The sequence below is a fragment of the Rhinichthys klamathensis genome, unplaced genomic scaffold (genome assembly GCF_029890125.1).
Source record: "Rhinichthys klamathensis goyatoka isolate OS25496 unplaced genomic scaffold, OSU_Roscu_1.1 h1tg000027l_1, whole genome shotgun sequence".
Classification (NCBI taxonomy): domain Eukaryota; kingdom Metazoa; phylum Chordata; class Actinopteri; order Cypriniformes; family Leuciscidae; genus Rhinichthys; species Rhinichthys klamathensis.
Window position 1 is genome coordinate 451,440 of NW_026606577.1, and position 62,692 is coordinate 514,131.

Genomic DNA, 62,692 nt, shown 5'->3' on the forward strand with positions numbered 1-62,692 from the left:
ACTCTTCTGTTAAACACTATGTCATTATCCTGGTAAAAGCTCTCTGGGAGAATTGTTTTTCACAAAATACACATTGAGGTCAATTTGAGGTCTTTACTTTCTTAACCCTATAAAGCCCACTATATCATATTTGATATGCAAATTTCTAAGGCCTCTGAATCATAATCAAAATTACAGAATACTTGCACACAGTCTGCATTTTTAGTATAATTGTAAATATGCAAAAATGCTTTTTGTCATGAAGTCTTTACTGATTTTTAGAAAGAAAATGTAAGAATAACTTGTCGGTTATATGTCAAGATGAACACTTATACTGGACTGAAGCAACTTGACATCCATTTTTAGGGGGAAAAAAACATGGTAAAATGTGACTATCAAATATGGCACATCAGGCTTTTGAGGAATATTTATTTGTCCCATCTCTTAATCATCACTATATTGCGTTGCATTATATGTTTTGCCCCCCACAGTAAAAACTACAGAGCTTTGATCGTTGAACTAAGTATTTGAAGATCATCTTTCTAAGACTTCTTGACCTCGGAGAGGTGAACCTGATCTCACCAAGTACAATGTTCCTGGAACGGAACAACATTCCAATCAACCAATCAGATTTGAGGGACAAGTTTACAGTTTAGGCTTACAACCAGGGTTCCTATACACCAGCGCTATCACCTATCATTTCCCTCTGATTTTAGGGATTCGATATTATGGGTTATGACTAAATTTTCGGACAGGAATGTTGCTCCAGGATCAACAAAATAATGTTGATCCAGGAACATGTCTTAGGCAAAATCACGGTGCTATTGGGAGATTATTGTGGAGTATGAGGTAAGTATTATGCTACTCATAACTGTGGGATATTATGATTATGACTCTTCTCACGTAAATCTCAGAATAGTTTGTGTGGCTCAGAAACAAATGTATACTGTGGTTTATATTATCTGAACAAACATTATTTGATTTCATTGTGGTTTGCTTTATTGACAGACTTGTGAGGTAAGTAACCAAAGCCATAAAGTGAGCTTTGTGTGATGATGAGGACGCGGGAACATGTTGTTTTCAGGCGGCTGTAAATAATTATAAGATCGCAAACTCGGTCACAAAGCTGTGTCCAGAATTTAAATATTTCCCCACGTTTACAGCACTATTATACATGTTTTGACATCCTGCTAGACTTGTAGTCGAGACCGCCTAAACCGAGACCAAGACACTACCAAGACCAGATGGTATCGAGACCAAGACAAGACCAAGACCAAGACCAAGACAGACCAAGTCGAGACCAAGACCAAGTCGAGACTAAGACCGAGACCAAGTCGAGACAGGAGGGGAAAAAAACATTAGTGTTGAAGTTAAGCAATAACTTGTCAAATGTTGTTTTGCATTTGCCTGCCTATCTCTGCTGATTTCGAAGTCTCCAAATGAATCCATTCTGCAACTTTTAAATACATAATTATATTTTTAAAAACGAAATTATAGGCTTAAGTGCAGGATCCGAAAGTTGGTCGTTTTTGTCGCTATGGTTACACACACACACACACACACCGTTAGCGGTGCGCTCAAAGTCATCTGTCAGTTGTGCAGTTACCCAAAATCTCCTGAATCCCATCATGTCACTGATATGTGTTTTACTAAATATTAATATATCAAAAACTGTACATGATATGTGTTTTTTAAATCAAGTGATCAAAGTGCTCGTTGCCGCTGCGATCAGTGGCGCGGATACAGGGTTTTCTCGCGTGGCTCGCGCGCACCGCACTGTCTTCACTCGGACGCGCGCTTCAATACGTTGCGGATATCGTCGTGGATATTGTAGTATTGTATTGCTCAATCCCCTGACCACTATGTCGGTTTGAGACAGCGAGACCTAGACAAGACCGAGAGGTCCGAGACCAAGACAAGACCGAGACCAAAGACCGTCAAGGCCGTGACAAGACCGAGACCACGTAAAAGTGGTCTCGAGACCGGTCTCGAGACCAAGACCGGTCTCGAGACATACATCACTACATCCTGCCACTGTTTTTAACGAAGTGCTTGGAAAGTTGGTCCTCCGAGATCTCATTAGCTATTTCAATTAGCAGACGGCATGGAAGGTAGGTTACGGGATTCTGTGGCCCCTGGGATGCCGATGGCTGCCAGGAAGGAGCAATTTGGTTTCACGGAGGAGACGGAGTGACCCAACTTCACACACATAGACATACGTGTTCCAGAGACAGCAAATGTGAAGAAACGGAGATCAGTGTGTGTTGGCCGTGCAGATGCTAACGTCACTTTCCACCATCCTGATATCTGGAGACAGTTTGCAGAATCTTCTCAATTCCTCGATTTATCTTGAAGTGTGGCCAGCAAGTGAACACGTGAGATAGATTGAGAATATTCTCAATGTAGTGAAACATTCTTTAGTGAAATTTTAGGTATTAAAATGTGGCTTGTAAGTTAACACTTGAGCTCTTTGGTGAAATCATCCTTGCTTGACAGACCTTTTGGCGTCCTGTGATATATATGGTTATGTATACATATATACATATGACCTTGATGTCTCTAGTGCCAAATAATTTACACTTTAAATGTGGCACATAAGCGCTTCTAAAGTGCCAGTAACAGTAAGTGAGTGTTTAATGCTACTCAGAGGAGGCATGAATGCATTTACACAGCAAGTTTAATACTTTTATTGGGTTCTGAGGTCAGAGAAGGCATAATTTAGTCTGGCTTTTATGCTAACATATACCAAATTTTGAGCAGGTACAGAGCAGCCTTAACTCCAAAGATGCCTCTGCTTTTCTCTTTTTGGTTTGCTCTCAAGGAAACTGCTGAAGACTAGACTTAGACTGTCAAAAAAGGTCGCACCCATAATTACGAGATGACCAGGACAGTTCGTTTGTGGTGCAGTGGTGAGTAAACATGACACATTCCAGACTAAAGGGACAGGAAACACTTAAGGTGCTAAGAATGGCTTGAAGTAGTATTCAGTCACTTTTGCGAAGTGTTTTATGTAATGAAATTGTCTCCTTGGTTTTGTTGCATGGGTATATTGATAAATCTTTTAAAACTTTGACACAGTCATCAAATGGTAAAAACATGGAATTTTGATATATAGCCTACCATGGTACCTAGGCTAATGAACTGTGTTTACTTCCAATGGCAGTACCACTATACTCTTTGATATTTTTAACAAAAAAAGTGATATTTTATTTTATGAATGTAAGCAGAGTCTGCAACCATTATGTGATGTAGCCTAATATGAGAAAATGTAATATTTTTCATTGTCATTCATTTTCATTGATTTGACTGATAACAAATCAGACAGTCAGTCAATCAATCAATTAATCAATCAGTCTTTTTTTGGGAATCCATCAAGAAATTTCTAACTAGTTAAATTTGAACAATGTGGTTTTGTAAGTTAATAATTAATAGCATATTGGTGTTGACACCTCGTCTAGTAAAAAAAAAAAAAAAAAAAAAAAAATTATTGATTTACTCCTACCAGAAAACCGGTTAAATTTTTAACAATGTGGTCTTGTAAAATGACAAATTAATATTTGTGTGCTACGACACCGCCCTCTAGTTGCAGACTATTGGTGTCCGTCAGTAGAGTTAACGTGTTCCTCCAGCAGATGGCGATAATGTCTTAAGGAAACCGGGGCTAGTTGTCACAAACTCCTGGTATTTTTATTCACGGCCAGGGCCAGAGTTTTTGCATATGCATTCTAGGCACGTGCCCTTGCTCGCGCGTCCGGATTTTATGAGGTAAAACAGGTGTTGTGTAATATTAGTTCCTGTGAAAAACTGTTCCAGTGGGTCGACGAGGCTACACATGAATGAATGAGGCATTTATATAGCGCTTTCATATGTAGGCCTACTACTGTACACCCAAAGTGCTTTACAATTGTATCAGGGAATCTCTCCTCAACTACCACCAGTTTACATGACTACACATTGTGGGCGTGGCCTTGAGACAACACGCAAAACGAATGGAACTGAACATTTTAGTGCACTCTTCTCAAATTGCAACTCGTTTAATGGATTTTTTTAAAGGGTAATAAAGTTTCATTGTTAAGCATTACCTGAAACAGTTCACATTTTCAAAACAATGAATTGTTTGTTGGCATGCGGTGACTACAGTAGCCTACAGCAATGCCTGAAATAAACCTCTACAAATGTAGGCTATCTGTGCCCTAATAAAATATAGCTATATAAGCTAGGCTGGTGTGTGTATTTGTGTCATTCTTAATTTATTTTGTAGGCTATAGCTATATAGCCAGTGTTTACCAGCCTCCACAGTAAGGCTCAAGTTACCTTTATCAACACCAAAATACTAGTTTTCCTGTTTTCTCATATTATACTGTATATGTAAAATTATAATTAAAGTAACACAAGTAAATGCACATTTACTTGTATCTGTAATTTTTTTTAAAGCTTTAACAAAGCAACCTCAAAATCTTTCAACATACTACCTATTTGGGAATCACTAGTCTCCAAGTAGGCTACTAATAGATTATAATAGATTAAAGGTATAGTCCATCCATCCAAAAATTCTGTCATCATTTACTCACCCGTTCAAAACCAGTATGACTTCTTTTCTTCTGTAAAGAAAATATTCTGAAGAACATTGGGAACACATTTTTCAAAATATGTCCCCCGAAAGATTGAGTCATACAACTTTGAAATTAGATGAGGGCATCAGAATTTTTATTTTGGAACGAACGATCCCTTTAAAATTGATCCTCAAAGGAGTACATACAATTTCTATTTATTGTATTTAGGTAACAGTCAAATACAGTTTAGAGAATCTAAGATAAAAAACTACTACTAATAATAAATATTATATTAATAAATATTTCTCTCACACACACAATATGTCCATAATGTTGTGTTAATCGTGTTTAACATTTGAAACATTTAATTTTACAAGTTTACATACAATGATACCATTTCTGTAGGGCCGGAGTTCCCAAACGTTTTTGTCAGCCAAACTCTGTTGACCTAAAACATTTACTTGAAGTTCTCCTGAGATTAATAAAGCTAATATTTCAATAATTGAACAACACACTTTCATGTTCACAGTTCTCTGATGTTGGTTAATGGTGACATGACGTGCATGTAAACAAATAAAACATTTTTTATTTTATTTGGATTGTGTTTTTTTTTTTACAGATTAATGCTTTTCATCAACTCACGCAATGCAAAATTAAGTGAATGCCTGGTGTCTAAGATAATTATTATTAAAACGGGGCCTTGGCAGTCAATGAGCTTCAATGTTATATTATACTTTTTTCCTAACTTAATTTAAAAAAAAAAATAGTAACTGCTGGCCTATGTCCAAGAAGACTGGGCCATCAGAACAATGCTTTAAAGGTTTTGTTGTGGTGTGAAATCACTTCTCAGAGATCTTTGATGCCAGAAATATTACTTTATTTTACAACAAAGCCAGCATCCTCTGCAGAAGACAACTCCAGATTTTTGCTCAGCTCACACATATAGGCTATACCATACATTAACCCCAGCATCCTGGCCAAATTTGGCCATTGGCCTCTCTCCATCATGGCCTCCTAATCATCCCCATATACTGATTGGCTTCATCACTGTCTCCTCTCCACCAGTAAGCTGGTGTGTGGAGGGCGTTCTGGCGCACTATGGCTGCCGTCGCATCATCCAGGTGATGCTGCACATTGGTGGTGGTGGAGGAGATTCCCTCTTCCATATATGTAAAGCGCTTTGAATACCCAAAAAAGGGCTATATAAATGTAACGAATTATTATTATTATTAATAATTATACATCCTTTTCCAAAGATGGTTACACACCCTAGATATTTCTGGGTAAAATGTCTTGTGCCGTTTGACATACTAGAATAGAATTTTCTCCTGCAAGCAACATTCCAGGCCTTTCTTCAGGCTTCGAAAAGTCAAACCAAAGTCACACCCAGCGGAAATAATACAAATATAGCTAAATTACTTATTTTCTAAATAATAAAATATTCTACAGTACACGGTATTATACAATCAAGTACAAATGGCAATGTTTATTATGATGACTGACTACAAGAATAATAAAATATTTTCCTTAGTAGGTAGGCCTATGTAGTTTACAAAAACATGGCTATCAAGAAATTAAAGATGACTCAAAACAGGCTAGCTTATTTATTAGGACACATATGATTAATAAGCCTAGACGAGCATGTTCGCTCATTGTTTGCTCTGCTGTGTCCTTACCTATAAATATATGAACTGTTTCATTTAATGCTTAACATTGAAACTTAATTACCTTCTCGAAATAATCCATTAAACGATTTGACGAGAGTGCACTAATATTTTCAGTTTCATTCGTTTTGGAAATGCGGCAGCGACACTTCCGCATCTCCAGCAGTCATTTCCAGTGGCATGGTGGTGAAAAACCAAAACTTTTACCCCAGTACTTTTGTTGTTATTGATGTTTGCAACTCAGAAATTGCAATACATCGAGGTTGAAAACATTTTTTGTGAAGTTGTTTCAGAAATAGTTTACATGAGCGCTAAACCGCTGTTTTCTCTGGCAGCGTGCGAAAGTATGTTTAAATATTCTGATGTGATCGTGATTAAAAGGTTTAATAGACAGCGAATCATTTAGGAAAGGTCCTGTCCTTGTCATGATCCGATTCCAATCTGTTAATGATTAATCGTGCATAGGCTGCTGCTACATAGCCTACATATAAATAGGCTATAGGCCTAGATATAATGCTATTTCTATTTTAAAATGTAGTTTTTACATAAAATATTACGCTGAATTATGTAACTGGTCAGCGGCGAGTGTTATTAACAGCGGCAGGTGCCAGAGAAGGTCGTGACTGGTGGAGATGCCGCCGGAGGTGTCACTGCGAGATGTCGATGCCGCATTTTGTGCTAGTAGCTCGTCGTCTCAGGCCACGCCCACAACACGAGAATATCATGAATATTCATGTTTACTCCACCCACTTGAACAGTTTTTCACAGGAAGGAACTGAATATTACACAACACCGGCCCTGGTCACGGTAAGTTTGTTTTGTGAATTTCGGTTTCTGTATGAAACCTGTATGGAAGCTGTTGAACATTTCCATCGTTGTTGGCTTGTTGCCCAGAAAAAAAGAGACGGAAACTTTTTGTGACAGCGTGTTGTAACGAGGTAAATTAATTGTCACAATGGCCACCTAACGTTACAGCAGTCAGTTCAGGTTTAAATTGTATACATTTCAAATAAAGAATTAAACCAGAATATATATTGACTTTTTTTGCAATAATCATAACTTTAAAAAAAAAAAACAGTTATCTCCTGAAGCATAAAACCTGATCATCTGTGTTCATTTAAATGAAAAAATAAATAAATAAAAATGCTGCAGCTCTTGAGTGAACTATTTCCAGATGGATCCTGATTCCTGACATAAGCATTCTTGATCAACAGGCGTGTGCACTGATGAAATCCTGCATGTCTGGATCTGCTGTCTCTTTATGTTTATTCATGTGCAATATCCTGTACACACCTTAAACTACAGCAAATATAGCAGGGGCAAAGTACGTGTGACCATGATTACTTAATCTGAGTCACAGACAGTTGAACATTTGTTTCAGTTTTATTTTGAACACAGACAGCATATGATCAAAATGATCACATTCACATTCGTTTTCAGCAATTCTATAAAATGGCTGTTGCATCAGACTTTATGTATACCAAATAAAATTGCTTGATATTATTTTTTAGGTCAATTATGTCTAAGTATTTGCACTTCCATATTTAACAAATAGATTAATTTTATTATCATACAGTTATACATGTTTAACTCTAGGAAAACTTTGTCAATAATAAACTTAAATTACACTTTAATTACTCTTTGCTTGGGGTTAGTAAATTAAGGACATTTATAATGCTACAAAATATTTATGTTTCAAAAGCTGTTCTTTTAGGCCGTGAGACAGAGGGTTGATTGGTACCATTTTGAGGGATTAAACCACATGGTGATTTTTGTGTAGGTATATGACCCATTTGAAAAATCTGTGATAGCATTAGATTCAAGGTTACGGAGGCCGATTTTCAAACATATGTCAAGAAAAAGGATAAATGAATTTATCTTTAAATAAATTAAACATTTTATAAAAAAAATATAAAATTTTATAAAATTTTATAATTTTTTATAATAAAAAATATTTTTTTTAATAAATTTTTTAAATTATAAAAGGATACATTTTTCTCTCTTGTAGTCACTGAACACCTTACCTTGAGGTAGGATGATATAAGTGTTGATTTCTAATGAAAGCTACCATGGATCGGATGCTATCACAAATTTTCCAACACTAGACGTGTACCTTCATGAAAATTTAAAAAGAAATTTAATCCCTCAAAATGGTACCGGTAGCCCAAATTTGGGGTCCCGTCTCATGGCCTATTTTAACCTTTCTATTTATCAAAGAATCTTGAAAAAAATCACCTTTTCCACAAAAATATTAAGCAGGACACATTAATAATAAGAAGAAATCTTTATTGAGTAGCAAATCAGCATATTAGAATGATTTCTGAAAGATCATGTGACACTGAAGACAATGATGCTGAAAATTCAGCTTCGCATGCAGGAATCAATTCCATTTGAAAACATTTCAAAAAAGAAAAAAGTACTTTTTGATTGTATTAATATTTCGCAATATTATTGTGTTTTTGATCAAATAAATGCAGCCTTGGTGAGCATGAGAGCACTTCTTTCAAAAACTTAAAAAAAATCTTACCGAACCCAAACTTTTAAACGGTAGTGTATATACATAATAAATAGAAGATGTATATATATGGAGGTAGCAAAAACTCATGACCCAAATGGAGCACTTAGAAAGCTCAATGGGAAAGTTCTGGCAACTTTCCCAACCCGCTCACTTCCTTCTGAAGATGAAACTTTATGTGACATGACGTCGCTGGCTTCATTATCAGACTCTGGTGAGATACTTTGAGAGATGTTATAGAAAGGATTATCTGAGATAAAGTTGTTTCCCCATCAGATTTTTTAAAGTCAGTCTCTGTTATATGATCTTCCGTAACCACTCACACTCTCTGTGGTCATTAAAAATCCTAGAATGTCCTTCGAAAAAGAGTAGGGGTGTAACCCCGGCATCCTGGCCAAATTTGCCCATTGGCCTCTGTCCATCATGGCCTCCTAATCATTCCTATATACTGATTGTCTTCATCACTGTCTCCTCTCCACCAGTAAGCTGGTGTGTGGTGGGCGTTCTGGCGCACTATGGCTGCCGTCGCATCATCCAGGTGATGCTGCACATTGGTGGTGGTCGAGGAGATTCCCCCCCTTCTACGTAAAGTGCTTTGTGTACCCAGAAAAGCGCTATATAAATGTAACAAATTATTATTTTTATAACCTTCTGGGTTCATCGATGAGTTTTGTGGCAGCAAAGGTCAAGCTCAAATCTTCTGCTGCTGCCGTCCTGCTGAACGGGAAAACTTCTCTGGTAAAGCGCGTCACGAAGCACGGCATCTGCTTTTTGCCGCCCAACTTTTCCCCTCTCGATTGGAAGTTGTAGGCCACCTGGTAGTTTAGTCGAGTCAGAAGTTTTGTGATCTCCAGATCTGGACCTCCTTCCTTTTCCAGCAAATTACAGAGAGTCTGAATCAACACTGCGCCTGTCGGATGCATGAACGCAGCGTAACCTTCGAAACGAGAGAGACACATGAACGTGAAGCGTTTGGGACTTTACGATCTATGCAAACAATGTTTTGGAGTTAAGAAACCGTACCTGGTGGTGTGGCGTACATAACTGCAGTGTCAATAGGAATGGAAAAAAGCTCAGACATGCCGTCCTCTTCCTCTGAGGATGAAGAGTCTGTCTCCACCTCCACACCTCCGTCCAACCCATGACCTCGACAAGCCTGCAGCAGAGAGTCACGAGAATCGCAAACATTAAATTCAAATCTTTAACAAGTCACAAGCTTTAGGAGAATATACAAATCAAAATCAATTACATATTTTTTTTGTGCGAATATCCGTAAGTAAGAACAGATTGCTCTATATTTCCGTACTTCCCATTCATTTCCTATGGTCCATTTGGGCATGAACAGTAGAAGTGGGACTTTTTTTAAAGACTTTTTAGCCTTTCCGAATCATCAATTCGGAAAATAGGAATAATTCACCCGAAAATAAAACTTATCCCATAATGTACTCACATTTAAGCCATCCTAGGATTTTCTTTTTTTTTAAGCCGAACACAGTTTGAGTTATATTAAATAATATCCTGGCTCTTCCCAGCTTTGTAATGGCATTAAATAGTGTCAGAGTTTTTGAAGCTCCAAAAAGCGCATCCATCCATCATAAAAGTAATCCATACGACACCAGTGGGTTAAAGGTGAACTAAGTAACTTTTTTACCTTAACCGAACAGCTTTGGAGTCATTGTAATGTTTATATTACTGATTTCGTGTTGAATGGTGGTCGTCTCGCACCCCCCCGGTGCCTGTGAGCCGCAAAACCACCCTTGCAACTTTGGGCCGGCGAGCCGCCGCCTCAGTCTTAGGAAGTATCGTGTGATATCAGGTCTCGCGAGGTAACAAATTGCTTTACGGCAAAAAACAGATCTGATAAAATTCTGATAAAATGAGCATCAAACAGAAATAACCCAGCGCCGTATACATGTGGTGTTCGAGGCACACATGCAATACAGACTGCCGACAGTTAAACAGGGCGCGCGCAGCTCTTAAAGGAGCCTTACCTTATTTCCACTCGTTACAGCGTCCATCCTACTGAACAGGTACCGGTGTACAGGGGGAGGGGATCCGGCCGTGAGTGCGAGCCATCTCTGCGTGAGTGCTATTCACGACAGTACAAGTACTCCACAGCGACTCTAGGGGTCGCTGTTTGACAAAAACGGAATTCCTACTGAGTGCTGCTTTAATAAATGCCTTCTGAAGCGAAGCGATGGGTTTTTGTAAGAAAAATATCCATTTTTAAAACTTTATAAACTATAATCACTGGCTTCCGGCAACAGCAGTACGCATGTTCATGAGAGAATCAAGATCCGGCAGAAGGGTGGCAGATCCGATTCTCGTTTTAGACTTGAAATTCATAACCGGCATTTTGTTTTGCTCAACTAAGCTTACACTATGCCATACGTCGGGACAAGAGGTCACTGTTCCGCCGAAACTCCACTCTCTTGTGAACGTGCATACAACCGTTGCCAGAAGCCAGTGGTTATAGATTATAAAGTTTTAAATATGTATATTTTTCTTGCAAAAACCCATTGCTTCGCTTCAGAAGGCATTTATTAACCCACTGGAGTCGTATGGATTAATTTTTTTGATGGATGAATGGATGGATGCTAGGGATGCACAATATATCGGCTACCATATCGGTATCAGCCGATATATGTTCATTTCTAATGTAATAGTTATCGGCCCTATAAGAACATTTAGCTGATATATTAAAGCCGATAAAGAATGGATTATTTCCTTTAGCAGAGACACTTCAGATGCACACTGTTCGCCATGATTTGAACTGCTTGAAATATGATTGGAATCCCTTCAAAAAGGAAAATAAGTGCAACATGCAGGGCAAGTCTGTCTCATATAGACTGCATGAAATTATGAGAACATTATAATTATATGCTTGGGACATGGCTTTTCACGGTGAGACTTTTGTTTTTGTAATCAGGCTCTCAAACGTTATGTAAGAATTTGGATTTAGATTTATCGACCAATATATTGGTTATCGGCTTTCAAAAAGAATATAAAGAATTATCGATAGCCTATCGGACAAAATGTAATATCGGTTCATCCCTAATGGATGCGCTTTTTGGAGCATCAAAAACTCTCTCACTATTCAATATCATATACACCTAGGATGGCTTGAGGGTGAGTAAATTATGGGATCATTTTCATTTTTGGGTGAACTATTCATTTAAGAATTCATTCTCTTGTTTTAGTTAAATCATGGGGATGAAATTAAGAATTTGTTCCCTCGTTTTAGTAAATCATGGCCTAAAAAAAGGAAACAAATTATTACAGCGTGACCAGTAAAATGAGGAAAGGAATTCTTAATCCATGGCCACAATCAATCTCTCTCTCTCTCTCTCTCTCTCTCTCTCTCTCTCTCTCTCTCTCTATATATATATATATATATATATATATATATATATAATTATAATTCTATAATTCCAATTAAGTTCAAAAATGTTTTTTTTTTTTTTAAATGCTAAAAACAAAAAGTATAGATTCCAAAAAAATTCAAGCGAAAGAATTCCAAACTGCAATGTTATGTCAAACAGCATCGATAATTATAACACAGGCTCTTATGCAAGAAGGTCACAAGAGTTTGCCTGTGAGGACGTTTTTCAGGAATTACCTGGATCAGGAAGAGTTTGCTCTTGTCCGTCATTGACGGGCCTCTGAAGTAGCTGTAGATCTCGGACAGTTTCACGGCATGTCCGTCAGCACCAAACACAACACCCTCCTCACCATGAGTGGATATGATGCCCATAAAACAGTCTTTGACCGTCTTCTCGCTCTCTGAGGATGGAGGACAGAGTTAAAAAAACAGTGATGTATAACCAAATAAAACAGATTCTGTGTTCTTTTTTAACTTATTTGTTCCTATTGAAATATTATTAGTTATCTTCAGGCAAAACTCATATGCTGTCATTGTTTACGAGGCTAAGGACTGATTTACAATGACTCAATCTCCGTTCATATCGCATATCATATATGTTCAGATTCCAGTCTGCGTGACTTTTAGTCTAGTCTAGACTAGTAATTTTATTGCTCATAATTCATTCATTCATTTGTTTTTAAACGATGGCAACATCAAATTGTCATTCAACCCCCCCCCCCCCCCCCCCCCCCCCCCCCCAAAAAAACCCGAGAAGAATCGTAATTTCTTTTTCTTTTTCAACAAAAATGTACAAGTTTAAACCGAGTTTGTGCCAATCTACGCTTGCTGATAATTGAGGGCAGCAGCCTATTATTAACAAACATGGACTTTGGCACCAATAAATGACCTTATGTAATGTGTTTTTAGAGGGGTTTTTAAGAAACACAAACGCAAGCACAGCAGATATGAAACATGAATTCAGCTTGGAGGAAAAAATACTTTTTTAAATTATTAGACTAAACAATATAATTACCTGCTTTAAATGCTTCATAGATCTCTTTTGCTTCAATGTCTATTTTGATTTCCACAGAGAAGCCGAGTTTGGTGAGGATTTTGTGAAGCCTTTGAGTGTCTTTCTTCACGCCGCTTCTCCTGCTCAGATCTACATCTGGATAGAAGTTCCCCACGGACACTATTAACGCCCTGTTCTTCATCCTCTTGTTTGTTGTGAAAGGATATCTACAAAAAGACATGATTCTCTCTTCTGTCAAACACTGAGGTGTAATGCAGTCAAAAACTGTGTGAGAATAAGGAGAGTGTCTCGACATCATAAAACAGGTGAGTCCTGCCATTTGCAGTCTGTCAGGCCATATATGGAGCGTTTCCTCCAGGCTTTAACAGTGTCATGAGTCTGATCTACGCAACACTGGCAGTTCCAGACAAATCAGAAGTTTAGCTCATAAAAAGATGATTTACTACCTTTATAGGTGCTTGTATTTATCTTCCAATTTACCAGCAATGGTTTGTTGATAACTCAAATTGAAATAATATTCATAATGTATGTAGTATATAATTACATCAAATGTTTTATTAGCTTTACACATTAAGTTGAACCATAAGAATACTGAAACTAGAATAGCAATTGATACAAAGTAAACAAATAAAGTAAACAGAAAAGCATATCCCCCTGTTTTCTGCTCATTTCCACTGTGTCCGTTACCCTTTCTTATATTTGTATTAGCTATGTTCATGTTCATACCTGCTGGAATACAAAACTCCAGTGGAAAGTACATCAATAATAAGGATGCTGTCTGTCCACTGTGTTCATATCCACCCGTTCTCAGCACAAATAAAGATGTTCTCCCATCCCAAAGGCTTAAATGTAAATCGTTGTTTAAGACTGCTGCAGAAGTAGCACATAAACGCCGTTGTCACGTAGTGATATATATCTGGAGCGCCACATACGTTTCAGGACACAAGGCCAACCATATATGGTATGAAGTGGGGGAAAAATACTATGGAAGTCAGTGGGGACCAGAAACGGTTTGATAACCAGCATTCTTCAAAAAAATCTTCTTTTGTAACCAACAGAATAAAGACACTCATACAGGTTTAGTCAGAACTTGAGGGTGAGAAAATTATGACACAATTTTCTAGGGAACTATCCCTATAACATGAACTAACAATGTGCAATACTTCTACAGCATTTATGAATCTAATTCATTGTTAGTTCATGTTAGTTAATGCATTAACAAATTTTAAACCAAGACGCTTAACAACAAATAATAGAGCTAAAATTATAATTTATAAATTAAACAGAAGTATAATTGTAACATATAATAATACAAATAAAAAGGAAATGTATAAACTTAACACTCTTGAAAAGAAAAGTTTACTTTTCAGTCACATTATTCAATTCTTTAAAAAGACTCCATGTCTTCCCTAAATGGAAACGCAATGTAAAAGGATCTTTGGAATCTTCCAACTGTTGCATGAGATTTTGGAGGGCCATTTCCTCGTCATCCTCTTCCATTTTGAGGAAAAGAAGCTCCCGAACACATCTGTTGGAATGTATCCATTTCACAGCCAATTTCGTGTATCTGATGATTGGGAATTCCTTCTTTAGAAAATGGCAAAGAACAATTACATTTTAATATTTAATATAATATTAATATACTATAATATAATATATTTAATTGTAATGTAACTTATATGATGAAAACCTCGCTGCTGCTGGATGTGACCTGTTCTTCACATCTCTGTTGTTAAAGCTTGTTGGTAGTGTGTTTTGGAGGTTTTCTGTCATTTTTTGATTTGATTTAGTAGGGTGGGGTGTGTAAGCTGGAGGAAAATGAAGAGATACATTTCACAGAGAAAACTCCTAAGTTAGAAAATTAGTGGCCACCGTCTCCTTATATTTGGAAAGTCGTGCTTTAAGACTGAAATATAGAGAAAACTTTAAAAATCAACTGCAACAACAGTATGAAATCAATGCAATTACTTGAGCTGGTAATTATTTTCATATTTAAAATCAAAAGGGGCTCAAACTGAAAAATTCAAACTCACAAAAAAAATCAAACACAATGTGTCGACGAGCTGAAAAACAAAAAAACTCAGGAAAAATGTAAATATAGTTAAAATGGGGGTAACCCTTTACAATAAGGTTTCATTTGTTAATGTTCAGTTCAGTTCAATTTTATTTATATAGCACATTTAAAACAATCGTAATTGACCAAAGTGCTTCACAAGATCCAACAAAGAAACAAAACAAATTATTGAACAGACAATATCACACAAAATACAAATAGAAATGACCCACAGGTCAAGATATCAGAGCTCAGCTAGAATTGAAGGCCAAAGCATAATAATCCGTCTTAAGCAAGGACTTGAATATTTCAATAGTCTGCGCTTTCCTTACAAAAATTGGCAGACTATTCCAAATATTAGGAGCAGCCACTGCAAACGCTCTGTCACCTCTGTTTTTTTTTGGGCTGTAAATGTGTTAACTAACATGAAATAACCATGAACAATACATTTGTTACTGTATTTGTTCAAATAAAATGTGAAATACATAATCTGTATTTAGAAAAATAAACACTTAACGTAATATATAAATAAATTGTTAACCACGTAATGAAAGAAACACAGTGCTCTCCGTCTCCGCCATGTTCACACCAGAGACACACACACACACACACACACATGCTCTCCGTGATATTCCCACCAGATATCATTCTCCGCCCCTTCACTTCCGGTGAGACGTGTGGCCTGGCTTGTGTGGCCTGAAACGTGTGTGACGTTGCGGGGCTGCAGCTGGTAAGTCACATGACAGTGACAACGTGGTGAATGTAGAAGGCTACGTCCGGATTACATTCATGCTACACACACATTCATACTAGAACATACTTTTTTTCTCGCAAAGTAAGTACTTAGTCAAAAAGTATAGTCTACAGAGTATTTCGGACGCAGCCTTGGCCTTTGTATTTATGCTTCAAAATCCATAAAAGTTGTTACTTTATGAAGATTTGAGGTTTGAGGAGGAATTGATTAAATTCTTGTTTCTAAATAATAATAATAATAAATAATAATGGATAATTTATAGCTGTCTTTTTTAACTATCAGCAATAAGTGCATGTTATGACACAATGAAACTTGTTTTTAATGTCTGCTGAACTGTGTGAGCCTGTGTCTATCAGTAGCTTTTCCTCTATGGCTGTAAAACTGTAAGTATGCTTCTCTGGATAAGTACAGATGGCTTCTTATCATTGATGTCTGTTTCTCTTGATAAAGTACTTTGGGACAGTGTGTTCTGATCCTTCAAGTCAAGAAGTACAACATGATGATGCACGTCTGTCAGTCTCAGATGCTCATAGCTGGAAGTTTCAGTCGGTATATAATCACCAGACACGTTGTTACTCGCATTCCATATGTTCATTTAATGTTTAACATGACAAAGAAATAATAGTCATCACTCCATATGTTTAAATGGAACCTGGCATTAGTGTTTGTGACTAACTGCCATGTTGAAATCCTGCGTTTCTGGATTGGCTGTCAACTCACCTCACATGAGCACCTGAAAGTACAGAGCGTGCAATAAACGGTTCACGCCTTGTTAATATATAGCAGCGATAAAGAATGACATATAACTGGGCGTAACATTTGTTTCAAACAAATTCAGTGTTTCCAAGAATCAATATTTCATTCAAATGTTGTTGCACCAGAAATCATTGTAGGTTTTATTTGCAAATCACATATAATAGATAAACACTTTCAAGATTAATATATAATAAAACAAAATAAATAACAGAATATTCACATGATTGTTTTAATAAAACAAATTTTATTAAAACATGTCTGAGCTTTTTTTTATAAATATAAATATAAATAAAAGTAGCAGCAAAAGCAGTAGTTCAAGACTTCAAAGGAACACATCCGGCACGTTTCCCATCAGCTGACTTCCTGCTGCCGATGCAAGTTCATGCAAAGTTATGTTATCTCGTCACATGAGATGATATAGATGTCTAACAAGAAGCCGTTTCTCCACATATTTTAGCCAGTCTCTGTTAAATGATCTTCAGCTGATGGAGCTCTTCCGTAACCTTCTGGGTTCATCGATGAGTTTTGTGGCAGCAAAGGTCAAGCTCAAATCTTCTGCTGCTGCCGTCCTGCTGAACGGGAAAACTTCTCTGGTAAAGCGCGTCACGAAGCACGGCATCTGCTTTTTGCCGCCCAACTTTTCCCCTCTCGATTGGAAGTTGTAGGCCACCTGGTAGTTTAGTCGAGTCAGAAGTTTTGTGATCTCCAGATCTGGACCTCCTTCCTTTTCCAGCAAATTACAGAGAGTCTGAATCAACACTGCGCCTGTCGGATGCATGAACGCAGCGTAACCTTCGAAACGAGAGAGACACATGAACGTGAAGCGTTTGGGACTTTACGATCTATGCAAACAATGTTTTGGAGTTAAGAAACCGTACCTGGTGGTGTGGCGTACATAACTGCAGTGTCAATAGGAATGGAAAAAAGCTCAGACATGCCGTACTCTTCCTCTGAGGATGAAGAGGAGTCTGTCTCCACCTCCACACCTCCGTCCAACCCATGACCTCGACAAGCCTGCAGCAGAGAGTCACGAGAATCGCAAACATTCAATTCAAATCTTTAACAAGTCACAAGCTTTAGGAGAATATACAAATCAAAATCAATGTTTCATATCTACATATTTTTATTTGGAGTAGCCATGCCATAAGCAAATATGATTTCAACAGCTGCGGGAGAAACCCCCCCAAAAATTGCTCTATATTTTCGTATTTCCCATTCATTTCCTATAGTGGTCATTTTTGACCGTGAACAATCAAAAGTGTGATTTAAAAAAAATTTTTTTTTTAAACCATTTAACCTTTTTGAATCATGTCCATGTTTTTGCATCTGTGTGTTCATGTCACCGATGTTAAGGCCAAGGGTTATTTACCACACTCCGGAGGAGCAGACACCAGAGGCAGACAACCAAGGTAAGTTAACAAGGTAAGTATTTATTAAATTTATAAAAGAATAAAAGCAGGAACAGGCAGTGGCTTTTCTCGTCGTCAGACTCTATGAATCGGCTCGTGGGACAGGCAGTGGCTTTTCTCGTCGTCAGACTCGTTGAATCAGCTCGTGGGACAGACAGTGGCTTTTCTCGTCGTCAGACTCGTTGAATCAGCTCGTGGGACAGACAGTGGCTTTTCTCGTCGTCAGACTCGTTGAATCAGCTCGTGGGACAGACAGTGGCTTTTCTCGTCGTCAGACTCGTTGAATCAGCTCGTGGGACAGACAGTGGCTTTTCTCGTCGTCAGACTTGTTGAATCAGCTCGTGGGACAGACAGTGACTTTTCTCGTCGTCAGACTCGTTGAATCAGCTCGTGGGACAGACAGTGGCTTTTCTCGTCGTCAGACTCGTTGAATCGGCTCGTGGGACAGACAGTGGCTTTTCTCGTCGTCAGACTCGTTGTATCAGCTCGTGGGACAGACAGTGGCTTTTCTCGTCGTCAGACTCGTTGAATCAGCTCGTGGGACGGACAGTGGCTTTAAAGGTGTGTTGAGCTTTTCTCCCCTGCACCCTGCACACGATCTCAGGGTCCTGGACACAGCTGAGGGGACAGATCAATTCGAAAGAATCTTCAAAGATATGGGTCAATTTCATCCGTCAGAAACTCAGAGAAGACAGTTGTTTGATCTCACCACACTCGTGCATAAATCACTCTTGTAAATCTCCACACGTGTTTAATTCACTCTTTTAGACACTGCAAACTCACTCTATCTTCACAGCGATTAATCAACTCGTTTCTCTTTTCTTCATAGGATGTATGAACCACAGAATATTGGACTCAGAAGATAAACATGGATTCAGCGATCTTCCCAGCCGCTACTGTTACTGTCAACAGGATAACACACTCTGCCCACAAACACAGGTTAGTCGTACACTGGTGATGGCAATCTTCACATGTGTTTTTCTCCAAGAGGTGAATCATAAAGGGGTGCACTTAACTTTTCCTCGGTGAATCACGTGAATCCTGCAGCGGGTTTCCCCTCTCTTTTCTGCCAGTCACTCTCCTTCTTCCTCTGTATGATTTTCTCACTTACTTCGTTGCGTTGCTTTTCGTGGTTTCTAAAAGGACTCACTTAATGAGCATGCCTCGGGGGACCCAACATGGAACACCGATCAGGCATTAAACCTCAGCTTTCCGCACTTGCCGCCGCTCACGGTCACTGCCGCCATCCCCTCGAGCACTCCTGTGGAGCTTTCCTATTGCCAGAGCATTTTCCCCTGAAAACGAGTCAACCATTTTTTTGGTTCCCGGTTTGTTCACCCGGTGACACCCTCCCCCACCGGATCCATTCTAGTCCCGAGAACGGGCCCCAGACTCCCATTCTCCGTACCTGGTAGGAGGTACTCCTCGGGTCTCCCGTTGGGAGTGTCGAGTTGGGATAACGGGTTCTTCCTCCCTTGCCAGACCGACCTCGACCACCGTTGCGCTCACTTGGCAGAAGCGGACCTCCTGCTCCTCCACCACCTGATGGGAACTCACTGGCGTAGTACGGGTCAACCGTTGGTGACGATAGAGTTGGACAGGGTAAGTGTTCATGTTTCTCACTTTTACTGCAATCCGGCCCCGACGGGCCACTGTTAACCCCCGGCCCACCTCGACGGCCTGACACTCCCAGTGGGGCTCGACAAGGACACACGCTTCAGGACCATAGGCCCGCTCAGGGAGACGGACCCAGACCACAGCCTCACTCCGGGCAGGAATGGAGACAGCGTATCAACATACCACTCGACCAGCATCTTCCCGATCTAGCTGGGAGCTGGCGACCTGTACTCGTCGACAGTCGGTGATGACACGTTCCCACTCTCGCTTCTCGGCTACAGAAGTGGAACGAAGAGGACCAGTCCGAAACAGCTCTTCCCAACAGTCCATGATTACATTCATCCCCAACAAGGCTCGATGCTCCCCCAGACAGGAGTCCCGCACAATCACCACCCCCTTCCGTGGGATTGTGGTGCCATGGATCTTGAAATCGGTCACCTGATATCCGATGTAGGGGATATTCAGGCCATTCGCTCCCCGCAGGGTGAGCCAGGGGACTTCAGCCTCCGGTAAGTGATGGGCATCGAACAAATCTCTGGACAGGCTCTCGGCAAACATGGTAACCTGGGACCCTGTATCTACCAGGCACCGAACAGTAACTCCATTGACTTTGATCTCCACGAGGGGGCAACGTCCCACCAGGCTGTCTCGTGGGGCTGAGCTTACAAAGGGGTCCATCCGGGGGGTCCCGACCACTTGACCCACAGTGGCCGGTCGTCCTAAAAAAAAACCTGCGAGTTACGTCGGGAGCCGCATTGGCGGCTATAGTGCCCGGGCTCCCCGCAGCTGTTGCAGATCGGGCGCCCTTGCCCATCCCACTGGAACCTGGAACTAAATGGTCGGCCGGTACGTCCTCCCGGATCCCTCCCTCCGTCAGAATACGACCGGTCTCGGGGCAAAGGCGGAGGCTCTGGCCGTCCACGACGGAACTCTCCCAGAATAGTCTTCGAGAGCTCAGCCATTTCTTCTCGAACATCCTTCATCAACTCTGTACGTAAGGCTTGTTTCCAATCCGTCAGTTCAGGCAGTCCTGGGGCACTAGTTCCACTTGCAGCCATGCACACCGGCGACTCCACGGTCTGGTTGTGATCCTGTTCCAGGGCTAAGGCCTCTTCACGTAGATCTTCGAAAGTCAGGGCAGCGTCCCGTCGAAGTTGTAATCTCAGACTCTGTCGCACTGGACCTTCTTGTAACCCCAACATGAACTGGTCTCTTAATAATGTCTCTTCTTCTCCTAGACCATGATGCTCCCGACTCTTCAACCTGGAGAACTGTTCTCGTAGTCGCAGAGCGAATGCTCGCAGAGTCTGCCCAGGTCCCTGCTTACAGTTAAAAAACTGAGCCCGTAACACTGCCACGGGAGTGGAATCACCATACTGCCTGGATAGGAACTCAAAGATCGCTTGTGTAGTGGCTCGGACGACTTCAGGTGCTGCTCGAACTTCTCTCTTCGCCTCCCCCTCGAGCGAATTCAGCACAAATTGTATCTTCTGGGCTCCTCGGAGCCCTTGCAGTCCGGCCAGGTACTCCACTTGCGCTCTCCAGTCTGTCAAGCTCAAATCCGAGCCAGGCCCACCGTACTTCTGGGCCCATGGGGCCCCCATAAACATAGCTGCCATCGGCTGCCGGGCGGCTGGCAAATCCTCATCCGCCATCTTGGGTCCTCTGGCCGCTCAACTCCGAGTGGTAACCCTGCCGACTTACGCCAAAAGTTGTGCCACCGATGTTAAGGCCAAGGGTTATTTACCACACTCCGGAGGAGCAGACACCAGAGGCAGACAACCAAGGTAAGTTAAAAAGGTAAGTATTTATTAAATTTATAAAAGAATAAAAGCAGGAACAGGCAGTGGCTTTTCTCATCGTCAGACTCGTTGAATCGGCTCGTGGGACAGACAGTGGCTTTTCTCGTCGTCAGACTCGTTGAATCAGCTCGTGGGACAGACAGTGGCTTTTCTCGTCGTCAGACTCGTTGAATCAGCTCGTGGGACAGACAGTGGCTTTTCTCGTTGTCAGACTCGTTGAATCAGCTCGTGGGACAGACAGTGGCTTTTCTCGTCGTCAGACTCATTAAATCAGCTCGTGGGACGGACAGTGGCTTTAAAGGTGTGTTGAGCTTTTCTCCCCTGCACCCTGCACACGATCTCAGGGTCCTGGACACAGCTGAGGGGACAGATCAATTCGAAAGAATCTTCAAAGATATGGGTCAATTTCATCCGTCAGAAACTCAGAGAAGACAGTTGTTTGATCTCACCACACTCGTGCATAAATCACTCTTGTAAATCTCCACACGTGTTTAATTCACTCTTTTAGACACTGCAAACTCATGCTGCGTCCCAATTCGCCTACTTATACTACGCCCTAAAAGTATGAACTCTTTTTGTGAAGAAAAAGTACATATTTTTGAGTGTGTAGCAAAAGAGTAGGCAAGCTTTGGGACATACTACTTCGTCATCTTTAACGGACAGAACTGTCGCGTGCATCCTATCACCGTAAACTGCCCTGTCAATCATCTCGTCACAGTTAAAATCCTCCATTCAATTTAATATAACTTCTTACCATTTCGGAGAGAATTGTTGTCGCAATTGTTGTCGAGACTCTCCTCATGTGTTTGGAATTTGAATATAAGGCATTTAAAAGTTAATGGCTAAATGTATCTTTGCAAAAGTTCACAATGCTGCTGCAGATGCAATATAATGTGGACAACATTGAATAAATACATTTTCGTCAGGTTAGATACTGATAATTAATCACTCAAACCCCTTTATCTAAACCCCTCTACATAACCGTCGGACTCGCGCGTCCTCCATGTCTGTAGTTTTTGAACACTTTTCATTCGTGTTTGTAGTTCTAACCGAATCCTCGTCCAATGCGCGATGGGTTGTGGGCAATATCAGCCGTTAGAGTGCGCATCGATCTGCACTTCGGATTCTGACCGGATATAGTAGACCATCCGGGTCTCTTTGGGACACTCATTTCAACATACTTCGATTTGGGACGTACTAATTCTATTTTCGAATACTATTTAGGACGGATAGTATGCGAATTGGGACGCAGCATCACTCTATCTTCACAGCGATTAATCAACTCGTTTCTCTTTTCTTCATAGGATGTATGAACCACAGAATATTGGACTCAGAAGATAAACATGGATTCAGCGATCTTCCCAGCCGCTACTGTTACTGTCAACAGGATAACACACTCTGCCCACAAACACAGGTTAGTCGTACACTGGTGATGGCAATCTTCACATGTGTTTTTCTCCAAGAGGTGAATCATAAAGGGGTGCACTTAACTTTTCCTCGGTGAATCACGTGAATCCTGCAGCGGGTTTCCCCTCTCTTTTCTGCCAGTCACTCTCCTTCTTCCTCTGTATGATTTTCTCACTTACTTCGTTGCGTTGCTGTTCGTGGTTTCTAAAAGGACTCACTTAATGAGCATGCCTCGGGGGACCCAACATGGAACACCGATCAGGCATTAAACCTCAGCTTTCCGGACTTGCCGCCACTCACGGTCACTGCCGCCATCCCCTCGAGCACTCCTGTGGAGCTTTCCTATTGCCAGAGCATTTTCCCCTGAAAACGAGTCAACCATTTTTTTGGTTCCCGGTTTGTTCACCCGGTGACATTCACATAGCAAGTGTCACAAAAGACACCAAGTTTAATACAAAAGTTAAACAATTCAAAATCCTAAAATGCCAGTATAGGTGGTTAAAGGATTTATAAAATGGAATGCAATATCAACACGTCCCTCTCGAGGCACAGGCTCTTAAACATGAAAGGTCACAAGAGTTTGCCTGTGAGGATGTTTTTCAGGAATTGTACCTGGATCAGGAAGAGTTTGCTCTTGTCCGTCATTGACGGGCCTCTGAAGTAGCTGTAGATCTCTGACAGTTTCACGGCATGTCCGTCAGCACCAAACACAACACCCTCCTCACCATGACTGGATATGATGCCCATAAAACAGTCTTTGACCGTCTTCTCGCTCTCTGAGGATGGAGGACAGAGTTAGTGAGTATCTGGAATGGATAGTTAGTTTTACTATTAAAAGTCTGATTATCTGCAGTCAAATTCGCATGATTCATAATGGCATACAAACCCATTGACTCATCCCCACAATATATATGGAACAATTTCACTTCTTTATATAAATAGAAGAATCAAAATGTGGTGTAAGAAGTCATATAGAAATAAAATGCATCTGTGTTTGCTGATAGTGATGTTTTTAAATTAGTAAAGTAAACATCAAAACAATATGTTGGCTCACATTACCTGCTTTAAATGCTTCATAGATCTCTTCTGCTTCAATGTCTATTTTGATTTCCACAGAGAAGCCGAGTTTGGTGAGGATTTTGTGAAGCCTTTGAGTGTCTTTCTTCACGCCGCTTCTCCTGCTCAGATCTACATCTGGATAGAAGTTCCCCACTGACACTATTAACGCTCTGTTCCTCACAGTCTTGCTGGCTGTGAAAGGATATCTAAAAAAAGACATGATTCTCTCTTCTGTCAAACGCTGAATTTCAATGCAATCAAATTGTTTCAGAGTAAGTTGCCCTAGTTCTCAGATGATCTGCCTGCATTTATAGTATGAGCCCTGCCCCTTTTCAGAAGTCACTATGGGGAATGTTCCTGGGCAATACCATTGTGTCATCATCACTTCAGATTACATAACTTGCTGTCGGCAAACTTTAAAGGCAATAAAACTTGTAGGAGCTTCTTATGCATTTACACTTGCAAAGATTTGTGAGGAAGCAGCATTTCAACAGAAGTCAGGGATAGAAAATAAGGGGAGATCCAATTGATATTTCTTTATAGTTTATTATTATAATTATTGAAGGTTAATCTCTGTTTATAGGCACAGTAAAACAAAAAAGTTCAATAAAACAGATTACTGAAGAAAAAATGCTATTTCAGTCTTTCGACTTCAAATGTGCATGTTCAATTCAATGTGTTGCTATTTTGTTGCAATTATTTGGGAACCTTACTAGCAATTCGATTTCTGAATGAACATGTTTCAAAGTGAATCCTACACCAAATTTTATTCAGTGTAACGTGGAAACAAACAAGCTATTGAGTTAATTTGTTGACAGAAGCATGATGTCATATTACATGGTAAACTCAACTGTCACATGGGAACCTGCATTAAATAGCCAATTATGTTTTTTTTTTTCAACTAATTTAAATACTGTTGTAAAACAACACATTTTTTTGCCAACATAGAGAATGTACAATAACAACACATAAAACACGTGACAACTTATCTCAAGTAAAATGTGACTGAAAAAACATGACAAAAATATGATGTTCAAACTTTAATTGGAGAGAATTCACACACACACACACACACACACACACACACACACACACACACACACACTCACTCTTTAATTTAAAGCAACCAACATTCAACATGGTGAAAACATGCATTTGTGTCTAAATCAATTCTGACTGAAGATTTTGCAACAAAGTGTTTTTTATCCAAGAAATATAGATGATATGAATATAATTCCAATATGTTGTTAGCAATTTTTTAAATATTAAATTTAGTTTAATTAAAAGACAGCATCTGGAGTTCACAACCGGAGACGTGTTGCACAAGGGCATTTCTGTCTCCAGAGGAACATTCTGTTTTCACACGGTTCCCCTCGTCTCACACACTTCAAAGGTAATTCTCTTATCTGTCTGTCTACTCAAATCTTTCCTGCTTTCTTCAGCATCCACACAGTATTTTAAAGTTACTCAAAATAATGATCAGAAGAATTTTTTTGTATTCACCAATAATTGTAAAAGTTAACATTCAAAATAATAAACCATTGTTTTTTGCTAACATATGTGAATTGTTCAAAACAATCAAATTGATTGAAACCAAAGTCAAATTTGGACTTTGGATTCAAAACCTTATAACCCTTCCTTGTGTGACAACTAACCCCAGTCTCCACTATGAATATGCATAGCCTATATTAGCTATAGAATAGGCCTATAATATAGATGAGAAAATATATTTTAAATTATATTCTGCAGGCACATTGTGACTCTGTCACGCAAAGGTGTAATGCGTCTAGACTAGAGAAACATTCCTTTTGATTACGTTTTTAATTGCAGCTTTTCCTCGTCTGCCAAACTTCCTGTCACTGTATGTCTGTCTACTTAAGTATTTCCTGGTTCATGAGAGTTTAATTAGGCTACTGATTCCATTCCTTCAATAAAGCATTCAAAGGTTATTTTAAAGTCAGCCTGTGTTCAGATCCATTTTTACCCCATCTTTATTCATGTTAGCTCTCTAAAACATGCGAAAGTAAACTTAATTATGACTAAAAATAGAGATTAAATTTGTAAACTTCCATAAAAATAGGTAACAAATAATTATTAATTTAATCCACGAATTAAAGTATCCAACTAATTGTGTGGCCACCGAGATAAAGTGAGCAGTTTTGGGCCAGCTTTATGCTTTACTGATAACTGAATCTCATATGAGTAACCTATACATCATTTTAAACATTTGTTTTTTTTAACGTATTGTCACACCAGGAACGATCGCCTATTTAGTATAACCATAACTGTAGGCTATACTAGCGTCCATACTAGGCCTACTGTTAGCGCTGCGGTTTTGTTGTCTGTCAATTTAAATATTCGAGTTTTTGATTGGCAGTTTAATTTTTCCATTGTTCATCAGCTGGAAAAAACGTTCTGAAAGTGATTTCAATATAAATCCTCTGTGTCGCATGGATTAAATTAGAACATTAAGGCCCGGTTTCACAGACAAGGCTTAAGCCAGGCTGAGGCCTTATAGGCTAAGGCACATTTATAAAGGCTTCTTAAATGTCCTAATTGAACTAGTTCAATTAGGACATTTAAGAAGCTTTTATAAATGTGCCTTAAAAAACATTACAGGACATATTTTAAGATATGTCAGAGCAAGTTTCTTTCAGTAAAGACAGCTTTGCACCTTTTGCATGATGCAATGTTTTGATAGACTTCTGTAGTCTGTACTGAATCCAGTTTGCGGCCAGCCACCTTCTTGCTAAAGCAAACATGCATTTTAGTCTAAAGGCTTAAGCCTTGCCTGTAAACCGGCCAATATTAAAACTTTATAGGGAACATCCTGTGTACACTCTTAACACTTTTATAAACGATTCCCTAAGACAACGGTAATTTTATATAGTTAACCCTCTGGGCTTCTTCGTCCGAAAATGACCGAAAACGTTTACATTTCGAATTGTTTAATTTTTTTGCTTCATCGGATGGGGGTGAAACTTGGTGACTTTTATTGTATTACCTATATGAACACACAAAAAAATCAAGGAGATGATTCTGATATGTTAAAGGGTCGTAAAAAAAAATAGTCACACTTAGCTTCCTCCCGGTCAAAAACGGGCGACATAGGAAATGAATGGGAAATATGAAAAAAGTAGGAAACCTCAGAGAAACTTTTGGTGGTACAAGCTACAGATCAGCCACTGTGCAGAAAAAAAGTGTACAGCAATGAAGGGGTGACACTCTAAAACATCAAGAGTGCAAATAAGACCACCCCCCCCCCCCCCCCCCCCCCACACACACACACAACACACACACACACAAACACACACACACATACACAGATATACTGGCAAGACTGCAACAGCAAATTTGTAGAATATGCAAAATAAAATCAATAAATGAAAAAAAAATCTCGCTCAAATGCACACACACACACACACAGAGAGAGAGAGAGAGAGAGAGAGAGAGAGAGAGAGAGAGAGAGAGAGAGAGAGAGAGAGAGAGAGAGAGAGAGAGAGAGAGAGAGATTAACTGGTAAGACTGCAACAGCAAATTTTGAGAATATGCAAAAATAAATAAATAAAAAATACCAATTTATTGCTAAATGTCTGTATAAAGTGTTTTGAATTATCACTAACCATCCCTTATTTTGTTTAATTATTTGAATGATCAAATACTGAGTAACAAAAATGTTTGCATTGTGTTCCCTTTCTAACCAAATGCTATAGTTTGATTTTAATCATAATGCAAAACCTGATACTTATCTAAAAAAAAAATTTAAAAAAATAAAGTAGTCTTTTAGAATATCTAAATGTATATCTAAATAATAAAAAAACGAATAAGATAGAGAAATCATGTCTAAAACAACAAAAGGAATCAAAAAGCCTTTCTGTGTATTTATATAGGAAGCTATAGGCAGCCTACAGGCTGGTACAGGACATTGCACACATTTAACTATTTTTTACAGACAGTAGATTGCGCTCTTCTACTTGAATTTTTTTTTTTTTTAGGCTGGCACTCTATTTTGATGTGAAATGTTGCATTTATTGAAAAATTTAAAAAAAATAATTCTAATGGAAAAAATAGCTCATAAAAATGATATAATTAATGCAAAGTATCATAAAAAATTCTAACAATTCTAAATAATAATCAGAAAATATTATAGAACAAAACAATATTTGATTGGTTATCCTGGGAAAAAGTAAAGTTACATTTTAAGGCTTCGTCCGTTTTTGACCGGGAGGAAGCTAAGTGTAACCCATTTACGAAGAAGCCCAGAGGGTTAAGGGTTGTTGTTATACAGAAATATTTGACTGTAAGTGTTTTTTTTTTTTTTTTTCTGCCGGCTCGCATTCAGTTGTGGTTGAGTTGCAGTTTCACCACCCGGCCTGAGAGCGGCAGCAGCGCCTGCAGTCACGAGCAGAGGAATTACGTCAGAGGTGTTGGCCACGCGAGTCTGGAACGTGGAAGAATATATCACTGAGGTAAGCGGGCTACTTTCCAGTATAAATATTTTATTCTTTATTGTATTTAAGTATAAAAGCTGTCATGACGCAATACAGAGCTCGAACACAACACTTACTTGGTAGTTTGAAAAAAGACAGTTAAGGCCTGAATATTAAATTAAGTTTGTTTTAGTAATAGCTAAAAGTGAAACCAGGTCTGATTTTGATCATTTTAACTCGTATATGTGACGCACTTACCCCCGGTTTCACAGACCAGGCTTAGCTAGTCCCAGACTAAAATACACATTTTTAGCTGTTTTAACTGAAAGAAACTTGCACTGACATAATTTAAAATGTGTCAGTGCCATTGTTTGTTTGTTTTTGCTTTTCTAAGGCATGTTTATAAAAGCTACTTAATTGCTCTAATTGAACTAAGGCCTAGCCTAGCTTAATCTAAGCCCTGTCAGTGAAACCAGGCTTTGGTCTAACTAATTCATAAATAGTTCAGGATTTAGTGTTTAGTAAAGGTATACGATTTCTGCTTGCTGTAATAAAATTCACGTATAGATGTAATCAAACATATCTGTGTTTTTAAAAGTGTATGGCATTGTAAAGCAGCTGCTGTGAAGATATGCATTCAAAGATGAAAAATGGCATTCCTGACAGGTGAGTTTTTATAATTTGACTTGTTTCATGAGGTTACTTAAAGTGATAGTTCACCCACAAATGAAACTTCTGTCATTAATTACTCGCCCTCATGTCGTTTCAAACCTGTAAGACTTTCGTTCATCTTCAGAACACAAATTAAGATCTTTTTAATGAAATCTGAGAGCTGTTTTCTGTCCCTCCATTGACAGCTATGCAACTACCACTTTGAATCTTCAAAAAGTTCACAAAGATATCATAAAACTAACAGTAAATCCGTATGAGTTGAGCGGTTTAGTCCAAATTTCTGAAGAGACTCGATCAAAGTGAAGTGTCAGTTGCTTAGCTGTCAATGGAGGGACAGAAAGCTCTCAGATTTCATCAAAAATATCTTCATTTGTGTTTTGAAGATGAACGAAAGTCTTGGTTTGAAACGACACACACGAGGGTGAGTAAGTAATGACAGAATTTTCATTTTTGGATGAACTAACTCCTTTAACTAAAGTAAACCTTTAAAAAATGTCTTTACTAAAGCTATATTCTCTTTAGATGGACAGACTATACTGCAGTGGGTAAACGGATCCCTGGAACACGCTTTATCGCCTTCAAAGTACCTTTAAAACAGGTCTGAAGACACAACCAAATCCTTTGCTTGAAATGATCATGTGAACTTGGATTTAATTCCAGTGCTGCCTGTTCTTTTTGTTTTAGTCTTTTAGAGGTCGTTTAACACAATCAGAAGCATTTGAACCATTTGATCTTGTCCATATGTTGGAGAAGGAAGGACAAGAACTGGGTCTCATCATCGATCTGACCTTCACAACACGTTACTACACAGTAGTGGTAGGGATTAAAGTCAGTGTTTCTGATAATAAATAAATAGCTAATCATATTTTTCCACATGAACGTAAACATCTCCCTGCTGAAGAATTTAGCCTGATGAGATTGGAGCAAAAATAAGTTAATTTTTTTCGTGGCAGTTGTTGTACTAATTGTCTGTAAATGTGCAATTGTTTCAGGATTTGCCAAACACGTTGTACCACCTGAAGATCTTCACAGCAGGGCATGAAGTGCCAAACAATCCCACGATTCTCAGCTTCAAGAAGGCCGTCAGACAGTTTCTCCATGACAATGAAAACAACGGTATGTTACAGTTAAAGACCCCCTGTGGTGAAATTCAAGTTTTTAATGTTGTTTATATGGTGTTTTTAATATGCTTAAAGACAAACCATGTGCAAATTCATGTGTGCACATCATTGCTGAGTATTTTCTCCTTAAAACTGCTGTGAACCAAAGACAGTTGAAATTGCTGGTGTTTCTGACGTCACAAACTACCTTGTAACCAATCAGATCAACGTGTGATCGTCAACCAGTGGATCTCTGTGGATTTCTAATTTGCATATTCATAGAACCGCATATACTAAATGAGGCAAGGGTGTAGAGTTACATTCAAGCTATTTTAAGGCATGAAGAAATTAGTTTTTCAAGGAAAAAACATTAAAAAAATTTATTTAGGTGATTTGGTCAAATTATTGACTACTTTTTTTTTATATATCTCTTAAGATATCTCTTAAGCTCACCAAGCTGGATTTATTTGATCAAAATACAATAATATAGTGATATATTATTACAATTTGAAATAACAGTAATTTATTCCAGTGATGCAAAGCTGAATTTTCAGCATCATTCCTCCAGTTTTCAGTGTCACATGATCCTTCAGGAATCAATCTAATGTGCTGATTTGCTGCTCAAGAAATATTTATTATTATTATTTTCAATGATGAAAACAGTTGTGCTGCTTAATATTTTTATCGAAACCATTTTTTTTTAAATTCTTTGATGAACAGTTAAAAAAAACAGCATTTATTTTAAATCGTTTGTAACATAACATCATATATGTTTTTTTCCGTCACTGGAGAATGATTAACAATAATATATGTTGTTGTTGTTGTTGTTGTTTTTTTTTACAGATAAGCTGATTGGTGTTCATTGCACACATGGTTTGAATCGCACTGGCTATCTTATTTGTCGGTAAGTTGCATATTTTTTATGAATGTTTGCAAACATGCAACATGCATGCATGTATTCGTGATCAATCAACTTTGTCTGTAGATGAGCTATTGCATCCATATGTTGTCACTGTTAAATATTATATCATAGATACCTAATTGATGTTGATGGGATGAAGCCCCAAAAAGCAATTAATTGTAAGTATACTCAATTGTGTATTTACATGCTTTTTTGGTATTATCTTAATGGTGTGATTACTTCCAGTGTTCAATGCATCAAGAGGACACTCAATTGAGAGGCAGAACTATCTAGATGACCTGAGGAATGGGCCCAAGAGAAGGTGAGCTCTTCTACACAGTTGTACGTACAGTACACATATAACTTCATATATTATAAAGTTTACTGTTACTTTTATCTCATGCAGTAACGTGGGAATGGAGAAACCAGACCAAGAACCCTCCCAGGGACTAGCAAACGAGAGACGACAAGAGGCGGCTCATCATCGAAGGGAACAGCATAACCATGATCCTCCTTACAATGGACGAGGATCTCACCAAGGGCGCAGTAATCCCCAGCATCAATTTTTGTAAGCTTCTCCTGTGCTTTTTTTAAGACTTTTAAGAAGGATTGTGAATTGTGTGAACATCTAAAGCCTTGTTCAGACTGTCAGTTGAGAATACCCCTTTGGATTCCAAATGTGAACGGCACAAATCTCCGTATTCACTCTGGTGATGTCTGATCTCCTCAGTTTCATACAGTAGAAATCATTTTGGGTTGACATGAATGGCAACAGCAGGGTCACCAAATCTGATAAGGCTATTTAAAAGTTCACTGAAATCTGTTTCCCCCCTCTGTATCACCCAGAATGACTGTGATGTTCTCCAAATTCATCATTGTTTGTTATATCATTGCAAAATGTAAACTGTATTATCGCACAGCTCAAAACTTTATCCGCATACATACAGAACACTCACATAAAACAATATATACTATACATCATAGCTCAATTGCTTGATTCATTGCAAAATGTAAAACTAAATTATTGCACAGCTTTAATCTTCAGACATTAAGATATTACAATATTATAAACATTAACATCATGATTTTAAGTAAGGGCTGCTTTATAACAAACATCTATTATAAAAAGAACTATACAAATAAATTTGACTTGATTTGACGCCATTAGATCTCTTGTTCGGTGAAGTCTACTGTAGTATTTAATTACATTTTTAATCTCGCATGCAGTAATGTGGAAGTGGAGGAACCAGACCAAGAACCCTTCCGGGGACTTGCAAACGAGACACGACATGAGGCGGCTCATCATCGAAGGGAACAGCAAAGACATGATCCTCCGTTCAATGGACGAGAATCTCACCAAGGGCACAGGAATCCCCAACATCAATTTTTGTAAGCTTCTCCTGTGCTTTTTTAAGACTTTGAAGAACGATTGTAATTTGTGTGAACATCTAAAGCCTTGTTCAGACTGTCAGTTGTGCATATCCCATTGGAATCTGGGTGTGAACGGCCCAAAAAAAAAAAACCCTGTCATGTTGTTGACGTCATTGCCATAGAAAACATTGAAACCAACGCAGGTATTTCGCCATGAGACACTAATCAGATTGAAAGAGTTGCGATACACAGTGTGGACAGTCAATCATTTAGATCAGATTCCAATCGGATACAAATATTATCGGACAGTCTGAACAGCATGATCCCCCCAAGGTAAGGGTGCGGGTTAAGGCAGGAACACACCAAGCTGACGGTCAGCCGTCAGGCAGTTTTTGTGCGACATGTTGAATCGGCGTCGGTGAAAGAGGGAACTCTGATTGGCTGCTCAGCTTAGTGAAAGAGTCAATGCACGAGAATAATAGCAAAACAGCGAGCAAAGAAGTTAAAACTCTACAGATATAAGGCTGTTCTTATGTTACGTCATCTTTCCTGAGTGTTCCTTGGCGAATATTTCAATATTAACACGAGCGGAGTGGAATAAAGAAAGTGTTTAGCAGGATTGATATTCAAAACGGTAAGCACGCACTGCTTTGTTTACGGTATGTGTATCTGCAGCCGGCAGGGTCGGTTTCCCTTTTTGAATGACGAATATATCTGCAGAAATAGACAGTTGTCTCATTTACACGCAGGCCCAGAACGCGCATTCTAGCTGACAGTCGGCTGTAGTTCTCTCGGTGTGTTCAAGTGCAGCTTTTTACCCCGACGAGAGGCGAAAACACAGTCGGCTTTCATCAGCGCTAGTTCGTCGGCGTCGGCTTGGTGTGTTCCTGTCTTTAGGGTTATGGTTTTGTATTTGTTGTAGCATTGTGCAAGCATCAGCACTGTGACTTGACATGACTAATGATATCTTTAGAATCAGATATCCACTGAACTGGTTTTGGGGAAAAAAATCAAACAAGACTAAATCAGCATCAACATTAGCCGCGTTTCCACTGTCGGGCCAAAAGCGGGCGTGCTAGTGCGTGCCAGGGCCAGTCGCGTTTCCACGGTCACTTCAGGGGCTTGATCGGGCCTTCTCGGGGCCAACGGCCAGGGTTTTTTGGCCCACCGAATACCTTGGTCCAAAGCGGGCCAACTCGGGCTTTAGGAGTGGTCATGAATAGATGCAGAATTTATCTGAGTCTGGAGACGGATGATTCCATATACCAGCTAACTGGACTTAAGGACTTTTTAATTCATTTTTAGCTCAAAATTCAGTTTCATGTTTGTGATCCGATTTGAACTCTAATCACTGTATAAGGCAGAAATATTTATACCCGATGCAAAAGACAATGCGCGCTAACATAACCATAGTAAACATGGTAGCTAAATATGACCGCTTGAAGAAATCAGACAAATCATATAGGCTATTACAATCGTGTTTTTATTTTATCTTTCAGTACGTCTTGTCTCTTTATACCGGACTGTCTGATATCCATATTTAGCTCCGTATACAATAAAGCAACTGCGGTTTATCGAGAGCTTCCTCTGTTTCTCTGACTGAAAATATAACTGTATTGGGAGACAGTGCTAAAGTTCCTCAGGTCGCACTTTTGGTGGCATATTCGTAGAAATGATCATTCTTTCTAAATGTGATGTAAACATACTGTCCTGTGACTACAAATAAACAGAAACAGATGCGACTAGTACGTGTGTCCTCTTTCTTTTGTGAAATAACAGTAAACCACTTTATTTCTGTGTGTCTAATGTGCAATCTTGACAGAAATTAATTCATTATGATCAATGTATCACTTTTTATAGTAAATCTGTGGTAAAACTTTGATGCTTGGGTTTTAAATCTTTAAGTAAGGTGAAATGATGGTTTGTGAGGCGTGTTACGAGCGGGTTTTAGTGACACGCTGCAGAGCTTCTGGCATGGTTTTGGGCTATGTGCCACAGGTCCGAGGCTATTAGCCCAGCACGGCCTGTTTAAAGCCCTGGCTCACACTGGCCCGACAGTGGAAACTCAGCTATTGTCTTATTGTGCATGATTCAGCAGGTTGGATGAACGCTGTTCCTTAATCATTCTCATAATTTCTCCTTAGCCCATTTCAACAGAGCAACAACATGACGTCGTTCAGAGCACCTGATCCGCAGTCCTTCCGTCCGCCTCTGTTTCCTCATCCACCCCCGGGCGTGAGACCAACGAGACCCGGTTTTCCCAACCAGAGTGTCAGAGGATTCTACTTCAGTCCTTCAGCCCCATATCAGCCTCCACATCGTGAGCCACGCTACCACTCATATGCCTTTCCAGACAGATCGACAAGACCTCAAGGGCCTCACAGGAAATCTCGACACAAAGATAGGACTCCTCGCTGAAGTGGAGGAGACTTCATCTGGTCAACCCAATCTGCTGGACTGTGCTGTCAATGTTAAACCATTCTCTCTGTGAAGGAACTGTGCTTATTCTTTAAAGAGTAAATGGATGTGGTCTCTCAATGAGCTTGACTTTTTTTTTTTTTATTGGACTCCGCTAGCTAACAATATTGTAAGTTTTTTAGATTAAGTTATCTGTTATTAGGCAAATTTTATTTAGCAAATCTAAATCATGCACACAATCAATGACTGCTACATATCTTTAATGCATTTAAACAAAGCCCCGTTGTCACTTGTATTTATATTCTCAGAAGTAAACCATTGTTTTTAGTGTTAAATGGGCTGTTTTATTATTTTTTAATTGTGTTTTCATTTTGTGACCTGACAGTTTGTGACTTTTGACTCAGTTGGACATCAGCACCATTTCTTAAGAGTTGAATGAAATGAAATATTAAACATCATTGCAAGTGCAATTACACTTGTTTTATAATCTCCTTATATTTTACATATTTTATAAAGTAAATTTTTTTATCTGTTAAAATATTCTAGCTGATGTACGGTCCATTGTTTAGGCTACAATTCTACTGGTCACATGATCTCATTATTCTGTGAGAACCCTGGTTGAGTTCAAATTAATAAAAGGCTTATTTGCTCAATCACTTGTAATTATGAATATTTTTATGCGTTTTAGAAAACGAGCTATTAATAAGTAGCAGATATATGGTCATCACCACTGAAAGGGAAAATTAATATAATATAATTAGATTTTATATATATTCAATACAATAATTTATTTTTATTATATATTTAAGTTCAATTTAAAACTGATTCATAAAACGATTTATTGATATTGAAAAGTTCTAAATAATTGGTATATTGGTAAAAAAAAAAATCTCAAAAGCCTATCATTTTTTTCTTATTTTTGCTGCATTCTATAATGCATCCAAACGAAATAAAAGTTGATAGTTTAATTTGAAACAGTACCTTTCTTTATTATTATTTAAAGGTCTGAAGCGTTGTTGCTTGAATATACACACAATAAAAGGACTAACAATTAGACCTTTAATGCATTGTTTGATTTCGAAAATAAAGCAATGCCTAACAGTAAAATTAGTATATTATACGGTAATAACGGTACATAAGTTAGAGCTTTTTTTTTTAGCTCATTATAGAAAAAGTACAAGCATCATAGTGATAAAAGCCAGGAGGACTAAGAATATCATGAAAAATATGGCGCGATTGGTCAGTCTGAGGCATTGCGTCACCATCAGCTGACTGAAGTGGGCGGAGTCTTTCCATACGATGCAGGAAGTGTTATGATATTACACATCAAGCTTTGTATTCCACGATGTCTAAATATGACGAATATATTTAAGAGAATTACACCAAAGCGTCGTTGAAAGCGTAAAGGACTGCGGTGAAATCAGGTAGGAAAGCTATTTTACATTCATGCAAGACTAATCTTACTGTCATTGTTTTTTAGCTGGTTGGCCTGTCAATAATGGTGCCACCAGACTCATTTAAGTCAAAGTTAAAGTTTAAAGTCGTATTTCATGAAGTCTCGCAGCTTATTTACATATAATGCGTATTAATGTACAACTGTATATATATAATTGCATATAGAGGCCCTTAACAAGTATTTAGACAATTTACCAACATTTAAAATGTATATCAATGAATTAAAAAATAAAGTATTAAACCAAGTGGCATTTATTTTATGTTAAAACAACAACAACACCTTTACCAGTTCTGAGAAGAGACCCTGAAACGTTTATTAGCATTTTATAGTAACACTTGATTTCATATCTAATGCAATGGCTTTCAGACAGTGTCCAAATAATTTATGAATAATTTATTAATAATTTATCTTGCAGTATAAACTACTGTTTTATCAATCCCTAACCTTACAATAGAAATAACTCCACCCAAAGTAAGGAGCTTTATCATCAGTGAGTGTCTTATTGATCTGCAGGCAGGAGACAGCATGTCTGAGAACAGTGACTCCAGTCTGACGTCTGAGGAGAGGGTCCGCGCTCTCACCAAACTGGGCAGCTCTGTGGACGTCAGCGAGGATGTGCCGCCCCGCAGATACTTCCGCTCAGGGATGGAAATCATCCGAATGGCCTGCATCTATGCAGAGGAGGGGAATGTCGAGCATGCATTTATTCTTTACAATAAGTACATCACGTAAGTACAGCCAGAACAGGCGGAAAGTGTCAATTGCCTGGCAGTTTGGTTATTGATTCCACATATCAGATTCATTATACTGTTCTCCTGATGTAAAAAAGGTGATTTCCAGTAGCACAGTACAAAATAAGGCCTAAAACTCTCTGTTAAGTTATTTTTAAATACCCATTCATCATGATAAAATATTGATCGTTAACCTCAGGAGGTCAAACTAAATTTGTTGTCTTCATATACAACAAATAAACATTCAATAAACATCAAGATTAAAAATAAATGGTAAAAAAATATTTCGAAAATATAAAATAATTTTCATGCGTTTTACTTCTCCTTAGGCTGTTTATTGAAAAACCTGCAAGACATCGAGAATATAAAAAAAATTATATAATATAAATAATATAAAAAAAAAGAAACTAAATTTAGGACGTCTAAATACAGTTTAAACCCCTGATTTGAGTGATTTTTTATTTACTAGAAATATATTTCTTCATATACTAGAAATAAATTGATAAACATCAAAATTAAATAGATTAAAAATAATATTAACAAAAACAATAAAGATTATATATTATAATATATTATATATAAATAATACATATCTATAAAATAATATATAATGTTTTTTTAAATAATAAAAACGATATTTTGAAACAATTAAATAATTTTACTTCCTTTTAGGTTGTTTATTGAAAAACTTCCTAGACATCGGGATTATAAAACAGCCAACATTCCAGAGAAGAAAGAAACGATGAGGGTAAGATGCGATTTTCCTCTTTCTGGGGACTTTTTGTGAGAGAATTTCCCTAGCTAACTAACATCCCTTATTTTCCTTCCACAGAAATTGAAGGAAATCGCCTTCCCGAAAGCTGAGGAACTGAAAAAGTTGCTTCTCAAGCAGTACGATAAAGAACATGGTGAATATCTCATCCAAAAGGTGGGTTCATAACAGTTGCAGTAACAGTTAGAGGCAGATTTTTCTTAACGAGCTAATTCAAATGTGTGTTTATTGACGAGTGTGTGCACCCCGTCAGAGAGCAGAGGATGAGGCCCAGGCTCGAGAAGTGGCCAGGCAGCAGGAGCTGGAGGCCGAGCGCCAGAGACTGGCCGAGCTGCAGGAGCGTCAGCGCGAGAAGCAGCAGCTCAGCGCCTTTGAGGAAATGATCCGCAGGCAGGAGCTTGAGAAGGAGCGCCAGCGCATAGTGCAGGAGTTCAGCGTCCCGGTGTCACCCACCTCTCCCCGAGATCTCCTGGTGCCTGACGTACCAGGACCTCCACAGGCCTCGTTTTCACCACTGACGCCCCCCGGAGGAACCCCAAACCACGTCTCTCCAAGCTCAGGCCTCCCAGCGTTTGACCGCTCGTTGAAGCCTAGCGTTCCAGTCAGTGCAGGACACAGTGAGAGCTCTCAGTTTGCACTTCCTTATTCATCACTTGACATATGTGGCAGTACTATTACTCTGTTGTCCTGTCATTAGGTTGAGATTATATGGTGTGTGTGTTTCCTTAGGTGTGTTGGTAAACGGCTTGCGGCAGCTCTTTGTCCCCGCCGAGCTGTGCCAAAGGTTTTTAAAGCTAGCAGAAGCCAACACAGCACGGGCGGTGGAGACCTGTGGGATTCTCTGTGGCAAGCTGGTACGTGCAAAACATTTTCAGACACAAACAGACTAAGTAATATAGTTATAGTTAGGTCAATCTTACAAAAGCATGTCTGGCTTATGTTTCACCCCAAAAATGAAAAAAATATATATATTTTAAATAAAGAAAATAAAGCCTATTTTTATGACATTATGATTTTTTATAGATATATTTTTATTACAATAAGAAGATTTTACCCCAAGTTCTAGTTGTTTTAATCCCTCTGGATCTTATCTGGATATTCTTTAATAGTAACACTTTACAATAAGGTTTCATTTGTTAACATTAGTTAGCTAAGAATGAACAATACTTCTACATCATTTATTAATCTTAGTTAATGATAATCTCAACATTTACTACTACATTTGTAAGATTCAATGTTGTACCGGTTTACATTAGTTAATGCACTGTGAACTAAGATGAGCATGGACATTTTTATTAACTAACATTAACAAAGGTTAATAAATGCTGTAAAAATAAATTGCTATTTTTTTAGTTTGTTAGTTCATGCATTAACTAATGTTGACAAATGAGACCTTATTTTAAAGTTTTAGCTTTTTAATAAAGTAAAACATTACTGTAATACCATCATTTTTAATTAACAGCGTAATTTAGAGATAATACTGCCATGATGCATTAATAATTTACCATTTAAATACTGTACTATATGTAATAATAAGACATCTAAGCACATTTTTTTCATAACATAAATTTTAAATTATTATTATTATTAAATTGTATTCATACAGTGGTAGTATTTGTCTTTAATTTATTAGTTAATTTAAATAATAATATATATTAAGTATATACACTCACCGGCCACTTTATTAGGTACACCTGTCCAACTGCTCGTTAACACCTAATTTCTAAGCAGCCAATCACATGGCGGCAACTCAGTGCATTTAGGCATGTAGACATGGTCAAGACAATCTCCTGCAGTTCAAACCGAGCATCAGTATGGGGAAGAAAGGTGATTTGAGTGACTTTGAACGTGGCATGATTGTTGGTGCCAGAAGGGCTGGTCTGAGTATTTCAGAAACTGCTAATCTACTGGGATTTTCACGCACAACCATCTCTAGGGTTTACAGAGAATGGTCCGAAAAAGAAAAAACATCCAGTGAGCGGCAGTTCTGTGGGCGGAAATGCCTTGTTGATGCCAGAGGTCAGAGGAGAATGGCCAGACTGGTTCGAGCTGATAGAAGGGCAACAGTGACTGAAATAACCACTCGTTACAACCGAGGTATGCAGCAAAGCATTTGTGAAGCCACAACACGCACAACCTTGAGGCGGATGGGCTACAACAGCAGAAGACTCCACCGGGTACCACTCATCTCCACTACAAATAGGAAAAAGAGGCTACAATTTGCAAGAGCTCACCAAAATTGAACAGTTGAAGACTGGAAAAATGTTGCCTGGTCTGATGAGTCTCGATTTCTGTTGAGACATTCAGATGTTAGAGTCAGAATTTGGCGTAAACAGAATGAGAACATGGAACCATCATGCCTTGTTACCACTGTGCAGGCTGGTGGTGGTGGTGTAATGGTGTGGGGGATGTTTTCCTGGCACACTTTAGGCCCCTTAGTGCCAATTGGGCATCGTTTAAATGCCACGGCCTACCTGAGCATTGTTTCTGACCATGTCCATCCCTTTATGGCCACCATGTACCCATCCTCTGATGGCTACTTCCACCATGTCACAAAGCTCTAATCATTTAAAATTGGTTTCTTGAACATGACAATGAGTTCACTGTACTAAAATGGCCTCCACAGTCACCAGATCTCAACCCAATAGAGCATCTTTGGGATGTGGTGGAACGGGAGATTCGCATCATGGATGTGCAGCCGACAAATCTGCGGCAACTGTGTGATGCCATCATGTCAATATGGACCAAACTCCCTGAGGAATGCTTCCAGCACCTTGTTGAATCTATGCCACGAAGAATTGAGGCAGTTCTGAAGGCAAAAGGGGGTCCAACCCGTTACTAGCATGGGGTACCTAATAAAGTGGCCGGTGAGTGTATATATATATATAAGTGGAGAACAGGTTTTTTTTCCTTAAATTTTTCTGGAAACTGATTATGTTTTGATGAATAGAAAGTTCGAAAGAATTTTCAGCATTTATTTGAAATTTAAATCTTTTGTAACATTATAAATGTCTTTACCGTCACTTCAAATCAATTTAATGCATTCTTGCTGAATAAAAGTATTATTTTCTTTCAAAAAACAAAACAACAATCTTTCTGACGGCAAACTTTTAAACGATAGTGTACATAAAACTCACAAAATACCTCTTGAATATAATTGAATTTGGGCAAACTGCAATCTTAATAACTGAACCTGAAGAAATCTGTTGTATTATGAGTAAAGCACAAAACAGTGTGCTTGTGTTCGCAGATGAAGAACGCCTTCACAGTGACGCACGTGATCGTGCCCAAGCAGAGTGGAGGACCAGATTACTGTGACACAGAGAACGAGGAGGAACTTTTCCTGATCCAGGATCAGAACGATCTCATTACACTGGGCTGGATTCATGTATGGAGTTTTCTGTACTGAAAGCATGACTTATAATATGACAATTATGTAGCTTGTCAATAATCAATCTCTCTTTTTCTTTTCTGTAAGACCCATCCGACCCAGACGGCCTTTTTATCCAGTGTGGACATGCACACACATTGCTCTTATCAGATGATGCTTCCAGAGTCTATAGCCATTGTGTGCTCACCTAAATTTAACGAGTATGTTTTCAGCTATACGTTGTGCTAGTTTTTTTGCATGATAGTTAGCAGGTCAAATGGAGCAATAACAGTCTGATAACATGTGCTCCAGGACGGGCTACTTTCGGCTGACAGACAATGGGATGGATGAGATCTCTTCCTGCAAACAAAGAGGATTCCACCCGCATCCAAAGGAGCCGCCCCTGTTCTCCGTGAGTAATGCCTTATTAGTGAGTTAAACCAGGGGTTTTCAAACTGGGCTCCAGGGAGTGCTAGGGGGTCTGTGGGTCTGTTATAAAGAAAAAATAAAAAGAAAAAATAAGTTACAAATAACTAAATAAAATAATAAATAAATAGTAAATAATAAAATAATTAAAACACTGATTAAAACAAATAAATTGTATTTAATAAATAAAACATCTAAATAAATAATACAGTACAGCAATATAGTTTAAAAAAAACGTAATAATGTAACAATACAAACTAAATATTTTTCTTATACTATTTTAAGTATATGAACACCTTTCTGTTTTTTTTTTTTTTTTACTGTACAAAAGTGTTTGCAGATATTTCGAAAACATGCTAAGTTCACCTACTCGTTTCTCTGAAAAACAATGCTACTGCCAGTTTTTTTTACTTTGAACTGTGCGTTCCGTGTCAGAATGTCTGTTTTTGTTTTGGTCTGTGATCTCGCCCACTGCCAATAGAGGGAATGCGTATGACGTCACCGTCAGCTGGAGTGATTGCGGTCACGCCCACTCGAGTGGCAAAAAGACTGAGCGGCAGCATTGGTTTTCAGCGTGAATGCCGTGAAAAACACAAAAAACACATCTAAAATGGGAAAGAGCTTTGCGATTGACTGTACAACTACATTTCACAAGAAATCTGAGGTATATTTTTACAGACTGCCAAAAGCTACAGAACAGAGAAGCAAATGGATCGATGCAATTCATAGAATCAACTTGACTCCAGAGAAAAGTGGATTTGCAGTTATCATTGAGCACGTTTACATGCACACCAGTAAGATGATAACTCACATAAATCAGCTTATTGAAATAACCAGTTTCCCGTTTACATGCAAACCAGTAACCATGACAACACAAGTAAACCGTGTTTACATGACTTTATTAATAAATCAGGCCATGACCGTGTGACGACAAAACAATCATTTGCGTATCTGACGTTAAATATTAACTTTATGTTAAATAAAGCTTGCAACATGTCAGCGGGAAACTTACAGCTCGTATATTCTCTCATGTCAAGTTACAGATGCAGCGTTTTGACTGAACCACTTCTACTTCTGCTGCACGAGATGAGAAAAAAAAAGCAGAAAGCAGGTTAATGCGTTTACATAATGCGAAATCCGAGTAAGAGGCAAAAAACTACCAGTGTAAAAGAAAACGGGTTTCCCGTGTTTACATGACCACATGCGTTGTCATGACAAAAAAAAACTATAGGCTACAAGTTTTAGGGCTGGACGATATGATTATAGCCTATATATAACATTGATATGAGTGATCACCTGGATTTAGACCTACCTATATTGTATTTATATAGCAGCTAAAGCGTTCACAGGCAAATTTGCTTCACGTATTTCCCCGGCGTCGAAATCAGGCACATAAATGTCAGGAAACACAATGGCTGCGTGTCAATATGGATCACTGGATGTTTGGTAGGCCTAAATTGTAAGGAACACTTATATCGAGTCCAAACATCGTTTGTTTTACTCTCGTTTCCGCAGTTTCCCCTATTAAATCCAGTCACGCAGCAGCTCTTTTGCCACTCAGTCCAGCTGAGGGGGCGTGTTCACGTGGGACATGTGACATCAATGCATTCCCTCTATAGTAAACTTACCACATAGTATTCCAGTTGGTGGAAATTACAGCATATAGAAGCCAGCAAACAAACTAGGTCAGAGGTCGCAGATTCCACCTGACCTAAAATGCCTCAGCATCCGTCTAAAAATCTCTATGAACAGGAGAATATTAAAGTTCGGACTGCAGACAGTACCTATTTCAACCACTGTATTACATACTGCACCTTTAACTGGAAAAATAAATAAAACGAACTAAAACTAAAACTGAAATAAAAATCAATTAAACCTAAATAGCAATATTTTTTTAAATATAGACCTAATAAGGCGCCAAAAGCGAAATTACTAAAAATTCAACTACAATTAACAAGAAAACTAAAAAGCTCATTCAAAATATGAATAAAGCCATAATAAAAAACTAAAAGAACACTACACTAGGGTAGTATGCGATTTCTGATGCAGCCGCTGTATCAAGTTCCCGCCCATTCTCAATCGCAAGCACAGCTGTCAGTCATGACGTAACAACGCAGTTTTCAAGCATCAAATAACTAACTAAAAATAAACTTACTGGAGAGACAAACACCTAAACATACATCAGTGTGATAATGGGATTTTTTTTAGTTTGGCTCGGACCTATACTGCAGCCAGCCACCAGGGGGCGATGTTTTCGGCTGCGTCCGGAATCGCACACTATATACTCGCACACAACTGATGCTGGCAGCTCACATGACAGTGACAACATGGCAGATGTAGTATGTCCGGATTACATACTACACACACACACACTCATACTTTATAGAACATGTTTTTTATTAATTACTAAAAATGCAGCCCTGTGCGACACAAGGTCCATCCATCTAAAAGATTGAAAACCCCTTGATTTTAATTGAGCAACCTCTAAGCATTGAACTTCACTACTTAATTAAATTTGAATGATCTAGCTGTGTCCTTCCGCCATGTTGTATGTGCACCATATAGAAGGTTTTGTGTCTGTTTTGTGTTCAGGCTAGTCAACACGTCATCATCACGGACGGAAGTGTGACCATGCTGGATTTGCGGTGATGTCATTGCTGCTGCTTTGAAACATGTGCCTTTGCTCTTGACCTCACAGTGACTGATAAACTTGCCAAGGAGCTTCTAATGGGTCAAAAAAGTCCAGCGCCGATCATTGCTACACTTGGCCTCTATTATCGTGTCTTAGCAGTCTGTAATTATTGGTTGAATTCCGAAAAAAAATAATAATATACAAATGTGACCAATAAAAGCTTAAAGTTGAGGTGCATAATTTTTAAAACCAGCAGCATCAAGCGTGTTTGCGTAAATAAAGATAAGATCTTATGAAAGCATAACAGAAAAATAGAAATGCATGGCTTCTGTGAGCTTCCATTTATTTAAAAAAAGGTCAATTCTGTTTGATGTTGTAAAAATTACACACTTCACCTAAAAACAAGTTTTTGTGTTCACTTCACAACAAAAAGTTTTCTAGTACAAATATCTAAACATTCTTAAATCAAGAAACATTTACTTGTGTAACAAAAAGAGTTTCTTACCCCATTGACAGATATTCTTGTTTTAAGCATAAACTCGCTTAATTTTAATAAAGTTTTCGGAAAACAAGACATAATATCAATTTTCTTTCAACTATCTTGATTTTTGAATTACTGTATATTTGTAAAGGAAAACCAGACAAAATACCAAGGATTTTTTTTTCTCTCACTTATGCCGTCCACTTAATGGTGAACTACTGTTACATTTGATTTAAATATGCAGTTGTTTTAGTTCTGCCTCTGTTCATACTGGAAATGATTCAGACCTTTATGTTGGTCATATGCCATTGCAACCAGTTTCAGACAGACTGGCTTCTGTATTTACTGTAACACATGGCAATGAATCATTCAGACTGTTAAAGATCCAAAAATGAAAATTCTGTCTTCACTTACTCACCCTCATGTTGTTCCAAACCTGTATGAGTTTTTCTTCTGTTGAACACAAAGGAAGATATTTTGAAGAATGTTTGTAACCAAACAGTTGACGGTAGCCATTGACTTCCATAGTATGGGGGAAAAAATAGTATGGAAGTCAATGGGGTCCATTTGGTTACAAATATCTTCCTTTGTGTTCAGCAGAACAAAGAACTTGAGGATGACCTTTTCATTTTAGAGGGAACTATCCCTTTAACACGATGGCAGATGTAAATAGGGAGCAAAAACATATTCATTTTCACGTTCTTTCAGCCAGACTATTCTCTGTTGCTTTCCATAACATATTGTTGTTGGACTTTAATTTTTATTTTGTATATGATTTTCTGTAGTCATGAGGTTCATTTGAAGGTTCTGAAGCTTTGCATCTTTTATTAGTTAAATGCAAACATATCTTCGTGTGAAATAGTATCTATTAAGGCAAGAGACACTACAAGGAAAACCATTATCAGTAGAATTGATCAGTTTTGAGATTTTGGGCTATTTTGCTTCTTTCAGACCAGTGAAAAGATTGCATTTAAAATACACATTTAGGTGTTTTATTTTATTTTATTACACTTGCCCCTGGTTTCACAGACAAATCTTAAGCTAGTCTGAGACTAAAATACATGTTTGAGCTGGTTTAAATGAAAGCAACTTGCACTGATATATCTTAAAATATGGAAGTGCCGTTGTTTTGTCTCAAGATGCACACCAGTAATGTTTTTCTTTTGTTTTTTCTTCTAAGGCACATTTATAAAAACTACTTAAATGTCCTAATTGAACTAAGGCCTAATCCTGGCTTAATTTAAGCCCTGTCTCTGAAACCAGGCCTTAATATGTCAACAAAATTAAACCAGGATTTTGAACTTGGCTTTATCCAACGGTCAGATTTCTGTTCTGGAAATGTATGCAAATTATGTGCATATTTAATTATATATTTAAACATAACATTTCAGAAGTACAAAACAGTTGTTTTAATGTACTGTGATTAATTCACTGTGGTGATATCTATTAGTAAAAATATTTACCCTTTCACATCACCTGTGGTGTTTTTTTGCCTTAAGTTGTATTAAAGGCTTTGAAAACTAACATTCTTTTTATTTCACTTATGGACTGAAAATAAATAATATGTTTATTGCTTAGCAACGTTCATTGTGGGGGTGTAGCTACTATTAATATTTACGTGTACTTGAAATGGTAAGCTTCATAAAGGGATAGTTAACCTAATAACGAAAACGTTGTCATCATTTACTCACCTTCGAGTTGCTCCAAACCTGTATGAGTTTCTTTCTTCTGTTGAACTCAAAAGGAGATATTTAAAAGAATGGTGGTAATAAAACAGTTGATGGTACAATGACTTCCACAGTTGGAAAAAAAATACTTTGGAAGTCATTGGCTACCATCAACTGTCTGGTTACCAGAATTCTTCAAAATATCTTCTTTTGAATTCAACAGAAGAAAGAAACTCATAAAGGTTTGGAACAACTTGAGGGTGAGTAAATTATGACAGAATATTCATTTTTGTGTGAACTAGTCCTTTATATCGAAGTTCATGCAAATGCGGTCGCTAGTCAAATAGGTGGCGATAGAGAGTCTCTGTGGTTCTGTGTTCAGTGGAAATAATGCGAAGGCGAAGAAGATACTGTTCCTGCATGCGATGTGACGACGTTCACTTGTTATTATATGGATTTTCGTTATTATTCTTGATTAAGTGATTGTAAACACCAACATTTACCTCGAGCTATTGATATAATAGGCAAAGACATCCCAATGGTATTCAATTAGAGAAAAAAACGAATACTTAGCGTAGAGGCTAACGTAAACAACGTCTTACGTAATTGTGCTTTGGGTCGCTGTAAAATAAGAGTTTAATCTATTGAAATAGAAATATGGAAGAGTCCAAAGAGAAAGCTTTGAGTCTGATGTCTGGTATTACTACAGTCGCTGTCAGGAACCCTGTAGAAGAGACTGAGAGGCCGAAGAGAAAGATTCTCGATGAAGATCAATACATAGAGGTAAGACAATGTTATACTGTTATTATATACAACGGATGCTCTGAAATAATTCATAGTATTATACTTAATCATTTAATAATTCATTGAATTATACAGTTTTAATGTCAGTGTGGAGTTTGGTTTTGAAATGTGTTATTTGAACAGTTTTTTATTATTAAAAAAGGCGGTAACCATCAACACCATAAACATAGTTTACACAAAATACCAAACCCCCAGCAACAGCAGCTTGAGGTCCATGTGTCACCTGTAAACACACTTATACCTGCATAGATTCTTCTGTCTTGATTTGCTAATGACACATATATCTGTCACAATTTCTTCTGAAGAGTTTGGAGAAGATCATCCAGAGGGACTTTTTCCCAGATGTCTCCAAACTTCAAGCGCAGAAGGATTATCTGGAGGCGGAGGAGAACGGAGATCTGGAGCGGATGAGAGAGATAGCCATCAAATACGGGGCTGCGATGGCTAAATTCACCCCACGCACCTATGTGCCCCGTGAGCGACGTTTCTTACTGTGCATGGTTGATTATTAATGATAATCACTACTGTGTTTTGCACATCATCAATTACCTGCTGACTCATCATTTTATTCCTATTTAGACGTGACGCCTTCAATATTTGAGACCCCAGATGGCCGAAGTGCATCTCCCTCGTCTTCACATGGTAAACACAGATCAGCAAAAGAGGATGGTAAGTGACTGCAAACTCTACTGAACACAGAAGAAGATATTTTGAAGAATGTTGGTAACCAAACAGTTGACAGGTATGAAAGAGAGGCTGTGAGGGATAGACTTAAAGTGTTTTCAATGGCATCCGCTATAAAAAGCTATATAAAGCTCCTAGATCACTTATCATTTTCCACAGCTCATGTTGTCTGGAGTTTTTTGTCTACTGAAATTCCTTGGAAAGATATTTTTGCAGTGTTTTGTCAGCAGAACAATAAAAAAACACAATAAATAACAGCACAACCCAATACCACATCCCTCACAGCCTGTAAATGATGACAGAATTACATTTCTTTTGGGTGAACTATCCCTTTAAGTACATTCAAACAATTGTTATGTATATATGCAAATGTGGCATTATCAAATATTCACACATACATTTTCACCATGTTTTTAGTATATATATAAACCAAGCAAAGTATATATGAATAAACCCTTCTGTAAAAACCCTCAGAATATAGTCAGGATTAAACTGTAAACTTTGGTGTATGTAAGTGCTACTCAAGTGATTTCTGGCTCAAAAAAATCATTTTGAGAAACGTCTTTTATATATATATATATATATATAATAGTGAGATTTCAAAAAGGCTTCTTTTTGATCATTTTAAAGCTATTTGAGATATGCTACAGGCGTTCTGTGTTATTTTTCTGGAAAAGATGGTGAAAAGGTCCTTCCGTCCCTGGACCATTTTCTTGCTAAAAACACGAGTGAGGACAACGCATCCTTTGAGCAGATAATGGAGCTTGCGGAGGACAAGAACAAGCTGAGGCATTCGTGGCTCTATGAGGCGGAGAATGAATTCAAAGAGGTGCAACACAGTGATAGCTACTGCATAATGCATATCATTGAGTTTTGTGTCGTTGAGTCTTGTTTTGAGTTCTGATGATGCTTATTGTCCTGTCGTTTGAAGAGGCACGAGCAGAACCTTGCTCTACCATCCTCAGAGCAGCAGGCGCTGGAGTGCACCAAGGCAGGACTGGAAACATGGCAGTACAAGGCCAAAAATGCACTCATGTACTATCCTGACGGTAAAGTGTTCTATTGAGGAGCCCCATAAGTTTATCATTGCATTTTCTGAACTATTAATACCATGATAATGAGTAGGCCTGGGTAGTATTTTAAATATTTTTTTACAGGATTCTTTGATAATAATAATTCAGTACATTTATGTAGTGCTTTTCTCTGCACTCAAATTGCTTATTGAAGTTCAAAAGAACAGCATTTTATTTAAAATAGAAATATTTTGTAACATTATAAATCCCTTTACTGAGACTCCTGATCAATTTACTGTGTCGTGTCCTTGTTAAAAAATAAGTATTGATTTCATTAAAAACAATATATATATATATTACTCACCCCAAACATTTGAACTTAAAAAAAAAAAAATATATATATATATATATATATATATATATATATATGATTTTATATACATATTGTATAAACATGTACTTAACTTAAAATTTTATATTCATAGTTTTTATTATATATATTTTCTTTTTTTATATATATACAGTTGTGTTCAAAATAATAGCAGTCCAACATCACTAACCAGATCAATCACTGTTTTTGGTAGAAATTATATTTCTACATGGCAAATCATTTACTAGTAGGTGTAGTAGAGTAATAGAAAAACAACAGACCCAACAGTCATGACATGTATGTTGCTAATTCTGTATAATTGAATCATTAATTGAAAGGGGTGTGTTCAAAATAATAGCAGTGTGGAGTTCAATTAGTGAGGTTAATCATTCTGCGAAAAAACTAGTGTCAATAAGTGGCCCTTATTTAAGGACGAAGGCAGTACTGGACTGTACATGGTGGTTATAGTGCATTTCTCTCTGAAGATCTGAATAAAAAGGGCCGTTCCAAACATTGTTCAGAAGAACAGCGTACTTTGATTAAAAAGTTGATTGGAGAGGGGAAAACGTATATAGAAGTGCAGAAAATTATAGGCTGCTCAGCTAAAATGGTATCAAATGCTTTAAAATGGCAACCAAAACCAGAAGGACGTGGAAGAAAATGGAAAACTAACGTTCGAATGGATCGAAGAATAGCCAAAATGGCAAAGACTCAGCCAATGATCAGCTCCAGGGTGATCAAAGAAGATCTAAAGTTACCCGTGAGTACAGCAACAATTAGAAGACGCCTATGTGAAGCCAAGCTATCAGCAAGAAGCCCCCGCAAAGTCCCATTGTTGAAAAAAACGACATGTGCTAAAGAGGATACAATTTGCCAAATTAACACATTGACTGGCCTAAAGAGAAATGGCGCAATATTTTGTGGACTGATGAAAGCAAGATTGTTCTTTTTGGGTCTAGGGGCCGCAGACAGTTTGTCAGACGACCCCCGAATACTGAATTCAAGCCACAGAAGACTGAAGCATGGTGGCACAAGCATCATGATATGGGGATGTTTCTCATACCATGGTGTTGGGCCTATTTATCGTATACCACGGATCATGGATCAGTTTGAGTACATCAAAATACTTAAAGAGGTCATGTTGCCTTATGCTGAAGAGGAAATGCCCTTGAAATGGGTGTTTCAACAAGACAACGACCCAAAACACACCAGTAAACGAGCAGCATCTTGGTTCCAGACCAACAAGATTAACGTTATGGAGTGGCCAGCTCAATCCCCGGACCTTAATCCAATAGAAAACCTGTGGGGTGACATCAAAAATGCTGTTTTTGAGGCAAAACCTAGAAATGCAGAGGAACTGTGGTCTGTAGTGCGATCGTCCTGGGCTGGAATACCTGTTCACAGGTGCCAAAAGTTGGTCGACTCCATGCAACACAGATGTGAAGCAGCTCTCAGAAACCATGGTTATACAACTAAATATTAGTTCAGTGATTCACAAGAAAGCTAAATCTTCAAGCATTTTTCAGTTTATACAGTAAATGTTTGACTTTGTAAAGTAAAATGCAGACACTGCTATTTTTTTGAACAGCCTAATATTCCCTTTTCTTCACTTTCTATAAAGTAAAAACAAATTTCATAAATTTTTCTTCATGTTTTGATCTTAAATAGAATGTGCAGTGTTCCCAATGCATTTTTGTGTATTGAAATAAAAGTTATTATTAGGATTTTGAGCTTTACTCACTTTTTTAAACACACTGCTATTATTTTGAACACAACTGTATATACATTACATTTTTAAATTAAGCTAATAGGCAAGGAGCCATACAGTAAAATGCCTGTTTCTTTTGTTCCCCAAAAGGTGAAAAAGACGACACACTGTTCAAGAAGCCACGGGAGGTCCTGTACCAGAACACACGGTTTGATATCGACCCCTTCTCTAAAGCCCTGAACAAATCCCAAATCCAGCAAGCTGCTGCACTCAATGCACAGGTAACACTGATTTCTGCATCTCATTGGTCAGCTTCAGATCATAAAACACTTTCATGAAAAATGACTAAACTAATTGCGTATTTCTCTTCTTTGCCTTCTGTCTAGTTTAAACAAGGCAAGGTTGGTCCGGACGGCAAAGATCTCCTGGCTCATGATTCCCCCAAAGTAAATGGTTACGGATTTGAGGGAGAAGCCTCCCCTGCTCCTGGTGAGTTAAGAGAGAGGACTCTAATTTTATTTATTAGTTGATTGATTAATATCAGCTCATCAATACATGTAGTTTTATAAAGAAATGTATAGCTTATTACTAGGGTTGTCAAACACTAATATTATACGAGTACACATGTCATGTTTTTCTGAATGGCTTGTTTGTTCTTAAGGTGTTGCAGAGTCTCCGCTGATGACGTGGGGTGAGATCGAAAGCACCCCGTTTCGTCTGGACGGCTCAGAAACGCCCCTTGTGGAGAGAAGTCACGGCCCATCGTTCAAGGTTCAGTTCATCTCTAGCTAGCAAACAGAAATGGCTGTTTTCATGCACTTGTGTATATAAACACAATATTTCAGTTTTATTGATCCTCAGTCTAAAAAAAAAAAAAATGTTACTGTCCAACATTTCAGTAAAAATGCTGAATGCTTACTTGTATGGATGTTTTCTAGATTCCAGAGCCTGGGAGAAGAGAGCGTTTGGGACTGAAAATGGCCAATGAGGCTGCGGCAAAAAACAGAGCTAAGAAACAGGAGGCGCTGCGCAAAGTCACTGAAAACCTTGCCAGGTAAAGAAAAAGTACTGAGGCATACAGTCTGAGACTGTAAAAAATGCTTATATTTTACCTTTGTTTCTAGTTTAATCAGCATTTTTTTTATTACAAATTATCAGTATAACAATTTGAGTGAAAAGTTGAATTGAAAAATAAACAAGAATTTTCACATGTATTTGTTCACCCCCCAGTTGCTTTAATGGCAACAGTACTCCGCCGCCAAATATATTCATCTTATCAAACTTTCATTTTCTTTGTTTTACTTTCAAAAAACTTTTCAAATGGATTTTAATTCCCTAGAATTGCATTGTGGTTTTCTTTGGGGGGGGTGTTTAGACAAAGTCATTTTTCCTAATGCTTTTTCCAAATTTTTCCTAATGCTTTTTTGGATATTACCTTTCATGTGGTGTGTAATATATGTAAACGGTCTGCAAAGGTCAAAGTTTGTTTTGTAGTTATTGAATTATTGTCTCCCGAAAGAAAGAACCGATTCAAAACTTCCTTGAAAAGAGTCATCAGAATTGCCAGTTTTAAGGTCCTTGCACACATAGTCCGAAATTGGCGCCTGAAATTTTCGCACGTTAAAAAATAAATACGACCCCACGTTGCGTCAATCATGTTTACACACTGCCTCCGAAACTTTTGTCCGTCATAAAACAATTCGAAGTAAGCATTTTGAGAGGTGTTTTGACAATTCAGAGCCACCGAATACGAAAAAACGCATACGAAAATTTCGAACTCAGTGTGCTAGGACCTTAACTTCCTACGTAGGTTTCTAACATGATTGCATAATATGGTCTTCATTGGCTACCATACTCTTTTCCAGCCTCACTCCGAAGGGACTGAGCCCCGCAGCGCTGTCTCCCGCCCTCCAGCGTCTAGTGAACAAATCGTCCAGTAAATACACAGATAAAGCCCTGAGGGCCAGCTACACCCCATCCCCTGCGCACAGAGGCATCGGCTCGAAGACTCCTCTCGGAGGCCTGACCACTTCCTCCATCACACCAACACCCGGAAAAGCCATAACACCGGCCGCCCAGGACCCGGCCTCCATCACAGACAACCTCCTACAGCTGCCCAAACGGAGGAAAGCCTCAGATTACTTCTGAAACTAAACACTTCACAAAGACATGGGCGGGGTTTCATATTTATTCTTTTTGTTTTAATTACTTCTTTCTTTAAAAAAACTGTGAATCTGAATTAATCATCGGTGTTTCAGATATCTTATTTTTTAGACTGTCTGCAACTTACAACATGTACAGTTTATACGGTTTTTTTTTGTTTTATATTTTTAATTTAGCTAGCATAAATGTCGTTTTTCAGCATCATCCACATCAAGTGATTCTTGCGTGAATCAGACTTTCATTTGATCCACAAGTGCTCCAGAACTTTACTACTCTTGATTTGTTTTCAGTGCTCCTGAATTTTGTGCATGTTTTATGATGTTGAAGACTTGCACGATCTCAGGGGCACAATAAAGAGGAGTTCTACAGTTTAACGTGCCTTTATATCATTTCACCGTCCTTATTTTACATGATCCATTTGTTGAACCCATCTTTGGGTTGGAGGCTGAACTTGGACACTATATATCGAGACAGACTCCCTTAATGAAGTTACTCTCTGTGATTGCAGTGTTCGACAGAAGAAAGGAAATCATGTGTTTTTGTACATATCCTTTCACAGCACGTAAAGGTGGCAAAGCACCATTTTATTAGCTGAAGCTTCTGATTTGTCTGGTAACTGCCAGTGTTGCTTAGATCAGACTGATATGTTTAAAGCCGGGAGAAAACGCTTCATAATATATTACATGACAGACTGCAAATGAGCCTCATTAAAGCTGCAATAGGGAGTTTTGAGAAAACATTGACTCAGCCTGAAAATTTGAACAAGCACAACTTACAGGTCCCACCCCCTTGCTCTCTGCTGCGCTACAGCCCTCCCTCCACAGCTCGTCATCCACAGCGGAGCCTGTCGTGAACGCGCAGGCTAGTAAACAGGGCCACCCATAACAGCGGATAAAAAGTTATATGGCACATTCACTAATAGGGACTAAACGTCAATAATATGCTTTACATTGACTATGGCCTGCCCATACTTTGACTACAAACTTGGTCCTCAAATCATTATGTATTTTCCAATAGCCTACATGTAACTTTATAACGTTGCACTCTTTCTATAAGTTATAAATAGCTAGTAAGATAACGTTAATATAACGGTAACTAACGTTACAGTATGTAAGTAATTATTCTAGCGATATAATGCTAGATAAGGTGTGCTAGTACATTATTTCAGCAACATGACAAGCCAGTGAATTAGCAGGTTTCAATTGTTGCTTAGCAGAGTGCGTGACATTTTATCTACATGTTATGCGGCTGGAGTTTTGACACCGAGTCAATGGGCTCTGTGTAATTCTTTCTTTTTCGCTTGTTTATCGTCATCAGTCTTTTTCCTTTTACCTCTTTGTTTTATGAGCAGGTGTCACTCGAGAATTGGCAGTTTAGGTTGTTTCTCCGTCATAAGCACAGCTGCAGCACGCCGGCAATCTTGAGTTTGAACGACGGCTCGCGCTGTGCAAGAGAGGGGTGTGATCAGCGCGTACACGAGCGTGACTGACACTGCTAAGACATTCCTCCTGGCTCTGATTGGTTGTTTCTGACCGGGAGCGTGTATTTCTTGCAAATGGCAATAGGACCACTAGGAGGAGCCAGAGGAGCTTGATTTTTACACAGATTATCTGTCTCATATTCTACTGTCAGGACATAATGACAGTTTTAGCAAATACATTTTTTCAAAAGTTACCCACAGCAGCTTTAAAGCAGGACTCACCTGTTTTATGATGTCGAGACAGACTCTCCTTATTCTCACACAGTTTTTGACTGCATTACACCTCAGTGTTTGACAAAAGAAAGAATCATGTCTTTTTGTAGATATCCTTTCACAACTAACAAGAACAGTGTCTGTGGAAAACTTCTATCTAAGAGGAACGGTGTGAAGAAAGACTCGAAGGCTCCACAAAATCCTCACCAAACTCAGCTTCTCTGTGTACATCCAAATAGACATTGAAGCAAAAGAGATCAATAAAGCATTTAAAGCAGGTAATGTGATATGTGTTCAGTAATTTATACATTTCATTCTGACATCTCAAGCTAAGTTAATACAATTGGTCCCAAACTAACTCTGAGTGAAAAGATTTTTCCATTTTTTTTAAGTCTCTTATGCTCACCAAGACTGCATTCATTCAATCAAAAAAAATACAGCATAAAAAAAGTAATATTGTGAAATATCATTACAATTTTAATGAACTGTTTTCCATTTGAATATAATGTATTTTTTTTCCTGTGATGCAAAGCTACATTTTTAGCAGTATTAATCCCAGCCTTCAGTGTCACATGATCCTGCTGGTTTGCTGCTCAAGAAACATATTATTATCAATGTTGTTTAAAATTTGAGTGTAAATTAACCGTAATACATTTGTTCAGGATTCTCTGATGAGTGGAAAGTTCAAATAACATGAAATATAAATATTTCGTGACATAACTATCATTACTATCACTTCTAATCAATTGAATGCATTCTTGAATAAAAGTTCATTTATATGTTACTGACTCTAACACTTCTGAATATATATATATTTAAAGGTAAAGAATTCCATGAAAAATCGGTGTGAAACCTAAAGGAAAGGTCATGCATGTGTTAAACTGAGGAGTTGATTATGCGCCTCCTCTTCCCGGCTGTGGGCTGGTCTGGAGAACATGGTTGGGATTGTTTTGATGGGACGGTGGCGGAGCCATCTTGTTTTATATCCGTCCTAAGCCCGTTTACCGAGCCAGATGAAACAGCCATGGAATATGATACTATATCCCGCCTGAAATAAACACATTCGAGTATCGAAACTCATTTCTTATCGACGGAATATACGCAGCGAGCAGAATCAGTCGCTCGATCATTTATTTATCAACATCGGGACTGGTGCTTTAAGTGCATTTTCTCTCGCACATTTTCTCTGGTGTAAGATACTATGAATGGAGGATAAATGTTGCCGAAGGCTGACAGCGGTGGTTTTGTGCTTCTCCTCTTCATTCTGACAACAACAGATCCACCACGGACAGGTAAAGGTGTTGCTTTATTCAATGCATTTGCTGAAATGGTGTTTGCTGCAGTCTGGGCTGGTAAAGACTCGCAGCGCTTCTGTCTCGCGCAGGCCGTCGGGGCCTTTCACTAACTACTATGTTATCATTTATTCTTATGAGTTATATTTTTAAGCTACACGCCTTTTTATTACATAACTGTTTTAACAGTATTCCTTAAAACTACATAGTATCTATTTATGTTACTAGCTTTAAGCCTATTTATTACACACCATGTGGCAAGCTGTTTTGACATAAAACTGCATAGTATCTGTTTGTTAGCAGTGTGTCACTACCCAATCCAGTAGTGACTAACGTACTGTGATCGTTTTAGTTTCACTTAATGACTGTTTATTAGATTAATTATTACATTTACACACTATTGTAATGAAAAGGCTAGTATTTGTCACGAGTGCCTGCTTTATTCATGAATTATTTACATATTCTCTTGCATCTATTCACTATCCCAACAGTGACATGTAACTATTCCATTGTTACTGGTAATAAAATGGCAAAATATTGCCATTTGCTAATTATTTACTTCTGACTAGTATGTTTATTGTTGGTACCTATTCCAGTTTTACTAGTGCACTTTACTAGTCTATTCCAGTAGTGTGCTAAAGTCAATTTCTGGAAGAAAAAATCCCATTCATTTTCTCCATAGGGGAGTTGATTTTTATCAATAATAATACACATCTAAGTGATGGCTTGTCTGGTCGGATGTTCCTCTGTTAGATGAAAGGTTTATTAATCCTATTGATATAAGGTGATGCATGGAAACCCAGTGGATCAAATAAATAGGACAGTATTTAGGTTAATGGCCTTTGTGCTTTTCTGCATTTAATTTCCGTGGGGAAGCCTTGGTTACGTGTTCAGTCTGTACTTGTTTCGAGGCAGCTATGGTGGTCTTCGTGCTGAATCGCATAGAATAAACCCACAGCTGGTGTTTGATCGCAGTGTGCACTTTAAGAAAAGTCCAAAATACACTTGATCACCATGATGTTAACGTTAAAGGAGTCAGAAGTTAACGCTTCCATGTCTTTACTACTGACTTTTTATTGCAAAACAAACTCAAATTGGTGATTTTTCAGTTGCGTCACATGTTCAAAATACTCAAAGTAGGACAGGGAACCATGTATATTACCTTTTACAAATACATATATTTGATGCTGAAATCTTGATACTGAAAACTTCTTATCTATTTGTCAACTAAATGGATTATTCGTAATATTTAGGTGGTCAGTGGAACTTATTGACTTGGTAGTTTTTACCTGTCGAACAGCTGTTCAACTGTTCCCAAGGTTTTACTGTCTACACAGCAGTTAATGTGCTGAAAATCTGGCCCTGGTAATCCATAGGAAAGAGCACAATGGTCTTCTGAAGTCATCTCGATGTCAGTGTGTTTGTTTAGGGATAACTTTAGACTCAAGGGTTGGACAGGTAATTGATTGAACGTCTGAATGTCTGGACCTCCCAAGAAGCTCTTTGTAAAAATTTTATAATTAGTTTGTCTGTTGTTTCTGAAGAGATCATTTTAGCAGACTGCAGGATCTGGTTAATTTGGTGTTTAACATCAGATAACAGAAATTATCGTATAAAATTACCTCAAATTAGACAGTTGTCTTCTAAGTATGTATAATTTTTTTTGATTACATGTCAAAATAAATAAATAAATATTGAATTATATATATATATATATGTGTGTGTGTGTGTATTTATTATTTTATATGTAAAATAATATATAATTTATTATTTAGATATTTATTATATGAATAATTATTATTACTATTATAAATATACACTGTTCTATAAATGTGTGTATTTGTTATACATCATACACACTATGTTATCATTATTTTTAAATATACAATTAGTTAATTTTGTATAAATGTGCATTCATTATTATACATAATGTAAAAGAATATATATTTATTTTATTTTTTTACAAAAAAATAATGTTTTTTTTTTTTTTTTTTTATTGACCAAAAATAGGCTTTGCTTCTTTCTTTTTTTTAAAGCAAATTATAGGTAAATATTTTGGGGGCCTTTGCAAGCTCACAACAATAAATGCGTAAAAGATTTCTGGTCACTTACATTGACTTTTGTTTGCAAACACAGATGTTTCTGTACTATCTATTAGTGGTTCAACGGATCACAAAACTCACGGTTTGGATCATATTACGTTTTTTGAGTCAAAAATATTTGGGGGGTGTAACTTTGCTTCCCATTTATTACTGAAAGCACACTTTAAGTAGGCCTACACCAATACACCACTGCAAAAACTATAGCCTCTAAAGTTCAAACATTATTAAATGCAAGTGATCAGTCAGTAAAAAATAAGAACAAATACACTAATTACAAGCATATATGCCTAACAATGTTACAAATAAAGTAAGGTCTAACTGTAGTATTCAGGTACAGAAATGTAATAATTAAATGTAAAATAACACTGTTCACTGTATCAATTTAATATAGATTATTCTTTGTTAAAGCTGTGTTTTGTAGTTTGATTAACATTAATGCCATATAGACAACAGCAGGTATTCATAGACTACTGTCACTTTAAGACCGAATTCACTGGTCCAATAATGATGATACATCCTTCTCTTGTTCTCTTTCTCTTGTCTTGAGACATAACCGACTGTGTTTACTAGAATACTTGACTACAGATTAACAGCGTGTGAATGAATACCGAATTCAATTCTCTTTAGCCTCTTCTAGCGCTGGAATGGTTTCAAATCTGTTGAATGTGCAAAACACGTGCAAATTATAAACATTCAAACTATGGCGGTTAAATTTGAAATGAATCCGAGGTGCCGAACCGTGGGGGTTGGTCCGTACGGATCAACAACGATCCGCTTAACCCCTACTATCTATTGTTATTTATACCCTGATAACCAAGAGACAGACTGTCTCTCGAGCCTTTAAGAGATTAGGAGATGTTATATTGCTGAAATCAGCCCCTTTAAATGAGTAAATCTGCCTCTCCCCCCTGCAGGTCCACGGGTCGCTCGGGCCAGACTGCTGTCAGGTAAGCTGCAATCTGTCTCCAGGCTTTTCTACTGTTTTTCTTTGACACTTTGACCCTGTTTTGAGTCTCATCTGGCTCAGCCTGATATCGACACTATCTTTGATGGCCTCGTCATCTAAATTTGGCTTTGCAAACAGCACTCAAGAGACTTTTAGGGCCCTATTTTAACGATCTGAAACGCAAGTGTCAAAGCGCAAAGCGCAAGTAACTTTGTGGGCGGATCCCGGCGCTGTTGCTATTTTCCCGGCGGGATAAATGCCTCTTGCGCCTGGCGAAAATCTAAAAGAGGTTGGTCTGAAGTAGCTTCATTATTCATAGGTGTGGTTTGGGCGTAACGTGGAATAAACCAATCAGAGCGTCATCTCACATTCCCTTTAAGAGCAGGTGCGCATGTTGCATGGCGGATTGCTATTATAACGGCGGATTTACCAGGCGCGCGTCAGGAGCGGTTCACAGCCGAGGAGACCGACGTTCTTGTCAGGACCGTGAAAGACAGAGAAGTGACGTTGTATTGCGTGTTTTGCGTGCACCTGTAAACTATGGCATAAACCCTCATGCAGTAACACCCTCAGACGCCACTGTTTATTGACTGTCTGAAGTAGAATGCATGCAGAAATAACAAGAAATTCAACGTTCAAATCAGACTTATCTATCTATTTATCTCTCTATCTATCTATCTATCTATCTATCTATCTATCTATCTATCTATCTATCTATCTATCTATCTATCTATCTCTATATCTATCTATCTATCTATCTATCTATCTATCTATCTATCTATCTATCTATCTATCTATCTATCTATCTATCTATCTCTATCTATCTATCGTGGGTGGGTTTCTCCCATCCCCATACAAATCAGCGTCGGTTAAACAGGCGTGGGAGGAAAAAAACTAAATTTTCATGGACACCACAATGATTTCCCTCATGTGTTAATATTTTTCCTTGTTATAATGTATGATTTGCAAAAATAAAAACTGCTGCATCTGTGTTGATGAGAGAATCAAAGTGTATGCGCGTTGTGCACCCGCTACATTATGGCCAAGCATGCGCGCTTAAAATAGCATAATGAACAACGCGCAACGCGCCACTGACTTTAGACTAGTTTTTTTCTGGTCAGTGGCGCAATTGTTTTATAGAACAGCAAAATAGCATGCGGGAAAGTTTGCGCCGGAACACGCCTCCTCTTTGCGCTGAACCGCCCCGGGGAGCGCAAGTGTATTTCTTAGTTAACCGACGTGTGTCTGTGGAGGGAAAAGTCCGCTTTGCGCGGGTGCAAAATAGAAATGATACATGCGTCAGTGTACAAAGTCATTTGCGCCGAGTGCAAGATAGAGCCCTTAGTGTTGTATGATAAAGCAGTTTAGTTTGAGTTAGTTTGAGTGTATTGTCTGCTGTATTTCAGAGCTGCGCTGCAGTCCTGGCCAGTTTGCCTGCCAGAGTGGAAAACTGCAGTGCATCCCCCTGACCTGGCAGTGCGATGGTTGGACGGCCTGTGAGGACAAAAGCGATGAGATAGATTGCCCTAGTAAGTAGTACACACCAACACAATTACACACAGTCACATTCCAGGGTTCCCGCGGATCCTTAAAAAGTCTTAAATTAGATTTTTTAAATTTAAGACCATAAAAAGTCTTATAAAGTCTTATTTTTACTTATGAAAGGTCTTAAATTTTAGATGACACTTTGACTTAGACATATCTAAAAGCTTTCCAAATTAAAACTATCTAATTAGCGTACGTATTTTTATTTATTTATTATTCTATCTTTGTGGATTTGCTAGTTCACGTGACATTTCGCGTCACTCGCGAGTCGCGGCAGCATAACTGTCTCCTGCACGCGAGAGGAGAGAAAGAGAAGAAAGGTCGTAAATGTCAGTGCAGTTGTAAGTTCATTCTTTATGTGCGTATGGTGTGCGATGTGTATTGTCTATTATGATATTGTAATCATTGTTTTAACAATGTACGAGGCACTGCGAGCTGACATCGCATTTGTCTCGTGCTTTCACTGCGTGATGTGTGCAGTGTAACTGTTATGTCCCCAAATTAGTTTTTGTCTTATATTTATATCATATTATGTTCTTATATTAGAATATCACATCAGAAAGAGTGCCGTTTTCCCGTGCACGATTCCAAGTGTGATATTTATGTTATACAACTGTTAAATTAACAATAAGTTAACATTGAAACTACTTTTTAGACACAATATTGTTAATATTGTTTGTTTTCCCTTTATTTCGCCGACTATAATTTCAAAATGAAACCGTAGCAGAGTCTCAATGCAACCGACAGCGATGATTTCTTGACTGAAATCCGCGTTTTGAACAAATCACTTGCTTCTTTCCCGAATGAATCAGCCGTTTGAACGAATCGGTTGATTGACTCCCTCAACTCACTTATTAAGACAGTGATTTGCCGCTGCGGTTTCATATTTAAAGTACCCTTTAAATAAAATGTTAAAATTAGAAATCATTTCATATTTAAATATTGAATATTGATTTAAAAATATATATCTCATAGTTTTATTTATGCAGTTGTAAATGGAGTGTAAATATATTAATGCCACTTCTGATGCCGCTTCTGTCACTTCTGCACTGCAAAGATGGATTTTGATTGAATGATTTAATTTGACTGGTAACAGTGGTACTGTATGATTATTATATAATTAAGTATTATTGTATAATTACTGTATAATTTCATTTGAATGATAGTATTTGACATTAAAGGTGATGCATAACTCTAAATAAGTTTAGAAAAAATGTCCATATATAGGTGAAAATGCCCCTGAAAAAATCAATTTAAGGTGGCAAATATTGCCCCTTAATCAAAATATTAATTTCTGTCACTGCTGTGAACCGACCACTGCATAGAATATGAAAAATATGAATATCTTCGTGAGTCAGCAAGGCACCAGCACAAAAACACAATCAGTAAAATATCATCTAATTATTATCAACAAAACGTTGAAAATATCAAGATATATTTGTCAATACTGCACAGCCCTAATGTACGGTATTAATTTTGATTTCTTAAGGTCTTAAAAAGGTCTTAAAAAGCCTTAAATTTGACTTTCAAAAGTGTGCAGGAACCCTGCATTCTGGTGCAATCCATTTTAAAAACACGGCCATGCTCGTGTACACATTAGCAACGGATTCGCTTCCGACTTATTCTGTCACTTTGGCAGCTCTTGGCAACCCGGATTTTCTGTTTGTTTTGCCTGCGGGAGGTGTGCTGTCATTTCTGTGTCTTAATCCCGGAGTGAGACGCGGTGCTCAGAGTCTGATTCCTGGACGGGATAACGGGAATTACAGAGCGGATTTACTGAGCATGTGATCTGTGTCTCGTAGCTCCTTCAAGCACTGCTGATCAGAATCACACCAGGGCACGTGAATACAAGAGAACATTCATCGCATCCAAAATAAAAGTTTGTGTTTACATAATAAATGTGTGTACTGTGTATAGTTATTTTGTATGTATAAATACACACACATGCATGTATATATTTAAGAAATATTTGCATGTATG

At 38.1% G+C, this 62,692-nt stretch overlaps 6 protein-coding genes and 1 long non-coding RNA gene across 10 annotated transcripts in view; 5 read left to right on the forward strand and 2 right to left on the reverse strand.

Moving 5' to 3' along the window:
* Positions 1-9,051: 9,051 nt before the first annotated feature.
* Positions 9,052-15,112, reverse strand: casp17 (caspase 17, apoptosis-related cysteine peptidase). Of its 3 annotated transcripts, none has more exons than XM_056243514.1 (5): positions 14,939-15,112; positions 13,109-13,314; positions 12,331-12,494; positions 9,735-9,867; positions 9,053-9,648 (listed from the first exon to the last, which is right to left on the reverse strand). In XM_056243514.1, the coding sequence occupies exons 2-5, from the start codon at positions 13,287-13,289 to the stop codon at positions 9,353-9,355; spliced, it is 774 nt and encodes a 257-aa protein (XP_056099489.1). In that variant the 5' UTR covers positions 13,290-13,314; positions 14,939-15,112; the 3' UTR covers positions 9,053-9,352. The 3 variants fall into 3 exon arrangements, with proteins under 3 accessions (XP_056099479.1, XP_056099489.1, XP_056099498.1); XM_056243523.1 differs by lacking the exon at positions 14,939-15,112 and adding an exon at positions 13,835-14,047; XM_056243504.1 differs by lacking the exon at positions 14,939-15,112 and having other exon boundaries at positions 9,052-9,648; positions 13,109-13,747.
* LOC130078061 (uncharacterized) lies at positions 13,353-24,198 on the forward strand. Its single transcript, XR_008805874.1, has 3 exons — positions 13,353-13,413; positions 23,510-23,704; positions 24,023-24,198. It is a non-coding gene; the product is annotated as an uncharacterized LOC130078061 (long non-coding RNA).
* Positions 16,988-24,301, reverse strand: LOC130078047 (caspase-7-like). The gene is made up of 4 exons (XM_056243538.1): positions 23,966-24,301; positions 23,519-23,682; positions 17,550-17,685; positions 16,988-17,463 (listed from the first exon to the last, which is right to left on the reverse strand). Exons 1-4 carry the CDS (start codon positions 24,183-24,185, stop codon positions 17,150-17,152), a joined length of 834 nt encoding a protein of 277 aa, XP_056099513.1. The 5' UTR covers positions 24,186-24,301; the 3' UTR covers positions 16,988-17,149.
* A 4,584-nt stretch (positions 24,302-28,885) lies between these two features.
* Positions 28,886-34,980, forward strand: dusp11 (dual specificity phosphatase 11 (RNA/RNP complex 1-interacting)). Of its 2 annotated transcripts, XM_056243567.1 has the most exons (10): positions 28,886-29,061; positions 29,590-29,665; positions 29,752-29,883; positions 30,060-30,183; positions 31,011-31,071; positions 31,201-31,247; positions 31,315-31,390; positions 31,475-31,636; positions 32,296-32,457; positions 34,584-34,980. In XM_056243567.1, exons 1-10 carry the CDS (start codon positions 29,027-29,029, stop codon positions 34,855-34,857), a joined length of 1,149 nt encoding a protein of 382 aa, XP_056099542.1. In that variant the 5' UTR covers positions 28,886-29,026; the 3' UTR covers positions 34,858-34,980. The 2 variants fall into 2 exon arrangements, with proteins under 2 accessions (XP_056099542.1, XP_056099546.1); XM_056243571.1 differs by lacking the exon at positions 32,296-32,457 and having other exon boundaries at positions 28,892-29,061.
* Positions 34,981-36,123: 1,143 nt separating this feature from the next.
* On the forward strand, positions 36,124-44,728 carry stambpa (STAM binding protein a). Its single transcript, XM_056243580.1, has 10 exons — positions 36,124-36,281; positions 36,827-37,041; positions 37,717-37,792; positions 37,877-37,972; positions 38,070-38,433; positions 38,546-38,670; positions 41,067-41,204; positions 41,295-41,407; positions 41,499-41,598; positions 44,205-44,728. Exons 2-10 carry the CDS (start codon positions 36,839-36,841, stop codon positions 44,259-44,261), a joined length of 1,272 nt encoding a protein of 423 aa, XP_056099555.1. The 5' UTR covers positions 36,124-36,281; positions 36,827-36,838; the 3' UTR covers positions 44,262-44,728.
* A 2,040-nt stretch (positions 44,729-46,768) lies between these two features.
* Positions 46,769-53,508, forward strand: ess2 (ess-2 splicing factor homolog). Its single transcript, XM_056243633.1, has 10 exons — positions 46,769-47,175; positions 47,502-47,670; positions 47,776-47,865; positions 48,558-48,709; positions 48,812-48,929; positions 51,122-51,252; positions 51,358-51,460; positions 51,633-51,742; positions 51,910-52,025; positions 52,837-53,508. Exons 1-10 carry the CDS (start codon positions 47,050-47,052, stop codon positions 53,117-53,119), a joined length of 1,398 nt encoding a protein of 465 aa, XP_056099608.1. The 5' UTR covers positions 46,769-47,049; the 3' UTR covers positions 53,120-53,508.
* A 2,238-nt stretch (positions 53,509-55,746) lies between these two features.
* Positions 55,747-62,692, forward strand: part of dgcr2 (DiGeorge syndrome critical region gene 2) — a 17,242-nt gene continuing 10,296 nt past the window's right edge. Inside the window, exons 1-3 of the mRNA XM_056243622.1 lie at positions 55,747-56,119; positions 59,136-59,168; positions 60,574-60,696. Coding sequence (XP_056099597.1) covers positions 56,044-56,119; positions 59,136-59,168; positions 60,574-60,696 — 232 coding nt within the window. The 5' untranslated portion in view covers positions 55,747-56,043. The remainder of the gene's footprint in view (positions 56,120-59,135; positions 59,169-60,573; positions 60,697-62,692) is intronic.

Bases quoted from the DNA above. Each gene is read 5' to 3' on its own strand.
- LOC130078047 (XM_056243538.1), bottom strand. From the start codon at position 24,185: ATGTCTTTTTTTAGATATCCTTTCACAGCCAGCAAGACTGTGAGGAAC. The intron at 23,683-23,965 runs GTAATGTGAGCC...CTCCATCCTCAG, and splicing joins CTATGAAGCATTTAAAGCAG to AGAGCGAGAAGACGGTCAAA. The intron at 17,686-23,518 runs GTACAATTCCTG...TCTCTGCTGCAG, and splicing joins GCAAACTCTTCCTGATCCAG to GCTTGTCGAGGTCATGGGTT.
- casp17 (XM_056243504.1), bottom strand. From the start codon at position 13,427: ATGGCAGGACTCACCTGTTTTATGATGTCGAGACACTCTCCTTATTCT. The intron at 12,495-13,108 runs GTAATTATATTG...CTCCATCCTCAG, and splicing joins CTATGAAGCATTTAAAGCAG to AGAGCGAGAAGACGGTCAAA. The intron at 9,868-12,330 runs GTAATTCCTGAA...TCTCTGCTGCAG, and splicing joins GCAAACTCTTCCTGATCCAG to GCTTGTCGAGGTCATGGGTT.
- ess2 (XM_056243633.1), top strand. From the start codon at position 47,050: ATGGAAGAGTCCAAAGAGAAAGCTTTGAGTCTGATGTCTGGTATTACT. The intron at 47,176-47,501 runs GTAAGACAATGT...TTTCTTCTGAAG, and splicing joins ATGAAGATCAATACATAGAG to AGTTTGGAGAAGATCATCCA. The intron at 48,930-51,121 runs GTAAAGTGTTCT...GTTCCCCAAAAG, and splicing joins ACTCATGTACTATCCTGACG to GTGAAAAAGACGACACACTG.
- dusp11 (XM_056243567.1), top strand. From the start codon at position 29,027: ATGCATTCAAAGATGAAAAATGGCATTCCTGACAG. The intron at 30,184-31,010 runs GTATGTTACAGT...TTTTTTTTACAG, and splicing joins CCATGACAATGAAAACAACG to ATAAGCTGATTGGTGTTCAT. The intron at 31,391-31,474 runs GTGAGCTCTTCT...TATCTCATGCAG, and splicing joins AGGAATGGGCCCAAGAGAAG to TAACGTGGGAATGGAGAAAC.
- stambpa (XM_056243580.1), top strand. From the start codon at position 36,839: ATGTCTGAGAACAGTGACTCCAGTCTGACGTCTGAGGAGAGGGTCCGC. The intron at 37,042-37,716 runs GTAAGTACAGCC...ACTTCCTTTTAG, and splicing joins CTTTACAATAAGTACATCAC to GTTGTTTATTGAAAAACTTC. The intron at 41,599-44,204 runs GTGAGTAATGCC...TTTTGTGTTCAG, and splicing joins AGGAGCCGCCCCTGTTCTCC to GCTAGTCAACACGTCATCAT.